This window comes from Peromyscus maniculatus, chromosome 6 (assembly GCF_049852395.1).
Source record: "Peromyscus maniculatus bairdii isolate BWxNUB_F1_BW_parent chromosome 6, HU_Pman_BW_mat_3.1, whole genome shotgun sequence".
In the NCBI taxonomy this organism is placed as follows: Eukaryota; Metazoa; Chordata; class Mammalia; order Rodentia; family Cricetidae; genus Peromyscus; species Peromyscus maniculatus.
The window spans coordinates 81,860,344-81,932,432 of record NC_134857.1 but is presented as its reverse complement, the minus strand read 5'-3'; the positions used below and the strand labels follow the sequence as shown (position 1 = coordinate 81,932,432).

The following is a 72,089-nucleotide window of genomic DNA, read 5'->3' as shown; positions in this document are numbered from 1 at the left end:
CCAAGATTCCTCCTGTTACTGACTTTCAGTTTCATTCCGTTATAATCAGAGGAAATATTTTTGGATGGCTTCTCTCTTTTGCAAGTCTACTGAGGCATATTTTGAAGCAGGGCACATGGTCTAGCCTGTGGACTTGATAGGAATATGTTTCTTATGGTTGTTGGATAATGTTGTGTGGGTATCCACTGATGTCTAACTCAAAACTATTATTGTTTTTTCTTTTTTATTAACCTTCAGTAATCATGCAAAATAAAAGGTTCCTTTATGATATTTTCATTCACGAATGTCACTGTACTTTGTCCATAGTCACCTCACCCCCCCCATCCCAACTTCCTCTCTCTCTGGTCTTCTTCCTTCCCCAAATGGTCATCCCTGCTTTCATATAGAAAACGTGTCATTTTCCTAGTTCAATGGTCCTCAGCCTTCCTAATGCTGCAGTCCTTTATACAGTCCCTCATGTTGTGGTGACCCCCACCATAAAATTATTTTCATTGCTAATTCATAACTGTAATGTTGCTACTGCTATGAATCATAATGTAAATATCTGATATGCAGATGGTCTTAGATAGCTACTGTGAAAGGGTCATTCGACCCCCAAAGGGGCACAACCCACAAGCTGAGAACCAATGCCCTATTTTTAAATATTTCACACATACATCGTTGAATCTAGAATCCACGTGAGAGACACTATGATGTCTCTTTCCACGTCACCCTCTCTTGCTTCTCTGCCTTCTCTCTTTAGACCCCCACCCCCACATAATCTCCCTCCTACTTTTATGTCGTGTGTGTGTGTGTGTGTGTGTGTGTGTGTGTGTGTGTGTGAAAGAAAATGATCCCCAAAGGGAGTGGCACTAATGGGAAATATGGCCTTTCTGTAGTAGGGGTGGCCTTGCTGGAGGAAGTGTGCCACTGTGGAGGTGGGCTTTGAGGTCTCATATATGCTCAAGCCATGCCCAGTGAGGCAGACCTCTTCCTGTTGCCTGTGGGATTAAAATGTAGCTCCTTCTCCACTCTCAGCTCCTTCTCCAGCATCATATCTGCCTGCACGCCACCATGTCTACCATGATGCTAATGGACTAAGCCTCTGAAACTGTAAGTCACCCCAATTAAATGTTTTCCTTTATAAGAGTTGCTGTGGTCATGGTGTCTCTTCACAGCAATAGAAACCCTAATTAAGACACTATATATGTGCACATATATGTATATATATTATATTTATATATGTTTTTATTAGTTGTTTTCCTGCTGCTATGATAAGACACCACAACCAAGGCTACGAATAGAAAAATGAGTTGACTTGGGTTTGTGGTTCCAGAAGGATACAAGTCTGTCACGGCAGGGTGGAGGTACAGTAGCAAGCAGCATCATACTGACAGCTTCCATCTCAACCACCAGCACAAAGCAGAGAGAGCAAACTGGAAGTGGATGCAGGATTTTAATTTCAAATCCACCCCCAGTGACACACTTCCTCCAGCAAGGCTGCGTACCGCCCATACCTCCCCAAATACCATCAAGCATTCAAATGCCCAAGGCCATCTCTTATTCAAACCACCACAAGTTTTTAAATATAGATTCAACATAAGCCAGGTCTGCATCTTTTAATTCAAAAGCTAACATCATTTACATTTGGAATTCTTATTGGAAGACATTTGCTGATTCCTGTCAATGTGTTGGTAGTTTAAGTTTGATGGTAGGTGCATCATTGTTACTATTGTGTTGTTTATTTCTCCCCTTTTCATACTAGAGGGGTATACTGTCTGGTTTTGTGTGTCAACTTGACACAAGGTAGAATCATCAGAGAAGGATCCTTGGTTGAGAAAATACCTCCATGAGATCCAGCTGTAAGGCATTTTCTCAATTAGTGATCAGTAGAGGAGGGCCCAGCCCATGGTGGGTGGTGCCATCCCTGAGCTGGTGGTCCTGGGTTCTATAAGAAAGCAGGCTGAGCAAGCCAGGGGAAGCAAGCCAGTAAGCAGCACCCTTCCATGGCCTCTGCATCAGCTCCTGCTTCCAGGATCCTTACCTGTTTGAGTTCCTGTCCTGACTTCCTTCAGTGATGAACAGTGATGTGGACGTATAAGCCAAATAAACCCTTTCCTCCCCAACTTGCTTTTTGGTCATGGTGCTTCTTTGCAGCAATAGGAACCCTGGATAAGACAGGGGGGGTTCTGGCTTACTGAGTCAGGCAGGACTAACTTTTCTCCTTTGTGTATTTATTCTTCTCATGAAATGTATTCTCTCCTGTGCTCTTGTGACACTTTCCTCCTCTGTGTTTAGGGTCCTTTAAGAGTCTTCTGCATGGCCTAGTGGTCGTGAATTGCTTCAGTTTGTACTTGTCTTGATGCCCTTTTTTTCTCTGCAAATTTAGGCTAACTTCACTGGACATCGCCATCCTGGTTGGCCTTTTATGTTTGAAACATTATTCTATGCTTTTCTGGCTCTCAGGATTCCCCTGAGAGGGCTGATGTCATTTGATATATTTTCCCTGACAAGTGAGTTAGCATTTTCTTTTTCAGCTCTTAATTCTGCTTCTTTGTTTTGTGATTTTTTTTTTTGAAATCTTTACTATAATGTGCCATGCAAAATACTCCCTTTTGGGTCATGCCTGTTTCTCAATGGCTCCTCTTCTTGGATATCCATTTCTTCCTCTAGATTTGGAGAAATTTCTGCTATAGTTTCATTGACTTTCTGTACCTTTAGTTTTAGCTCAGCTCTTTCTGAGCCATGAATTCTTAGAGCTGCTCCTACTCATGTCCCAGGTCCTGGGTGTTTATGGTAAGGCTTACTTTATTGATCTGTCGGTTATAGACGTAGTATATCTCTCCACCTTGTCTGTCAGCTCTGGTATTCTGTCTGTGCATGGTCCAGTCTACTGGTGACTGACAACTGTCACTGGTCACCTCCTCTGTGTTTTAGTTGAATTATTGCAGTTTTCATTTCCAATATTTCTCCTTTTCCAAACTTTTTTTCTTGGCTGCCTTTGTCACTGGTGTAGTTAGTTTTCTTTTCCGGGTCCTCCATTTATTTCCTTGTTTTGTTCATTTGCTTGTTTGGATCCTCTTTGAGTCACTGTTCATTTTCACCAGGAAGCTTTGGAATTCCTCATCCGGCATTTTGACCATTTCAGTATCTTCGGGCTCCGTAATTGAGGAGTTAGGATCTTCTGCATGAGTTGCATGGCTTTGCTGTTTTGTGTTTCTGGGTTGTGATTTGTGCGTCTGTTGGGTGGATATCTAAGTTTACAAAAACAAATCCAACATGAATAATCAAGAATACAATATTGTGGGTAGCAAACAAGTGAGAAAAGAATGAGAAGAGACATGCAGCGTGGTCTTCATCAGGCTCTAAAAGCCTTTGTCTCGGGACTTACATACCTAAGGCTGCCATGTGGAGACAGAGCTTCCCTTACAACTCTGGTCCCCACAGATGAACCTTCAAGCATCTTCAAGCAGATCTTCAAGCAGCCACGGTTAAATGACTAAACCAAGGGGCATGGTTCACTCTTGGGCAGCCTGAGGCCAGTGACTGGGACAGCATAAAAAGAGGAGCCACGTGGATCAAATTCCCTTTGAGAAACGAAAATGAGAGAACTAACAGGTAGATGCCGGAAGACTTGGAGCAGGTGTCTGCTGAGGTGAAAGTGGAGCTACCGGGTCTAAGGCTAGCCCAAGCCGCAGAAGCCCATGCTGTTAGGAAAGAGAAACTGTAGAGTGGATGGAATCAGCTGGTGGGGGCGGGGAGCGGACACTCAGTGAGAGGGGGAAGAGGAGCGGACACTCAGCTGGGGGGGGGGAAGGAGCAGAGACTTGGCGAGGGCCATTCATAAGGAAAAGAACAAGAGCCTCGAGGCAGCCTGCACTGTGTCTGCCTGGAACTTGATGTCTTGCCAGCTGCAATCTAAGCCCGCATGTGGTCTGACGGCCACACCTAACTCCTCTTTTCCTGGTGACTGATTGACAGCTAAGAGCTGAACTGAAGCAGATTCAATTTGACAGAGGAGAGAACAGCATTCTAGAAGCCCTGGTCAGCCTGGATGGTGCCAAGAGAGAAGGCAGGGGAAAAAGAGGACTTCTTAAATTTAGAGATAAAGATGACTGTCACGTGTCAGGTTTTTATTAAAAATAGGTCAAACTAGTATTTGACACATAAATGAGTGGATATAGGGCAGGGCTAATACATAAAATTTGAATAACAGCATTAAGATTTTAGGGCTGATATCATAGGCTACAGGAAACCTCAGCAGTTTAGAACAGGAAGGAGAAGCCATCCATCTGGTGTATGAACTCCTGAAGGTGTGGAAGATACTCCATTTCAACAGTGGAGCAAGCTGGTCCACAGGCAGCAGTGATGGGCTGAACACAGAGGACTAAGGTGTGAGAGCAGCCCGTGTGGGGAACCAGAACTACAGGACAGGATGAATGAGGGAAGATTCCACCCAGAATGCCTAGAAGCTAGTGAGGAGGAAGCCAAGACATCAACCAGGCAGGCTGCTGTGGGAAATGCCGCAACTTCTTGACTGCCCGGAAACAGTTCCAAGGACCTGGGGCAGGCACCATCAATTTCCGGTGGGTTGGACAGAGCAAAGGGAAGGGCTTGAGGGGAGAGAGGAAAAGCAGGTCAAAGGTATAATACACTCACAATTAGGAGGAACAAAGTCAAGAGGGCTGCTGAACAGACTGCAATGTATTATGGTCTGGAAAAGTGAGCAGTGTGGACGTTGAATGATCTCACAAAAAAAAATGATAATTGGATGAAGCAATGAATTTTTGTTTAGCTAACTCCATGATGCATAAATATAGTTAAATATCCTGTTGTTATACAACACACACACACACACACACACACACACACACACACACACACACACACACAAGCAAATAGCACCGAATCTGTATGCTTTGCTGGACAACCACTGCAGGGTTCCTTTTCAACCCAGAGCAGTTGAGCCGTTTAGACAAAGGCTTACGCTTCCTCCCACAGTCTAGGACCCACCCTCTGCAAGATGACAGGTGGATGGTGAATAAAGTATTTTCTTGTTGAAGGCAGAGCCACGAGTGCAGGATTCGGATTCCCCCAGCACGGTACCAGCTGTGCATCCTTGACCCCATCACCAACCAGCTCTCTGTTGTGTGTGTGTGTGTGTGTGTGTGTGTGTGTGTGTGTGTGTGTGTGTGTACACACATATGAAAGCCAGAGGCTGACTTCTTCAGTTGCTCTCCACTCTATTTTTTTGAGAAGGAGTCTTTCATTGAAACTGGCCAATGAGCTCTGAAGACGCATCTGTCTCTGCTAGATCCGCCCACCTGATTTTAGTGCACATGGTGGGGCTATGAACTCAGGTCCCATGCTTGGGGCAGGCATTTTACCGGTTGAGCATCTCTCCTGCCCGCCCTTCTGCCTCCTGTTTCTCACTCTGAAGTATGAGAGAGGGGGTGGGACCTGCATCAGGGTCAACGCCATTTCCCGGTTTGGACTATACAAAGGATAAAACGGAGGGAGACGGCTGTGAAGAAGGCAGCTACATAAACCCGAGCCTGTGAGCTAGGTGACTGCGGGGGCGAGAAATGGAGGTTGGGCCACACAGGATCCCAGGACAAGGGCTGCACATCTTGGGACTTCCCTGTGGTGTGTGGTCCTGGCTGCCTCTCCAGCAGGTATAATGCAGCCTTCAATGCAGAGCAAGGAGAAGGGAAGACGGCTTTGTCTCGGCAGCCACCATGCTCTGACTGCATCAAGTCACAGAGAAGCCACAACGACTTTCTGATGGAGTGGACACAGCTCCCTGCAGCGCCAACAATCCCACTGTCTGAGAGAAGAGGAGAGGGCGGAAGAAAACACACCGGGGGGGGGGGGTCTCCAATCTGCCCTTGTTGCCGTGTGCTTTTTAAAGCACACCTTCTGGATGCATTCTAAGTCATCCAGAGCTCCCAGTCAGCAGCAAGATGTGTGTGTGGGGGGGGGGGGGGGGCAGGGACCAGCACAGCCACCACCAAGGGACCAGTGTCCGTGGGAACACCTATGGATATATACTGTTCCCAGCGGGAGCAGAACAAAGTCCCTTTTATCTCTCGCTTTCCAAAAGCCTTTGTGTGCTTCAGAAGCTGGGTTTTATTGCATTATTAAAGCCCCAGTGAGCCTGGCCAAGGCGAGGATCCACAGAGCTGTCCCAGGCAGCTTCAGCTGGTTCAGACTCCTCCTGTGACCCCACCTGACTCTTGGCTGGTAGGAGCAGCGGCCCAGGAAGGAACAGGCAGGTAGGGAGAGGCTGGCCCTAGCTGAAATTGCCCCCAGCTTCTCACTAGACTGGCTCAACCAGTTCCCAGGAGTTGTTCTAAGCAGAGGCCTTGTTGCCCAGATCGTGTTTCTTAAAGGACCAGAAACAGAGTTAGGGGACGTTGCGTTTGTAGTGTCTGAACTGACTTACCTTTCAGCTTCAGCAAGGAGGCACTTGGGGAGATTGGGAGGACCAAGTGGTCAGGTTCCCGAATGTTCTGGGACTTGGGGACCAGGACAGTACGTCACTGTTTGCTGAGAGCAGGTTTGTTCCAGTTTGTTACACTTCTGTCCTTGTCATGCCAGCCTTCACAGGAGAGAAGGCCACAGAGGGGGGAGTGTGTGGGAGTCCCACTTCCACTTTTACCCCAGGATACTCTTGAGGAGGGAGAAGTGAGAAATATTTAGATAAAAATATAGAGGGGAGAGAGACAGATAGAAATACAGGGTAGCTCGGGAGGGCCTGGATCCTTATCCACCAGCCCCTTCTGTCTCTTCTAAAGGGCTTTTTAAAGGAATGCCAAGGGGTGGATCAAAACCATCCCCTAGCAGGGCCAAGTGCAGACCCTTCCTAACACCTGGTGACCACGCATGTGGTCAAGCAATCCTCGAATGCAGCTCTGCTGGGTAAAGCAAGCTCAGCTCTCACTAGGAAACCTTTGTGGGCCTCCACAGGGGAGGTGACTTGTCCACAGTCTCACAGTAGCTTGGTGCCTAGTTCAGATTAACTTCAGCCTGGACTCTTGCTGAGTATTCAGGGTGTCCATTCCCTGGTTGGCTGGCACAGATACCCTTTCTATGGCAGTGCCTGTCTGGTGTTAGTGCCCATGAAGAGAAACTTCCAGAAAGTAGGTCTACCATGCAGCAAGCAAGACTCTTTGATGTTTCTGAACAAAGCCTCCGTGTCATGATCTGCACCCAGATCCAACAGATGTGTTTTTGTACAAGTGTGGAAAGATAGGTTAGCTGAAGAGGATGTGGCTCAGCAGGGGCCCAAACCTCCCCTGCCCACCACAAACTGGGCACCATCTTGCAAACTGGCTTGTTTTTATGGTACAATGCCAAGCTTATTTTTTTGTTTGTTTATTTGTTTTGGTTGGTTTTCGAGACAAGGTCTCATGCAACCCAAGACAGCCTTGAACTCACACTGTAGCCAAGGCTATCCCCGAGTCTCCATCCTCTAGCTCCCAAGTGCAGGGGTTTCAGGATTCATATTTGAGGAGAAAAGTTTCCGGCCCTTTCTCTCTAATTTCTCTTCTACTTCAGTCTTGTTCTACCTAATAAGACTTTTCACTTTATATAAAAAAGTGACTTGTTATTTTTATTTTTAATTATATGTGGGGTTGGTGGGTATATACATAGGAACACGGTGCCCATAGAGGCCAGAGGCTTTGGACCCCCTGGAGCTGGAGTCACGGGTGACTGTGAGCCGCCTGGCATGGGTGCTGGGAACTGAACCCTGGTCCTCTGGAAAGGCAGTGCATGCTCTTAACCCCTGAGCAGCTCTGCGGCTCTGACTTTTTCCTTTTGAACTGTGTGCTTTCCAGGTTTCTAAGCTATTCCTGAGCCCTGCTTAGGTTGCTCAATGCCCTGAGCCCATCTTCAGGTCTCTTACTTTCCAGACAGGGCCTCCCCTCAGCACACCCCCTGCCTCTGTTCCCACATTGCCTCTCCCCTCCCTCCCCTCCCATGCATCCCACCCAGTGAGTTCTACAAAGTGAGGTCGCTGTAAAGTAATTTACCTATGACCTTCCCTTCCTTGTGAATATGCCCTCGCTCACATGGTAGCCAACAGCCATGTATAGAAATGAGCGTTTGAACTGTCTAATCTAAGATGTATCATGAACCAAAGACACACTCTAGATGCTATGAATACCTAATGTGCAGAAAGTATCAGGTATCAGGATCATTATTATATTGATTACATATTGAAATAATAATATCTCAGTTATATTGGGTAAGTTAAAGACAGAATTAAAATTTCTACTTTTTTTTTAAATGTGACTACTAGAAAAAAATTATATACATAGCTGGCATCACCTTTATCTAAGTGGTTTACACTACAAGCTTCTTAGGGCCAGACACCATGTTACTCATTTTTGCATCCCTGGAGTATAATGCAGACACACATCTGGATGCTGAGAAAGCCTTTGAGCAACGTAGGCACCTCTGGGTGTTATTCTCATGATCCGCCCGTCTCCTTTCCCAGGATGCTTCCCAGGATCTGTACACAGAGATGGGGCCTCTCCTATCAAGCACTCTAAGTGGCAGATCCAGAATAAATTTTAAAAACTTTTAAACTAAATATATAACTAGAGGATGTTTTAAAAATATCAGTTTTAAGATGACAAGATTTCTCAGTGGGTAAAGGTGCCTGGTGCCCAAGCCTGACAACCTGAATCCAATCCCTGGAGCCCAGGAGGTAGGAGATGAGAACTGACTCCCAGAAGTTATCCTCTGACCTCCACAGCCATGCCACGTTAGCCAGGGTTCTCTAAAGGAGCATTATTGATGGAATGAGTACTGATGAGCACTAGAAGAGGATCCATTAGCGGAGCTACAGACTATGGTCTGAGGAGTCCAGCAATGGCTGTCTCCTGACAGAAAGATCAATAGTCTGGCAGTTGTGCAGTCTGAGAGACTGGGTGTCTCAGCATCCCAATCTGGTGTTGGAGGCCCAGAGGATCCCAGAGAGCTGCCGGTCTTCAGTCTACTCTGGAATTTCAAGAAGCAGGTTCTAACACCAGTGAGGGAATGCCTCAGCAGCAGGGTAGATGAACTTGCCAGCAAGAGTGAGGGCAAGCAAAAGCTTCCTTCTTCCTTCCCAAATTTAGGGTGGGTCTTTCTGCCTCAAATGATCCAGTCAAGAAAATCCCTCACAGGTGGGCCCAGCTACTTGGGTTTTAGTTGATTCCGGATGCAGTCAAGTTGACAACCAAGATTAGTCATTGTACATGCCATGACACATATACATACATATATACATGATAAATATATGGTGAGGTTTGTTTTTGTTTGTTTGTTTGTTTGGGTTTTTTTTTTTTTTTGGTTTTTCAAGACAGGACTTCTCTGTGTAGTTTTGGTGCCCATCCTGGATCTCGCTCTGTAGACCAGGCTGGCCTCAAACTCACTGAGATCCGCCTGGCTCTGCCTCCCAAGTTCTGGGATTAAAGGTGTGTGCTACCTTTTCTTTCTTTTTAAGTCTTGTTTCCTTCTACTTGGGAACCACAGATGTGATATTGACACTTTTGGATAAGAGAAGAATCCAATGGCTGCAAATATCATCATTTTTGTTTTGCTTGTGTGTACATCTGTGCTCACACACATGTTTGCGAACATTCATAACTCGTGGCCACTTCTGCAGGTGGGTGCACATGTGTGTGGAAACCAGAGTATTGTCTCCTGCCTTTTTTTTTTTTTTTTGACACAAGCGTTCTCCTTAGGCCGAGCTGAAGCTCACTGATTCAGTTAGTTAGTTGGCCAGGGATCCTCAGACTTCCCCCTTTTCCCCATGCTGGGATTATAAGCACATGCTGCCATGTGTGGCTTTTTTATGTGGGGGCCTGGAGATCCTGACTCGGGTCCTTGTGGTTGCATGGTCAACGTTTTGCCAACTGAACCATCTCTCTGGACCCTGTAAATTTCTTAAAGTGCTGATAATTACAACAAACAAACAAAAATTCTGAGCTTTACAAACAGGTACAAGATAGAGCCCGCAGAATATAGAGAGTAACACTAACCATAATTATTTATTTATTACATTATCATCCCCTGCCATTTGAGGTGCATTTAAAAACTCACCAGAGACTCACTGAGAAGCAGGAGACGCCTGGCTCCTGTCTTCCCTAGCTGGCAGTTGGTGCCCGCTTGTCTAAGCATGCTCAGTTGATCCCAGGGTTGAAAAGTCTCAGGCAGTCTGCTGTGTGATTGAGCCCACACACCAGGAAAAAGTGTGTGTGTGGTGGGGGGGGATTTGAGCTCTAGGATATGCGTTAGATAAGGCTTTGTGTACCGAACAAATAGGATGGGGAACCTGGCTGGGCGCAATAGTGGACACCAGCAAGACTGTACCTCCTGAAGAACTTAGCCAATGAGGAGTTCAGGAGGCAGAGGCATTCAATTAGGAATACAAAAATCCCATTCAGTGCCAAATCATCATGCCAGCCATTTTGCCTTTTTTTCTAGGCTGACATCCAACTTTGCAAGGTTGTAAAATAAACTGCTTAGATTTCTCTCCTGAGTGTCCTGGATGCTTATTATGAAGTGGAGATCATTGCTTCTCACAGGGACGACAATGGTGTAAGAAGAAAAGCAAAGCCCAGTTCCCACAATTCTTATCCCCCAGCACTGTAAGTCTCTAGGTGTGCGTCTTTTATTTAATCCAAGCTCCTTCCGAAGTCTGGGTTTGGGACCAGGCTGGGTGAAGTCCAGGAACATTTTCCCCACCCACATCCCGGACAGATTGCAGCTGGAGACATCCTCAGGTGGGGCGTGGGCTGGGTTGTCCCCACCCTAACCTATTGAGATACTTGGCAGATTCTTCAGCTACACAAATAACTGTGGTTTGAAACTGTGGGCTTTCATAATTTTTCTGAGCAAGAGAAGTCCTCATAGCAAACAGTCCCCCTGGGGGCTCTCCTTCACCATGAACTGCGTTTGTGTGCGGTCCTAGCCTGGCTTCTACCAATGGTGTAGACAGGTCCTGAATCACGAAATCCATGCCTGTTGACCAGTAGCACGGTGTGTCTTCGTTTATTTCTGTTGCTATCACAAAATAAATGAGACGGATTAATTTATAAAGAGTAAAAGTCGGGCTGGGAAGATGATGCACTGGAGAGAGTCCTTGCCCCACAGGCGTGAGGACAGGAATCCAGATCCCCAAAGCCCCGTAAAGGCTGAGCAGGAGGCATGGCAGCCACTATAATCCCAACACGCTCTGGAGGCAGAGACGGGAGACTCCTGGGGCAAGCTAGCTAAGGAAGTCGCAGGAACCGGCAAGCTTCAGTTTCAGAGAAAGACCTTGCCTCTGTAAGTAAAGTGGAGAGCCGGGGAGGAAGACACCCAGCATCAAATTCCAGCCTTCACATGCCTGCTCACAAGTGTGTGAGTTGTTGTTGTTTTTAGAGCCTTGCAAAACTAGGTGCCCAGATATATTCAAACATGCACACACAGACACTCAGGCGCACACACACACACACACACACACACACACACACACACACACACACATTCTAGAGGCCGGCACTGATATCTGTTTTACTTCTCGTGAGGGCCTCATCTAACTCTAACTTCTTCTTCTCAGAGGCTCCACACCCAAATACCACTTGTCTTAGTTAGGGTCACTGTTGCTGTGATGAAACATCATGACCAAAAGCAACTTGAGCAGGAAAGGGTTTATCTGGCTTACACTTCCACATTACTGTTCATCACTAAAGGAAATCAAGACAGGAACTCAAACAGGGCAGAGACCTGGAGGCAAGTGCTGAAGCAGATGGCATGGAGGGGTGCTGCTTACCAGCTTGCTCCTCATGGCTTGCTCAGCCTGCTTTCTTATAGAACCCAGGACCACCAGCCCATGGGTGGCACCACCCACAATGGTCTGGGCCCTCCCCATTAATCACTAATTAAGAAAATGCCCATAGCAGGGCAGTGGTGGCCCACGCCTCTAATGCCAGCACTTGGGAGACAGAGACAGGTGGATCGCTGGGCGTTCCAAGACAGCCAGGGCTACACAGAGAAACCTGTCTCAAAAAAAAAAAAAAACAAAAACTGCAGGCTTGCCTATAGCCTGTTCTTATGGAGGCATTTTCTCAATTAAGGTCTCCTCGTCAGATGACTTTAGCTTGTATCACGTCGTCAAACAACTATCCAGCACACATGAATGAAATTTAGGATCTGATTTCCAACACACAGACATTTGAGGGGGACACATTCACACCAGAGCAGAGTGTGCCCTGCTCTGAATCACTCCTGTTGCGATTAAAGAGGACATGTGGAAAGCGTGCAAATGAAGTGTGCAATCAACTAACGGCAGCCATTACAGTTTCAATGGCATCTTCCAGGATTAATAGCAAGAAGGGAGATGACATTAAAAGGTGGTAAGGAAGGAAAAAGATCCCAAGAATGCTAGTAATAAATGTGGCTATTTTCTATCGCAGCAACCTGAGCACATCCCCTGACTAGCCTGCCATCTGCTGCTCCAAGCTGCTGAACCAAGTCCCGACAGCCCCTGTCTTCAGCAAAGCTTTCTTCACTTGACCCTGCCATGGTCACCATGGTAACAGACTCCAATCTCCCTCTTGCCTTGGTTTGATTCTCTGCTACATCAATCAGCATTCTTCCCACTGCAGTGGGCAGAAAGTCGGTGAAACTGGCGTGAGCATGTCAGGGACAAAATGTACTCATGTTCAGCTGAAGCCGAACAGTGCTTCAGGCCTGGCCACACTCGGGGCTCACAGAGCATTAATCTGGGCCCTATCTATCCATTTCATCTCTCTACCCAGCCTCCTTCCAGCTTCTGAGCTTAGCTCTGTCCTCAAAGGGCTCTCTCCTCTACAGAGAAATTTCACTGCCTCCCTTTTTCCCAGTGTCTCTACTGCTCATATACCAAACATTCGTGGGAACTGGCATGCCCAGCCCAACACAGTGGCACATTCCCCTGATCCCAGTCAATGTCAAGTATTTGTGCTGCGTAAACATCAGCTTTTATTCAGTAGCCTGCGTTTAGACCCAAAGCTATGTTTTAATCATGACAGACTGGCTGCTTCCTGGTGATGTCATTCCAAGGGAGTCATGGGTTGCTTTCTCTTGAATGTCTCAGAACATAAATGATGGGTTGTAATGGACAAAGGGCACAGTTACTCCCAATTAGCGTCAGTGACAGTGAGGCCAGAGCCCTGCAGCGGGAACCTGCTGCTGTGCACAGGATTGCAGCTGCCAGCGCTTGAACCTGCTAATGAAGCCACTGTCCCTGGCTTGATTAGACTCGCAGATGCCTGGCTGTGTTTGCTCAGACAGCAGCAGTTCTGGTCTAGCCTGTGGCCATGAGCCACGCGGCTGCTTCTGCAGTGTCAAGAGCTGCAACCCTTTCTCTTCTGGGGAATAGAGACCATGAGGTCTCTGAAGCTTGACCTCAGGACCCCTCACTTGTGCATTCTCAGGGTCACCACCGCTATTTTAAATTTCAAAAGCAAGTAATTTTAACTGTACTTGGTTAGGTTAAGCATCTACCCCCGCCCCCATCCCCATTCTAGACACACCTCTTTCTCTAGTTTTGAGCTGATGATGTACAGTCCTCCAGGCATGTGGGGGGTGGGAGGGGGAATGGGGCGGGGAGGAGAACTAAGATTTGCATTTGCATTTATGGAGATGTGTTCATGCGGGTCACAGACACTTCCGCATACATCACACCACATTATTGCAAGTCACCCAGAGGAGGAACGGCTTTCTAAAACACTTCTTTTGCCCACTGTGCCAACTCAGCCGCCCACTGGTGCACAGATACAGGACCTGAGGTCATGTGGAAATGAAATATGCCCCGCAGTGCCCAACACCAGACACAGCTGGAGCCTGGAGGAGAAATCAGTTCTGAAGTGTATGGAGCCAGAAAACATATGGGAAGTTCTCTCAAGACAACAGATATAGAAGCACGTAGGATGATAATCCTGCTCTCTTCATGCCTCTTCAGACCAGAAGTCCCTTCTTAGCAAGAAAAAGCCTTGCAGTTATGAAATCATAAAGAATGAATGACCTTTGCTGTTCTTTTGTTGTGTTAGGGATCAAACTCAAGGCCTGACACATGCTAGGCAAGTGCTTGACCACTGAACCCCAGGCCCAGCCCTGAGGTTATTAGCAATGAGTGTTAGGAGCAGCAGAATTAATGGGAATTCCTCTTTGCACAGTGTGAATTCCACACAGAACAAGCATGCTCACGATAGAAATGATAAAAGATTTTCAAGTTTTAATATAACTATAAAAATGAATATGTGCCGGGCGGTGGTGGCGCACGCCTTTAATCCCAGCACTCGGGAGGCAGAGGCAGGTGGATCTCTGTGAGTTCAAGGCCAGCCTGGGCTACCAAGTGAGTTCCAGGAAAAGGCGCAAAGCTACACAGAGAAACCCTGTCTCGAAAAACCAAAAAAAAAAAAAAAAATGAATATGACTTGGCCAATAACATGATGAGACACTGAAAAACACAATAATAGAATCATCAATAAAAGAAAAAAGTTCCAGGGTTGGAGAGATGACTTGGTAGTTAAGAGCAATGTACTGCTCTTGCTGAGGTCCTGCATCTGGTTCCCAGCACCTATATGGAACTCCAGTTCTAGGAGACCTGATACCTCTTCTACCCTTTGTGGCATCTGTACACACACACACACACACACACACACACACACACACACACACACACATCAAAACAGATATTTCAAGAAGAAATTCAGATCTACCAGGTGAAAATATTGAATCGTCTTCCCTTTAGTCAGGCTATTTTTTTCTGCCGTGCAAGCTCTGGCTTAGGCATCATTTGTTCTTTCCTAGTGTCTGAGTCACTGTTCTACTGCTGTGAAGAGACGCCATGACCATGGCATCTCTTATAAAAGAAAGCGTTTAATTGGGGCTGGCTTACAGTTTCAGAGGGTGAGTCCATTATCAGCATGGGGGGAAGCACAGTGGGATGCAGCGAACACGGTGCTGGAGGGGTCTCTGAGAGTTCTACATCCAGATCTGCAGGCTGCAGGAAGGAGAGAGACTGGGCCTGGCTTGAGCATTTGAAACTCCAAAGCTCACCATCAGTGACACACTTCCTCCTACAAAGCCACACCTACTCCAACAAGGCCACACCTCCTAATCCCTATCAAGAAGTGTCCCTCCCTAATGACCAAGCATTCAAATACACGAGCCTATGAGAGCCATTTCTATTCAAACCACCACATCCAGTGAGGGCTCTCTCCATATGTCAGGAGATCTCATGTATGGGCTAATCTGACTATGACCTTTGTTAAGAATGGTGGCATGTTTGGGCACCTTGGTGATATGTAGAAGGCCAGAGAACCAACACCTAGATACTTCAGTTCAGTACAACTCTCCTTATTTTTAAGCCTATGCAGTAAAAGCTCAGCACTCTTCCTGGGCCATCAACCCTGTGTCCTGCCTGGGCACACTTTCCAAACCCACCATTATACCACCATTGAGTCAAGCAAGGTAAACCAGGCTAGCCTCAAATTCATGTGATCCACCCATCTCTGTGTCCAACATGCTGGGATTAAAGGTACATGCCACCACATTGCATCTTTGAAGTGACATCTTTCAGATGTGGCTTTTGGGATATGAAAACTCTGGATGACCTGAACATTCTTAAAGTGAATACAAACATTGGAACCTCTTGACTTACATGGGTTTTCAGGGTTTTCCACATCAAGAGTTGTGAATGATTTTCATAGGCTACCCCAGGCTGCTTACTGGGAGAGACTGAGAGCAAACATTAGTCCTTCTCCAAGCTGACATACAGTGCAGGCTGGACTGACGGCAGATACTATATTTTGGTGCAGATTTTGATTGTCTACTAGAATGAGAATCCAGATGTCTTCCTGGGTTGGAGTAGTCTCACCATGTCTATGTCTAAACCTTGCTTTGTTTCAAGGCACTGGGGATTGAACCCAGGGCCTTGCGCATGCCAGGTGAGTGCTGTACCACAGAGCCAGACTTGATACCCAGGCTGAAAATGTGGGGTAGGATTTGCTGGGAGTCAGTTCAGTTTTTGATTCTCCTTTGCCCAGCTGAGTGTGGCTAAACTGAGTGTTCCCGGGCTTGCTGGAGAGAGAGCACAGGAGGGAACTCATGAATTTTTAATTTGTAAATGACTGCTCTTAAGTGTGTGAAGCCAGATCATTCTCATAAGTAGGTTAAACATATCCCTCATCTATTATTTCATGGTGTTCAATTATTTAATAAATCCCTTTCTGCAACAGGGCAAAGGTGAACTTTATTATGCTCCCTCTGGATACTCATGAATTCTCCATGAGTGGCACCCACAGCAAAGAGCTCAGCTGTCACAGTCATCCTGCCCACTTCATTCTGTGGCCCTCCTTTGTTTTTTTAACTGCCTCACCTAAGCTGTCCTTTTTTCATCTCTACCAAATTTTTACTTGTAAATGGAGCAGGGATAATAATTGCCCTTTCACAGGCTCAGCAGCAGAAAGGAAGGCTCAATTGCTCTTCTATTAGTTTTACTTGACTAGAGGGAGAAATAAGAAGAGGACCCAGGTCTTCAGATGCCCCAGTCACCACAGAGGTTGTTACTTAGAAAAGACTGTCTGGGGTGGGAAGATGGGCAGTCTGGTTATTACCAGTTACTTACCGGTGTCCGCCAAAAGCCCCGGCAGCCCATGCTGGCAGAAACAGGGGTAGTTCAGTCACACAAAGAAAGGAACAGCAGTTGGCAGGGGCCAGTCCCTGAAAGTAAAGTGAACGGTATCCTGGCCCCTCCAGCCAGTCTCTGCACAGTGAAACACCCTGCCTGAGCATTTAACAGTGACTGTCGCCTAGCTCCAAGTCTGTGGAGCACAGGCAAGACATTTGGGTTCACGTCATTTGGCTCCCACTGGCTCGTGTGCACTGACCTGGTCTCTAAGAGACGTTTGCAATTAAGCCCCAGGAACCAGGTACAAACGACCCTCCCCACACATGTGCCCCTCTCTGTGCGTGTCCCTGCTCAGGAGCCTCTATTTAAATATTGATCAACAGGAGCCTTGTCACCATGGCCACCCAGCCAGGGCCTTTCTGCTCCAGTGAAATCGGAGCTCCCTCTGAAATGCAGGCTCATGTGTGTCTACAGTCTCCTGGTCCTTGGATGTAAGTCTCGGAGTTAGCTATTGTTGTTAGCTATTCCCTTACACATGCATGTGCACACACACACACACAGAGAGAGAGAGAGAGAGAGAGAGAGAGAGAGAGAGAGAGAGAGAGAGAGAGAGAGAGAGAGAGAGAGAGAGAAGAGAGAGTCACACACGCTCACAGAGAGAAACCTCACGGACACAAACATATCCTGGGGACATTTTAAATGTGTAGGTGACACAGGCTTGGTTTGGGTCAATTTACACATTCGTCAGGGAGGCTGCTGTCAGTCCCAGAGTCACACTATGTAGCACAGGTTGGTCACTAACTCACCAGGCTGTGCCTCAGCCTCCTGAGTGCTGGGATCATAGGCATGGGTCATGCATGATCACGCCCCACAGTCGGAACACCGACTTGCATTTAATACTTCCGACCAAATACTCTCTGCGGTCCCTCTCTGTCTGTGCCATGCCTTTGTCTCCAGCTAACTGAGAGGAAGAAAAGAACAAGGCAAGAAAAGAGAACCCATGCTCTGCGAATAGTCTACATGCATATACCTTCTCTTTTATGACCTCTGCCCAGACCGAAGGGCTTAGGGTTGGCACCCCATATGTACTGAGGCTCCTAATGGTTAAGAATTTCACCCAATCTTGCATTCAGAGTTGACTCTGGTCTCTCAGTCCTGAAGATTCCTCTCCAACGCCCAAATCTGGAAAAATCTGCTTGAGAAAGACAGCAATTTGTCAAACTCAAGGGGTTCCACGGACTTCAGCAAATGAAATGGGTCTGCATCCCTGAGTCACCTCGGTACTCAAAGCCTGACATTTCACTGCTGCAAGGCAAACTCATAAACTATTTTATGTGGTAGAAGGCAGATAAAGGCTAATCTGCTAAGGACCTAGGGAACAGACTGTTCTTAACTAACCTAATTGTCCCTTGATGTTAATGTCCCAGTAGCAGGAATAAAGAAGCAGTCCGCAAATTTCACCTACAGCCTTGGCTTTCCCCTGCGGTTAAGAATGATCTCCATTTGTCATTCAGCTTTCTGTGTTCTGCTTGCCTTCTCTGTAAACTGGATTCAACAAAATACTGGAGGTGCAAAGAAGCTACATATCCCAGAAAGCTCAAAGAAATACTACTTAGGGGTCCTGATGTGGGGGCTTGAGAAATACAAGCATGATATAGGTTATCATGAATAAATAACGGCTGAATGATGAATAATAAACACATGAATAAATAATAGTTACCACATTGTACTGTGCACTATAGGCCCTGAGCTGAGTGCTGCAGGCATCATACTGAGTGCTAAGCACTGTAATGAATACTACAGGCCCTGGGCTAAGTGCTGTAGGCCCTGAACTGAGTGCTGCAGGTTCTGGGTTAGGTACCATAGGCTCTATATTGAATGTTGCAGACATTGCACTGAGTGCTACAAGCATTGTGTTAAGTACTACATACCCCGCACTGAGCGCCTATAGTCATCATTTCATTTACTTATTTCAATCCTGTGAGACAGGTTGTTGTACTCATGATTTACAGATGGGAACAAGGTGCAGAGAAATTTTTTCTGTCACACATCTGGGAAAAGGTGGTGTTGAGTGAGATTCCAACTCTGATGGTCTCTTTCCAAAGACTCTGACTATTAAGTTTTACTGCCTTCCATAAATAAACCTAAAAAGGAGAAGGAAGGAGGGAGGGAGGGAGGGAAGGAAGGAGGAAGAGAGAGGAGGGAGGAGAGCTCATTATCTTATAATTAGCTTAATTACTAAGGACAAACAGTTGACCTACACACCTTGCCAGAAGATTTCATTCAAACCTACCCCTCATTGCATTGGCCCCTGGAAGAAAGCCTCATCAGTCCCCTGGGTACTACCTCTGTGCTTGGCATTTCCTAACAAATCTTCCCCTGCTTCCTCCAGCAGCATGGCGTCTGCATACTGGACCACCATTCTTCCAGATCTTTTAGTACGAGGGCCACCGCTCTCTCCCATCCCCTCAAACCCACATGCCCTACTTTCCTTCCATAGTCTTAGCAGTTTCTTCTCTTCCTCAGGCTTCCCCATCCCATGCATCAGAAGGAGTCCATCCCCCGACTAATTCCCATCTGCTCTTCGGTTTCTCCGCAGCACATTACCCAAAGATAGGCTCTGCCTACATTCTTACACTGTTAAGATTGTGTCCGCCTAAATCAGAACCTCAGTCTCTCCCCTCCACCCTCCCCATCGCCTCGCTCACTGTCCAGCGCTACTGCCCCAGAAATATTTACCCAGCTTCTCTTCAGGTGCTTGGATGGGAACTAGTATTATTGGCATGAAATAAATATTAGAAATTCAGATAATGACTTTGAAGTTTCCCCTATCAGAGCTAATAGGAGCAAAAAAAAAAAAAAAAAGACTCAGAGATTTATTTCAAATGGCCAAAGCATTTGGATTCAGTTGAGAGACTGAGCCAGAGTTTGAATTAAAACCAGCATAGACTCATTCCCACTTGCCTAATGGCCAGAGCGCTGGCTGGCTACAGCTCTGAGTACCAACAGAATGCTCATCAAATTGCTGCTAGCCTTGGGCCAAAACAGACCAAGTTGGCAGGTGTCATGAATAAAATGGATATTAGCACCAGGGCAGCTGGGTCTGAATTCTACCTAGCCTGGCCATCCTCGGGAGCTTTTTTTCTGGTTTTGTTTTGTTTCATTTTATTTCTTTTATGTCATGAATCTCTTTAACAACTGGCAGAGCCTATGGACAATATCTTAGTATAAAGTTTTTAAGGTATAAATAAAATATATAAGATTATAGAGGGAAAATTTTATTAAAATACTGTTGAAACAATGTCAAAATGTCTCTGAATATTTAGAACTGGTGCTGACATAATCCTTCTGCTTCATGAGTGCATTAAGCAATGCAGTCTAGAGGCAGGTTTCCTAAGTACCAAAATATTGACATAGTGATGAGGATGGGGAATAACTCCGGGTATTATTAGCTGGAATGTGACAGGAAGTGATCGGCAGTGTTTACCATAGCCAGAGATGCCAGTACTGCTGCTACTAGAGTGGCTTGTGGCTTACGTTTGGATCGAAGGAAGCACCAACTTTCTGCTCAAGTCTAGCTGTTAGAGGTTAGTGTGTGTGGGGTGGGGGAGGTCGCTCCTACTTCATTCCAAATGCTATGCAAACAGCTGCTAATATCTCCAGAACAGAACTTGAGACAAACCAGCCGTCTATATATTTCAGTGTTCTTGTTTGAAACACGGTGCTGGGCAGTCGTTGATAGTATTTTCCCCAGCAGTGGGGTAGTTATGCTCCTCAGACATTCTGTAGCACCTTCCTGTCACCCACTTCTTGGTCATGACCAGAGTCACTTTTCTGTGTTGACCAATAGGAAGTCATCACCCTCCCCCCACCCACCATGGTGCTGTAGGGGAAAACCCAAGGCATTCCTGGACGCCCGGGAAGCGCTCTATCACCAAAGTCTGCCACCAGCCTGGTAAAGGAAGCTACCTTCTAAAAGGGAATTATATTTCTTATTTATGTATTTATTTAATTATGCATTTATGTATGTATGTATTTATTTGTGTGTGTGTGTGTGTGTGTGTGTGTGTGTGTGTGTGTGTGTGTACATGGAAAGGGCACACTTGTCACCGTGCAAGGCATGTGGCATTCAGAGGACAACTTGGGGGGGGGGGGGTCAGTCCTCTCCTTCCACCATGTAGGTCTCAGGGATCAAACTCAGGTCACCAGGCTTGGCAGCAAGTAGCGGTCCCCACTGAGCCACCTCACTGGCCCAGGAGTCATCTTCTGCAGCCAAGGGTTGCTACTTTTGCGATGGTCCTCATTGACCGGGAATTTCACCTTGAGAGAAACACAGACGTCTTTGAAATGAAAAGACTAAATTTGAGGAAACCGCTACAGAAAGCTAAGTGCTGGCTAAGAACTGGGGAGCCACCACCCTAAGTTCTAGTGAGACATCTCTCTAATTGAAAGTTCGGGAGTTTAGACACTTGCTGGCTCAGGAGAAAAATCTGAGTGAGGACATAAAAATACACACTTGGGACAATCTCCCACAGATTGTCCCCATGATACTTTTAAGCAGTAATTCTCAGCCTTCCTAATGCTATGGTCATAACCCACAGGTTGAGGACCGTGCTTTATCCGGGCACTGGTGGCACACACCTTTAATCCCAGCACTTGGGGAAGCAGAGGCAGGCTGATCTCTATGAGTTCTAGAACAGGCTCCAAAGCTACACAGAGAAACCCTGTCTCAGAAAAAAAAAAAAAAGAAGCCAAAATTAAATAAATGAATAGATAAAAGTTAAAAGAGAGAGAAAAAAATCCTGCTTTAAAGAGACTATGTTGTTTGCCAAACAAAATCCTATTGGGTATGTGGCTGTGGGCTTCCAGGAGCTTTCCCTAAAGCATCGCTATGCATGTGTCTGTGTCTGCATGGCTTTCCACGGTCAACTCTCCAGCCACTGTCCTCCTTAGGACAGTATCTTACTGTCTCCGGGAGACACAGAGCTGGTTTCCAAGCACCCCAGAGGAAGGACTTTCTTCTGGGCTGAGGCCTCCAGCTCTGCCCTTAGTCACAACCTGTGCAGTCTCTCCAAGCTCTGTAGTGGAGGGCTCCTCAGACTTCCTGTATTCCAGAATCACTTGGGGGAAACCATCAAAACACAGACTGCTGGACCCACCCAGCCAGCGGGATTCTGGTTTGATGGGCCAGGGCATAGGCCTGGACATCCCATGTTAACAAGCTGCTGTGTTTACTGGGATAACAGGAGTCAGTCAGTCAGTCGCTTCACAGGATGCTTGAGCAGATTAGGAAACAAAGATGGGAAGACAATATAGTCAAGGTGTGAAGTCCCTAACAGAGATTTGATAGCTGCCCTCGGGGTGTGTTGTTGTGAGCAGGAAGAAATGACGCCCTGACAGTCTGGAAGCAATGGAAGAGCGGTGGAGAGGAAGGAAGCAGAGCATGCTCCCAGAGCGGAAAAACGGATGGCTCAGTGGTTAATAGCACTGGCTGCTCTTCCAGAGGACCCGAGTTCAATTCCCAGCACCCACACAGCATCTCCAAACAATGGATAGCTCTAGCTCCAGGGGATCTGATGCCCTCTTCTGACCTCTGTGGACACCAGGCATGCACTCGGTACACAGACAAGAATGCAGGCAACATCCACACACACAAAATAAAAAATTAAAACAACAACAGTAATAAACTAGTGTGTGATGGCCGAGTGTACCAAACACATGGCTGGCTCAGAAAGCCTCCAGGAACATTGCACTTGCCTGAAGTGGATGTGAATGACAGGCACACACGCAGAGGCTGCATAAGAAGGGCCTGTGTGTGACACCCGAGGGGTTCGGTGCTGTTTTGAAAGAGATGGGAAACCACCGGAGATTTTAAAGTGGGTCAGTAACGGGCAGTAAGGACATGGGGAGAAGGAGGGCTCTAGGCTGATGCCCAAGCTTATGCGGATATGAAAACATGCAACCCACAGAAGTGTCTCAGAACCACAAGCCATTGGGAAAGATGATGAGTTACAATATAAATCTGCTATACCTGGGGTCTCTATGACCTATCCACAAAGGGACAGCAAGGGGTAGTTAGATAGATGACTCTAATGAACTGGGGAAATCTGGCAGCATAAATCTAGCAGACCTTAGCACAGAGGTTTATGTAACATAAATTCTACTCACAGGACTGCGTGAAGCATCTCAGGGAGGGTGGGATGTGAGGGAAGCCCTAAGATAGAATTCTGGAGAACAACATTTAAGAACAATCTCCAGTGGAGCTGCAGTGGGCCCGGCCTCTGCTTCCTCTTCCCACAGCATCTACACACAAGCCAATTCCGGGGCCCGGGGTCGTCAGGCCCAGCCTTGGCCAATGAAAGCAACAGCTACCTATCCAGCCCAGCGCTTGACTGACAGGAGCCGTGTGAGCAAGCAACGCCAGCAGGCCGCCGGGTGGTGCCAGCGAATGTCCTGACTGGTAAGGCTAGGGGGTGAACACCATGCCAGTACTGCCCTCCTCTTTCCTCAACTGTCTCCAGAGAAGGAAGTGGAGGAAGAGTTTCTTCTCCAAGCAGTTGCTTTCATGAGTGAGATGGTTGGATTTGCCATAGCTCAGAAATCTTCCACGGAGAGGAAGATGCTGACCCGTGAGTCATCATCAAAATAAATGCAGTCCACCATTCTCTTCCTTCAGATAAACAAGACACCAGCGTGGATCTTATTTCATACTGCCAGACCTACCATCTGGGGCTCAGCCAACCCTCCACAGGCAGGCAGGGACCTGCACCAGCAGCCCTGAGCCCTCACCTTTCCGGCCCACAGGCTTCTGAATAATCTGGCCCACCGGGGAACAGCTCAAAGCTCAAAGGCATGGCCCAGAGGAGGCTGGGATGATGGAGGACAGAAACATAAAGAGAGCCTGCACATCTCCGTGTGGAGCAGGACAATAGAGGAACAGTGTGGGGGTTAGTCCACAGGGATGGAGGAAAGTCACATCAGAGACCATCTCAGGGTCTCCCCGTTGGAAAACAGCCTGGAGATTCAATGTTTGCAAAGATCCGACCTGCAGGTAAATTAGAAGGCAATTTCTATTTCCCTTCTCTCCTCCAGGAAAAGATGACTTTTTAGCACGTGTTCATACTGAGGATCTTGTCTTATCCATCCAGAAAACACTTTGTAAAAGGCCAGGCACCTATTTCAGGGCCTTGATTACCTTCAGAGGGTTTTCTCAGGAAGAAGAAACGCTAGGGCTTACCACGTGGGAGAAAAAGTCCCGTCCTGTTTTCACTGAGGTCAGGGCTGGAGGTTCAGAAAGGCGACTCCTGGGGCACGGACAGGCTTGTCCCAGGCCTGGCAAGCCCAGGAAATGTTCAATCAGATGGAATGGAAACACAGTGTACGGATGGAAATCTCATCTCGTGGCAGATCTTTATGACGACTGGAGGGGACGGCCAAGAAGCAGGGAGCGTATCTAAGGCTGCCTGACCGCTGACACAGAACACAACAGAGCAAAAAGGTGCATGCAGCACTGGGAAACACCTGGGCCTGCCTGCAGCCATGGAATCCAGGGTCCTAAGCACCTGGGGCTGGAACATGCTATTCTCACTGGCTGAGTCTGGGAACTTTCTAGATGAATTTGTCCCTGTTTTAATTATCACTTGGAATGTCGAGGCTTTAACTTTAAACCTAAAGAAACGACTTCTCGAGGCCGTGTTCCATGAAAAGGAGAGAAGTGGGTCAGAGGCAGTCTCTGGCCCCTGCTGGCTGGAGAGGGAGGGGGTGGTGCGGGAACTCAAGCCAACACTTGGCTCTTCCGCTCTTGTGGTTTAGGCTCCTAAAGTTATCTGGGTGGGTGTGGTCATCCACCTGCCAGTCAACAGCATGATTAGAAGCCCAGGGCCATGAGAAAGGAGGACTTCCTTTCTTTCTTTTTGAGATTTTTGTTTTTGTTTGTTTGTTTGTTTGTTTTTGAGGCAAGGTCTCACTATGTGTGTTGCCCTGGCCGAGAACTTGATATATAGACCAGGCTGGCCTTGAATTCGCAGAGATTCCCCTGCCTCTGCCCCCTAAGTGCTGGGTTTAAAGACGTGCACCACCACAGGAGCCAGGCGGCCTTCCTTATGGCGGCTTCTACCACCTCTCCGAGTGGGACAGAGCAACTCTCCCTGGGAACGGACAGGCGCTGGTTCAGTTCTTACAGTTTGGATGAGATGAGAGTCATCACCACTGAGGTTGGAAACCTTCTGTAACTTATTTGCTGCTGTAAGACATTTTCCCACAGAAAATCTACACAGGGACTTTCGGGAGAAAAATCTAGCCTCCCAGGCGACTCAAGTGGTGGGCAGGCCTAGCGCCCTTGAGAGCTTGGCATCTCCTGCCACTTCCCAGGTCTCCTCCAGGACAGCCCCTGGGCCTCCTCACGCCTCCAAGCTCAGTTGAATACACGGAGTTGACCAATACCACTAAGTATGTGCTCTGTCCCCCCTCCCTCCCACACACATAGGCTTGATAAAAGAAGCTCGCTCAGAGGAGACCAGGATGGCCAATAACTCGGCCAGTACTTGCCCTGGTGCCTGAGGAGGCCTCTAGGCCAAGGCTGAAGTGATTGTCTAGGTAAACCAGTAGCTCCAATCCCAGAACTGGGCTACTGGATGATCTCCTGAACCTTCATTATATAAACCTCAAACCAACAAGAGCTTGGTTGAGTCCTGCTTGTGGACGCGCTCTCGCATTCACTGTCAGCAAGCAGAAATAATGCCAGCACTGTCCAATTATACCACTGGTCTAAATTAATCTGCTGCAGAATGAATGCATCCTTAGTCCCCACACCAAAAACAAATTAATGTGTTCTGCTTTGGGAAAGAGAGAGGCCTGCCCTGTTTCTAAGCATATTGTATCAACAACCCACTTAAGGTTCCACACTCAACACTTCAGAATGACTAAAAGTCAAGGTCACGAATGTCACCAAGGAACCTGTAATTAACATCCAAGCATAGCATTAGACTCTCTAAATTGCCTCACTTTGCTTAAAATGGGGAGAGAGGAGGGGGACTTTTTTCTTATTTTTAGGAGGGATTTAACATTTTAGTTTAATTTAATAGTTTTAGGAGAGAAATAAACTTTTCTGGGTTCATAGCTTTTTCTTTTATAAAGAGATAAAGATATATGTAAAATAAACCCTGATTAAACATCACAGCCACCTTCTAGGTGGTTTGGAGACAGGAGCAGCATCACAACCACAGAGTAACTAAAGAAATGCAATTTTCATACAAGCACACACACACACACACACACACACACACGCACGCACGCACGCACGCACGCATGCACGCACACAGGCACACATGCATGCATGCATGCACACACATGCACACATACACACACACACACATGCAAACACACACAATAAAGAAAAGGTGGTTCAGGTGAGGAGAGAGATTTTCTCCCCATCTTAAAGCAGACAGTCTGCAGGAACACAGTGAGCCCCACACGTTCAGCTCCCGACCCTTTGGCTGGGGTCTCGGAAAACAATCACAAAGCGGTTAGTTAACGGCTCTCAGCTCCGCTGTTCCTTCCATTCATGCTGCACTTTAAGGGGAACATCAGAACCTTTGGGTGCGGCCACCACTGAAGCCTGCCTGGCCTATGTCCTGCATGCATTTGCCATATGAGTCTCCCTAAGTCTTCAAAGGTCTCTGTTGTGGCTTTTGTGACATCAAGGAGGGTTAGGTTATTCCTGCAAAGCCAGAGACAGCAAGCGGAAGATCAGAGCCGAGGGCTTGTCCCGGGTACGAGGGAGGCAGTATGGTGAACTTGCTGGATTTCAGCTTTGTGGATGAGAGAATTGCTAAGAGACTCAGAAGTCCAAGGCCACCTGTACTTGCAGGGAGTCTCAGGAGATTGGTGCTGGCTGGAATCACAGGCAGGGGCATTTTCTGGGATTCCTTGGAGATTTACATGTGCACAGAAGGACAGGAACCATGAAAAAGCTAGGTTTCTCTATCAGAAAGAACTGGGCTCTAAGAAGTCCCTAGCCCTGAGTAAAGCACACCATTACTCTCTGGCTTTCCCGTAAGAAACCAGACAGCCAGGATCTTTCATACACCAGACTGTTGTATGCTTTGTTCAGACCGCTGCAGATAATGAGTAGCCTGCATCTGGTGGCCCTGAGCCCTGGCCTTCTTGCTATAGGATTCTGAGCAATTCAGCAAATCACAAGTGTGTGTGTGTGTGTGTGTGTGTGTGTGTGTGTGTGTACACATACATATGAGTTGAAAATGATTCATATGCATATTCTAGTTTGCCTTCTGTTGCTGGGATAAACACCACAACCAAAGCAACTTGGGAAGGAGAGGGTTTATTTTAACTTACTGTTTATCGTCCATAGCGCCCAGAAGCCAAGGCGCTCAGGGCCAGAACCTGAAGCGGAAACCCAGCAGAAGACGGCTGCTGACAGGCTCACTCCCTTAGCCTGGCTTCCCTCCGATAGCTTTCTTACACAGTTCAGGCCCATCTGCCTAAAGATGGTGCCACCCACGGCGGGCGCTGGGCCCTCCCATATCCATTAGCAATCAAGAAAATGCCCCCACAGGCATGCCCGCAATCGGCCATCATTACAGTGAGAGCAGTTCTGATAGACTGATGACAGGTAGAAGGGAGGCGTTAGGATACTGCAAACACATGCAGTCCAGTGGAATATGATGACCACCTAAATGTATTAGCATATAGTAGCCAGCAGCTTCCTGGTACATTCGACACCTTTCCCCTTCCCTGTAGGCACCGACAGACCAGAAAGCAGCCTGAAGCCATCCAGGGATGGAGAGAGTGGGGGTGATGTAGGGCCTTCTTACAGGAGAGGTGTTGGTCACCGAACTAACATATCTGTATCGCTCTCAGCCCTACACACTCGCCTTTTTGGTCAGAATGTCTCTCCTCGACTTTACACTATTATACGACATTATTTCTTGAGAGACATGAATAAGCTGTCTACTCACCCTAGGGAAGGGAACTGATAACAGACTAAAGTAAGGACACTATCCAAGTACAACTTGGTGAGCTAATGAGTTTTAGTGGGGTTCTTTACAGGAATGCGGATGAGGGGTTACTTACAGGAGTATGGGGGAGGGGTTACTTACAGGACTCCAAGACAGCTGCATCGCCAAAGCCCACGCCAGCATGGGTGACGACTCACGAGATCTGGGAACCTGGAGCACACTGCACAGCCTGCGGGCAGCTCAGCAGGTTGGAGATGTGCTTTCTGAGCCACTCTCTTGTCTGTTCTTTCTTTTTCTTTTTCTTTTTTTCTTTTCTGGCAGCGTGGTTGGAAGTCTTCTTCTAGCCAGCCCAGCTGAGAGTGTCCGAGAGTATCTCTCGACAGTCCCTACAACTTACATGTGTTTGGGGAAGGAGGGACCCAGTGTATCTGGTCAGTTTCAGGACTTCCTAAAGTTATGAAGTTGTTCATTCCCTGACCTTGGGGAGCTTTCCCTGCAGGATGAAATGTTTCACTTCCCCTTAGGACATCCCACATCTTAACAAACTTCCCTTGGAGGCAGACGGTTCCATCTCAGAGAAAACTGCCACCCAACATCCACGTTCCTACGGTGAGTCAGGGGCTTGGCCTAGTTCATCCTCTGGGACAGGGTTCTTTCCATTGGGTGGAATGCATCACTCGGTTGGTGCTGTGCAGTTTCTGGGGACCTTTATCAGTACAGGTCTCTGTCCAGTGCATGGAGCTATCAGAACCTTCGAGCACAGGGTCGAGGAGGTTGACTACGTGCAGAGGCATCTCTTCAGAACTCCAGCCAGCCAGCCATACAAAACACCCTGTGCAGGTCGCCCCATGCCGTTCCACACAGTCCTTCCTAGGGACAACTGATATCATTTTCAATCTTACATCTGAACGCAGACCATATGGAAAATTCTGGCGTGGCGTGGAGCTGGAGGAAGCATTACGGCAATCGTCACTGCCCTTGCTTCTCCAGGCCCCTCGAGTGAGCAGCACAACTGTATTTGGTGTCTTCCTTCCCTGTACTTTCTTCAGCTTGTGCATTAGATTGTTAATATCAGGGCTCTCAATGCCTGGGCATTTACACCTCTGTCCCTGATCATATTTGGCGTACACCTCAGTCCAGTGGAAGCACGGTGTATCCTCCCGGGCCTCTGCCCCATAGTGGTGCACCTGTGGCCTTACAATTCCTATGCTTGCTTTTGTCCAACACTCCAGCCCCAGCCTGAGGCCAGTGCTGTCACAGCTCATCTCCATGCCCTGTATCCCTCGGAAGCCTCAGTTCACGTGCCTGAGCACTGGGCTTCCCAATGCCGTAGGTGCAAGGCTCTACCACACACAGGGATGTCTGTTCCCTGAGCGCCAGCCACCATTCAGCGTGGGCAGGAAGTGTGACGTCCAGAAGCAGGGATGGTTGTGCCGCAGTCCCACAGTTCCGTGGTGACATCGCCCAGGGAACATCCAGGCCACTGTCTAACACCCCCACTGGCTGCTTCTTCCTGAAGCTTTTCTTGGGTAACACGGCCACTGCTGTATGAATTTTTTACGTGCTAGGCAAGTGTTCTCCCACCACGCAACAGCCCCAGCCCAAGAGTCTAGAACATTTCAATGGGAAAATGGCAACAGATCCCAAATCTTGGGAATTCCTGGCCCCTTTCTCCTCATTTCCCAGTATCTCCAGCCCCTTCCCAGCAGTCTTCAAGCATGTGAACCAGTCTAATGAGCCGTTGTTTTTACTAAAGTGTGAAGGCCTTCTGGAGTGAAAACCGCATTTAGCAGAGCTTAAAGTTCTCACTACACAACATGTTTAGATCACTAAACAGCACGTTCTAAGTGCTTCCTGGTTTTACCCCTTTATAACTCAGCTTTTCTGTTCCTTAAGTTGTTTTTTTTTTCCTTTTAACGCAGTACCCATAAATGAGTGTCAAAGCCTTTGTCCCCTGAAAGAAAGACAACCTTCTCTTTCCAGACTTCAGTTCTAGCCTCGAGCTTGGATGGGGTTTTCCTCTTGGCACTGGGGTCTCTGATGCAGCAGTAATCTATGAGGGAATATAGCTGGAACCTAGTCTATCCTGAAATTCTAGCCTTGAAAGCCTTCGTGGTGCATTGAGAATCTCAAGTCGACAACCAGGAAGGAGCTGTGAGGGTCCCTTCTGAGCAGGAAGGTGAAGAGGAGGGCTCCAAGCTGGTACATCTACAGGAGAGCAGCAGACATGGATCTCTATGCATGCCTTCACAGTGGTACACAACAGCTGTTCCTCCAGGGACAGAGAGTCTCCATGTCACCTTGGACAGGAGGCTGCTGTCTCCAGGTCTCACCTGCTCAAGGTCCCATCACCTTGCTGGGCAGCTTGTGGCCAGTGGCTGTTAGAGTTGGTTCACAGATGCCTGGCCTCCCTCACCTAGACTCTAGGCAACTCTAGAATAAAGTCCCTGCGGAAACCACACCTTGGCCAAGCGTCCTTGTCTCCAGTATCCACTGCTGTACATCTCACTGATTCTCACAAGCTCTTCCCAACACCTGTGGGAATCTCCTGCTAATCTCCACCTCAGAGCCGGCTTCCCAGGCGGCAGTAGGCTCTCCCACGGGTATCTGGGAAATGCAGAAGGTCTGCCCCATTTCAGAATCGACAGCTGATTCATGAGGACCATGATGTCCAGGCCCCGACCACGTGACAACCGGGGAAGGAAGGCTTCTGCGGCATGATTACCACCCCCAGCATATCCTGACCCCACCTTTTCCTGTCCGATTGGGGATCCGTGGCTCTTAGTTAACAAAGTATCACTCTTGCAGACAGGAGTTTGGAGAGCTTTTCTCGCCACAGAACCGTCCCAAGCAAAGAGGTGGAAAGCAAAGAGAGAGGAGCGCTGGTGGGTGGGTGGGGACGACTGAGCAGTTACAGGGAGCAATGGGGAAGAGGAAATGAAATGCATCCAGAGGGAGAGGGGGAGTCTCCCTCGGTGTACGCGCAGTGAGCTTTGAACTCAAACAGGGGGTGGGATCTTCCCTGGGTGGCAATAAGAAGCCTTGTCTAAGAAGCCCTTCTCAAAGCTGGGCACATATATTCCATGAGAAAGACGACCTCGTGCCTGAGAAAAGGCCATTCTCCTAGCCACACCAGCTAAAGGTTCCCATGTGTTCCCCCAAAAGGAGAAGCATTTCAACCTAAGGCAGCATGGCAAGACTTTACGGTAGGGTACCTGCTTGGATGTTAAGGGCTGCCATGGTTCTCCCTCACAGGGAAGAGCAGATTCGGTAGAACCTTTTGCTCTTCCGGAACACTGCCATAAATGGCCTCTCTTCATGTCTTTATGCAGGGGCACCTTGACAGGGTTTGACCTTTCTGCTGCTCTTCCAATAAAGGTCCCACAGCAGGCCAGGGTGGGCACGTGACTCTCATGAAGGGCACTGCTCCAGCATGATTGATGTATGCTGGGCTGTGGCCTTTTCCGGCTCAAGTCATCCAGGAACAAGGTGGGACAGGCAGCCCTGGAGAGACAAACCTGAACAGGAAATCGTCAGTCAGCAGCTGCCCGGGGGAGAGACTGAGCTACCAGTTCCAGACACCACAGAGAAAATGCACCTGACTGCTCTCTTCCACAGAGGGAGGTGACCGAACTTCACCAGAGCACGTGTGGTGACCGCCAAAATGAGTGGTGGCGGGCGGGTTATAGAAGACGACCAGAATCCTCGATGTTGCTCGACTAGTCACAAGTGTCCTCTTTGTTTGTCCCCCAATCCTATCCCCCAACTATAAATTTGAAAATGAGCATCAGGTGTGGATAGAGAGCCCCCAAGTTCTCACTAAATACCAGGACAGCGGAGGGGGTAGTCCAGAATATGTTTTTAGTGTGTTCGTGTTTGTTGACACAGTGTCTCGTGTAAACTCGGCAGGCCTTGAACTCAATATGTAGATGAGGATGGACTTGAACTTCTGGTCTTTTCCTCCATCTCCAGGGTGCATACATTGTCATGTCTAGTTTTATGTTGTGCTGGGGATGGAACCTGGGGCTTTATGCGCAATAGGCTGCACTCTATTAACTGAATTGTATCTCCAGCCCATAATGGGTTTCTTTCTTCCTCCCTTCCTCCCTCCCTCCCTCCCTCCCTCTCCCCCTTCTCTCTGCCCCCTCCTCTTTCCTCCACTATTTCATATGGCAACCTTGAATCACCCCCTAGCCATGGCAGGAACATTCCTTCTCTGATGGAGATGAGTGGTCCCGTGAGAATGAGGATGCCCCTCTCTGTTCTCCCACTGCTGTGGCCACATTCACAAGCATGTGGTGCAGAAGATAAACACACTCCTTTCCCACAGGGTAGGAAGGAGGAGCAGCCGAGAAGCGCACAAGGCTAAGGGGAACACAGAAAGGGGAATGTCCCCCACCTCTCCATCCCAACCCAGTCCTGTGCAGGAGATGCGATCTCAGCGCACCGGAGCCTGTGAGAAAGGGCCTTAGGAGAAACAGAACCCCACCCAGGTCCCAGACTGCACACACACCAGAAAGGTCCAGGGCTGCAAAAATGGGGAGCAAGTCTGATGGTGAAGGGCCAGTGTATGGAAGCAGAAGGCTGGCAGAATTTCCAGATCTGTGCAGAGTGATTACCGCTGACAACCAAAACTCCACCCCAGAAGATGCAGCCCGAAGCCAACGTCTCACCACAATAGCCAAATGTTGAGGAAAAACACAATCCAAAATGATTCAGATCGTGGAACAAAAGACCACAAGCTTGGGCTTAAAAGACACTCTTTTATCTTTTTAGAGTGGGCGTTTGCTGCACTGCCCAGGCTGGTCTCCAACTCCTGACTCAAATGGCCCTCCGCCACTGAGGTGCTAGCGTTATGGGTGGATGCCGCTGTGCCAGGCTACAGCTTATCTTGTTTTGGGGATCTATAGGTCAAACATCCAAAAACAGGTTTACCAGCAAGAGGCTGTGTGCTGGTGGAGCTGGCTTCTGCTGGAGGCTCTCAGGAGAATCCGTTTGGCTTCTAGGGATGCCCCACATTCCTCACCTCAGGAACCCCCTCTTCCATATTCAAAACCAGCAATGCAATATTCCTCTGCCCCTTACAGCGTCACATCCCTTTCTACCCACAGCCAAGGAACTCGCTCCGATTTGGAAATGTTGGTGGCATGCTGGCAAGACGGCTCTGTGGGTAAAGGTGCTTGCCATGGAGCCTGACAACCCGACTCCAGTCCCTGGGATCCACGCGGTGCAAGGAGAGAACTGACTCCCACAAACTGTCCTCTGACCTCCACATATGTGCTGTGGCCCACATGGGTGCCCACGTGTACACACACACACACACACACACACACACACACACACACACACACACACACACACACGGAGAGAGAGAAAATGTGTGTAAAGAAATAAAATGTAACTTAAAACCAAACCAGCACATAAACAACCCTAATTGCATCTGCAACCTCAATTCAAGACAGTTGAGTAGGTAAAGTGCTTGCTTTGAAAGCCTGATGACCTGAGTGTGAGCCTCTGCACCTACATAAAGGAGGAAGGGAAGAACCAAGGCCACGGAGGGTTCTCTGCCCTCTGCGTGTGGGCATGTGCCCCCACAGCCCCAGTAGAAAGAAATACGGTATTTCAAAGATGTAGGTGTTTGTGAGGGACACTTTGTTTTGTCTTCATCCCTCGGTGTGCATGTGACCATCATGTCTCAACTCACACAAGCCAACCCGGGAATGCAAAGGAGCTACAGATTCTGAAATTTATGATAAAGACTTTAAAGCTTTTATACAATATTCCAAGGGAGAATATTTTGAAATGAGTAGAAAGGCAGACTGTCTCAACAGAGAAATGGAAACTATAAAGAAGATCCAAAAGTGAATTTTGTAACCAAAAATAGAACTGAAATCATACAACCCCCTGAATAGACCAATAAAAGTTGCCCATGTAGCTGGGCAGTGGTGGCACACGCCTTTAATCCCAGCACTTGGGAGGCAGAGGCAGGCAGATCTCTGTGAGTTCAAGGCCAGCCTGGTCTCCAAAGTGAGTTCCAGGAAAGGCGCAAAGCTACACAGAGAAACCCTGTCTCCAAAAACCAAAGAAAAAAAAAGTTGTTCATGTAAATAAGAGAGAGGAAAGGGTGGAGAAAGAGATCCTGAGGGGTCAGAGGGATGGTACCAGTATCTCTAACATGTCACTGGGGTCTCAGGAAAGGAAGGAAGCGGGTAAGAGACTAAATGATACCTGAACAGTAGTGACTGAAAGTGTCTCAAATTTGACAAAAGATATGAAGCCACAGATTCTAAAAACTCAATGACTCCAAACAGTATAAACCCAAAAACCCATTTCCAGATGCACCATAGATTACTCAAAACCATTATCACGAAAACTTTTTAAAACATCCAAAAGGAAGGCTTCTTATGTGTGGGAGAATAGTTCAAATGGTGAGGATTTCTTAACAGAAATCATGAATATGCAAATAGAGACAAGTTGTATTTTTATCTCCCATCAAACTGAAAGGGGAAAAAAAAAGCCCAGAATGTTACTGATGTGTTAGGATGTGAGAAAGCCAATGGAAAAAGAAGTCAGTCAACATTGGTAAAGGGCAACTGAGCACCGGCTACCAAAACCTCTGTATAAACCCCTTTCTACCAGCTTCACATCTAGAAGTTTATCCCACAGAGGTGTCTGTAGGTGTCCCCTAAGATGTTTATTGTGGCGTCATGTGCAACGACAAATAAGCACACTAATTAGTAAGACGCTCTGATAGATGCACGTGAAGCAATTCTGAAGTGGATTATAGAGCCCCACACTGGAGTGCAATGTATTTTTTAGAACAATTACCCTGGAGCCACGTCTGTTGGCATGGGAAAGAAGCTATGATATATTGTGAAATAGCAGAATAAAATTTGCCAAACAGTACATACATAAATCAGGACTTGTAATTGTGCCTGTGTGCCTATAATTGCTGAAGAAAAGAGCTGAAATCAAACCCAATGTGGCACCAGCCGTTGCCTCTGGGAAGCAAGCAGGAGAGCAGAATGTGGACTCTTTATGAGACCCCTGTATGGGTTTTAGGAAGACTATCCTCCTGCAGTGCTCTGATCTTAGAAATACCCAGTCTCCACTGCTCTCTGGAAACTTAGTCCTTACCCACTTCTCTTATGGAAATCCAGTCTTTAGTCATCATCTCCCATTAAGGACGTTATTTAGTGCAGCAGAGCAAATCACATCAAAATTTACCAGCTCAAAACATCCACCATTGTTGTCTCATGGATCCTTTAAGAACTGAGGACCCTTGGATGATGTGGCTAGGTCCTATAGTTACAGTCTCTCCTGAGGTATGGGTAAAAATATCATTTGGGACTGTAACCATCTGAAGGCTTGCCCAGGATGAGAGGGTCTGTCTGGTCCAAAGCGCCACTATGACTGTTGTCAAAGCTTCTCATTGACCTTAATTCCTCACCACATGGGCCTCTCGATAGAATGCTTGTAGGCCAGCTTCCTTCCCCTAGCGGCGACTGTTGAGAGTCAATAGTCAATCCACAACCAAGACAGACCCACAATGACATTTATATCCTCATCTTTGAAATGGTACACCATGACTTCTTTCTGGGGTGTGTGGGAAGGGAAGGCTTCATGCGTGTGTGAACATGTGGGTGGGGTGGAAGTATGTGTGTGTGCCAGAAATCAATGTTGTTTGTGTTCTTCAATTGTACTCCACCTTCATTTTTGAGATAGGGTCTCTCACTGAACCTGGAGCTCACCAATTCACTTAGACCGGCTACCCACTGAGCTTTAGGATCTGCGGGGGTCTGTCTCAACAGTGGGGTTACAAACACATCGCTTGTGCCTGGGTTTTCACATGGATGCTGGGGATCTGAACTCAGGTCCACATGCTTGGTAACAAACACGTTACCCACTGAACCATCTCCCCAGCATCTACAGAGACGTCTGTTATGGTCTGCTGGTCACATAAACTGGCTGTGGTGTTTGAAGAGAATACTGGAAGACAGGGAGCATTGTCCTCAGCTTGAGGACACCAAGGGTAGAATTTTCGCTCACTCTTTCTCTTCCTTTTTAAGTTCACAGACCTAAGAACCTATGAAGTATAGATCTGTTCTCATATCATCACAGGTTAAGGAATTCAAGGGGTGAGCAGTGAGGAGGCCTCCGATCTCCCATCCTAAGGAAACCTTAGGAGCTCACTAGCAACACCAATAAGTAGAGGCCCCCCATCTTTTCCTGTCAGCAGGGAACTCTAGTTCACCCAGGGTATAACGAGTCCAGGAAATCCGGGGAAACTCCAAGTGTAAGCCACTGATGGGTCAGAAGCACCAGGCACTCCAGAGACAATCCTTCCACATGGACCTGTCTTTCACGTCTGCCCTACCGCCCAGCACCACTCAGGACATCTATTTCCTCTTTTGTGCGGACATTACCTTCAACCACAGACAAAGAAGTGGAAGTACTTGCCAGTTCAGGATCAACGGGAGAGTCAGTTAAGATTGTTGATTGCTGAGAAAATATTAGAGGGTGAGCAATAAGTCTGAAGATTAAAGGATCCCAGATCTTCATATAGCTGAGAATTTTCCTGACATTTGCAAAGACCTGTTTACAAAAGATTTGCGTTTCCTACCCTGGAGAATGACTGAGTGGCTTTGCACTGTCTTGCTTAGGTTCAGCCAAACATTTCGCTAAGTCTTTCATAACAAGCTGGGAGAAATAATAGTGAGGCTGACTCCTCACAGGTGAAGCCATCCGTAACCAAAGAGTGCTGATTAATTGTCAGCTTTAAAGAAGTTACACACCTCGGGCCTTTGAATTTGGCCCCGCCTCATCCAACATTGTTTAATGAACTAAATGGACAAGGACAAAGACAATGTGTCCACTTTCCTCCTGCAAATGAGTGGGAAGTGGCATAAGGTCCTGCCAGAGCCCAAACTAGGAGAGACACGCAGCCACACTGATGGATTAATTGAGGAATACCCTAAAGGACCCACAAAACCCACAGAGTCAGCTGTTTGCCAAGTCGGCCATCAAGGTCATGAAAAAAGTATTCTGCCTTGTGAAAAATACACAGAGATTGCATCTGATGAACAATGCCCTGCCTGTGAAGCATGGATTCCTGCTGTGATCGGGAGGTTCCTCCATGCTCATCTGTACTGCTTAGCTCTGACGTTATCCTGTGCTCTGCTAATAACAACACTCTTTGGATCAGTCTGGTCATTATATCCAAAAAGAAAGGAGAAGAAATGATTTTGAGTTCTCTTTACGAACATATTCAAGCATGACTTAATAGGAGAAATATTTGCGAGGAACTCTGCTGGAATCTGGAAACACAGAGATGTTTGGGTCACAGAACCCAAGGGTTGGGATTAGGATCTGGGGGAGACAGGGAGCTGATTATTCGTACCCTTCCCAGATTCAGAATCCTCCCCAATCACTGTGACTGGATTAGGATGTGGGGCCTTTGGGAGGCAACTTTGATGAGGGCTCTGCCTGATCTCTAAGGCAGAGTGAGGTCTTCCACACTGAATGCTGCCACTAGGATCTCAGATTTCTCAGCCTCCAGAGCCATGAGGAGTGACAATTAGCTGTTCACCAGTTCCTCTCCCAAGGTATTTTCTTATAGCAGCATGACTAGATTAGCATGGGGATGTGAAAAGGGGGTCTGCAGACTGTCTCACCTCCAAGAGTCTTACTTAGCCTTGCTGTTCATCCACCCTCCTCTACTCATTCCAGAAAGAATGCTGGGAATTCTGTGAGAGGATTTTGTCCATGTCGTTAAGGCTCCAGATAAGTTGACTTTAAGAAAGGTCATAGACCTGTCCTAATCGCCTGGACTCTTTTTTGAGAGTTTCCTCTGGCTGGTAAAGAAGAAGCATGGGGTTCAGAGCAGGAGGACCATGTACCATTGCTGCCTTGACGTCAGAAGGAGTCACGTGGTAAATGGTGTGGCTCCTCTTAGAGCTGAGAGTACCAGAAACTCCAAACTATCTGACAGCCTGTAAGGAAACGGAGACCTCAACTCTACAACCACAAGGAAATGAATCTTGCCAATAACAAAATAAGCTTGGGAGGAGGCTGCTGAGCCCCATGCAGAAACTGCAGCTCCAGCATGGTAAAGTTTTAAGCAAGCCCAGAAGCCGTACCTATTGGCACTAATTAGTCACCCTTGGTATACCCCTTTAATAAAATGGTTGCTTATAGTGCATCCAAAGTCACACTGCTCACAGAAGAATCCGGATTCTAACATATCTGTTCACTTCCCATAGCACCAAATCTCAGTCTTTTCCACTTCCTTTGCTGTTAAGCCGGAAAGTCCTTAGAAGTTCAGGCAAGCCAGCTCTTCTAGAACGCTCCCCTGTTCTGCAGACACACTGCATGTAGGGCTGCAGATAGTTGTTGGATCTACGGAGTGCTTGCTGTGCCTGTTGCATTAGATTGCATTGAATCTTCAAAGCAGCCCCGACAGGTAAATACAGGTAAATAAATTACACACACACACACACACACACACACACACACACACACACACACACACACATCCATTCTGAGATGAAAAAGCCACAAAGGCCCTGAAAGTATAAGCACTGTGTCTGCGGTTCCGCAGCTAAGTGGCAGAGCCGAGATGAGGACACAGGCAATCTGGAGCCCGAGCCCACGCTCTTCCCACTCTGCCTCTGAGACTCTTCTGGGTTCCCAGTACCAGAAGGGGTCCTCTGCATACATTTTCTCAACTCTTCACAACATTCCTATAAAAGATTTGTGTCCTCAGTTTTACATCCAAGAAACTGGAGTGTCAGAGGGATTAAATAAACTTGCCCACGATCTTAGTTAGAATGTAAAGGTCGGGTTTCCACCGGATGGATGGAGCTGTCTTTCCATGCCCTAACCAGGTTCCTATTGTCCTCCCAGGATCCGGCTGAGAACTAGAGTCTAGGTCTTCATTCTGGGCAAAGGGTAAAGGGGAGAGGGACAGAGGAAGATGATGCCTGCCAGCTGCTGCTTCAAACCAAACACACCCACATTTACAGAGGCCCTGGAGCTGGTTGCTTAGCAACAACATCTCTTTACCTCCCCAGTCCGCTGCATCCATCCTGACCCACCACCACACATCCACCGAGCTGAGTCTGCGAGGCCCTTCGGAGCCCTCTCACTTTGAGGCTGCATGTGTGCAGCTTAGCCTGGTTCACTGGGAAAATGCTTACAGCTTGCAACTTGTAGGAAGCCCAGGGAGCATAGTGTTTTGTGCCATCCCTGACCCTGGGACAAGGCATAAATAGAGCTCTCCTCCCTGCTCAGCCCGCCCTTCAGCAGCCGCAGGATAGCTAACGCTTTGGGGAGGAAGGGTTTCATTTCAAGCTTTTTCTCGTGTCCCTAAGGTTTAAAAACAGAGCTTTGTGTTTCTCATACCCAGGTACTTTAAATAGTCCTTTGAAATAAAAGCTTGATTGGGATAGAGAGCAGGCTGTCTGCATTCTCTTTTTGTCTTCCATGTTTGGAGTTAGAGCCTCTAAAATGAAACTTATCTTCACTTCGATCAACCTGAGCACCCTCGGGGCTCCTCTTGTCTTAGCGTCCAGCGAGACAGGACAAGCAGATGACACAATTTTCCGAGCTCTTTAAGCATGAACACAAAGGCCATTCCAAAGCTTCCATCTTCACCAAGAGTGGGAAGCCACACGGAGTCGGGGCTGTGTTACCACCTTCAAGGGTGCCAGGTCCTTTTGCTCTCCTTGCCTCTTCCTCCATTAAAAACAGAGACACAAATATAAAAAGTTGTGTCTTGTCACTGTACTGCTAATGACAAAAACTATGCATTCGTTGTATTAAGTGGTGTTCCTTTCCCCCTTAATTCTACAAGAAAGTAAAATGCTTTTCCAGCCTCCCGAGAGGATTGCAGGTCTGTGCCACAGTGCCACAGTGCCACTGTGCCACAGTGCCTAGGATGCCAGGAGATGAGTGACCCTGATGAGAGCAGGTCGGCATACAGGAAGTGCCCCTGAGACACTGGTTCTCAGCCCCATGCATGGAGCAGAGGGAGGAAAGATCCGAGTTGTGGCATCTGCCTTCATAGGACCAAAAATCTAGCTGGAGGTGAAAACAAGTTTGATGGCCGCAATCACCGAAGCATGGAAAGTCAAGTTTGGTGGCCTCTAGGACAGTCACCAGAACTTTTGTCTTACTTAGTTGTATTCTCTCTAAATAACCGATACATTTCCCCCCAAATGTGTTCTTCATTTTTTTTTAACACTTCCCTTGAAAGTCATCTAAATCTTCTGATTTACAAAATTCCAAATACAAGCTGAAGATGTCTTTAACAAAAGCAACTGGAGAGTTAGCCGAAGAGAGTGGGCCTCCATCAGAGAACTGAACAGCATCTTTTGAAATCATAGATTACAGGGAAACTGAATCGGAGAGGGGACAAGTGATATCGGTCCATGCGGAGACAGATTGTAGGATTATAGAAAAGCCAATGGAGATTTCTGGATTAGGCTTTGGTGAATGTCTCTCCCAGATGGGCAATGCAGAGATAATGAATGCAGCCAGTGTCATGCTAAGTGGACAGGAAAAGGCAGAAACCATGGTTATTTTACTCTACACTGGAGTCTTGTCTCACGAGCGACATTCTATTTGTATTAAGTAAATACTTGTAGAACCAAGTAGATGCAGTTGGATAAGCCCAAGGACAAACTGTCTTTATTGTTCTGATGCCCAGAACAAATACCTGAACTAAAGCTGATGCCATATTGTATTAGTTATTTTTATCAGTTGCTGTGGTCATATACCCAACAAGAAGTAACTTAAGGAATGGTGGGCTTATTTGGGTTCAGAGTTTGAAGGCACAGTCATCTCAGTGGGGAGGGCATGGCAGTGGGAGCTTGCGGCAGCTGGTCACATTGCATACCCAGTCAGGAAGCACAGACAGATGAATGCTGGTGCTGTTTGATTTCTCCTTTTGGGGTACCCAGGACCCACACTGTGAAATGGTGCTGCTTGTAATCAGACATTTCTCTCCCACCTGCCTATTCCCACTTCCCAAATAATTGACTCAGAGGCTTAATATTACTTATAAATGCTCAGGCCTATTACTATCTAACTCTTACTTTTAAATTAACCCATTTATGCTTTGGCACATGGCAGTACCTTTATTAGCATGGCATGTTCATCTCCTGCTCCCTCTACATCTGGCTATCGACTCCAGATTCCACCTTTCTCTTTCCCATCATCCTTCGTTAGGTCACCCTGCCTATATTTTCTACCTGGCTACTGGCCAATTAGTGTTTTATTAAACCAATTTGAGTGACAAATCTTTACAGTATGCAAGAGGATTATTCCACAGCATTCCCCCTTTTTGTCTAATTAAAAAGGAAGGCTTTAACTTTAACAAAGTAAGATTATATATAACAAAAACAGTTATCAAGTAAGAATTAGAGTTACAATATCCAGTCTATTTGTATTTGACAAAAATCAGAGAAAACATTGAATTATTCATCCTATTTTGGTGAGTGTAAAGTTTTATACCTACTTTTCTTTCTATCACAATTAAAGAAAACTGTAAGTTTAACTATTTAGTCTTTAACCCCATCAAAGACCCCAGAAGGGTAAAATGTTACTTAATAACAGGGATACCAGGCTGCCTGGACAGTCACCCTAGGTTCATCTGCAACATTAGGGCATCCAGCTAGAATATAACAGATTTGCCTGTGAAGCAGGGAATTTTGAAGGACTGTCCTACCTTGTCTTGGCAAAATTCGGCAGTTGCCTTTCTTGGGTCCTGCTGGTCCAGTTGCGGCAGTAACTGTCAGCAATTGAGACAAGGGCAGTTAGTTTCTTTACCCAGTGGCTAACTTTTGCCACAAAGAAAGTGAACTCCATATGGAGTTTCAATGCCCAGCATCATCTTTGAAATAGATTGGTGCTGTCAGGAGCAGATATGTCTCACTGTCATGAAAAGCCTTAGATTATTAAACATATTAAATGCCATATTCTGTAGGTCTTTGAAGAGTTTAAAGACCATCTATCAATATAAATATACCTGTGAATGACTTGAAAACATACCTAACATGACTATAAATTTGACTATTATAGATGATTATTAACCTATATTTCTTAATTATATACTGTTTTTAAATGAGCTGCATAAACACAATAACTTAAACGAAAGTAGAAATATACATATAGTATAACAAAATTAACTTTAAATTTGTATTAATAAACCAAAATCCACACCAATGTAAAGTATTTAAGATTAATAGTTGTTTTTTAGATTAAAGTAGATTCAATAATCTACCCTTTTAGCCTATTATCTCTATATCCACCCCCCCCTATTTTTTAGAATGAGATCCTTGAATCTAATCTTCTTTGTTCAGCTTTTTTCCTGACCATTATCAATAACAACTTACAATCAATTCTCTTTAAGTGATAATAAATATCCCTAACCTATTTTTGGGAATGTGGGCATAATTTTCTAGACTACATCCTGCTGATTGGGGGCACTGGTAATCTTTGGGGGACCCTGAGAAAATTTAGGATAATTGTTAAGTCTTGGCTGGAGTATTCTGTGAAGCTGGATCGTATCAGTCAGTAGTCCAGAAGCTGTTCTGGATGCTGGATCACATGGGCCATCATTTTCATTGGTGTCTGGCCCCTCTGCTCTGAAAATATATAAACTTTTAAAGGTAATATATCTGTATTAGTATAAGCATAGATTGTGCATTGTGCACAAGTCAGCCAAAGATGATTTTTTTACTATGTGTTTGAGCAGGTAAAATACACATCACATGTCTTATAGTTCTTCTAGGTTTATTTCTTTATGTCTGTAATCAGGATTTTAGGGGTTCTTCCTTGATCAAACCCGATTTTCTTTAACCCAGAATGAATCCACAGCTTTCATTTCCTGTGGAAATAAAAGCAAAACCTCTCCCCTAAAGTAATGTATCTTTTGACTTAAATTTTGAAGTCAAGACATTTTTAAAATATATAGGTCAGATTAATCCAGCAACATTTATAATCAAATGTCTCTTAGCAGCTATTGCTCCTTCCTCGGCAGTCAAACAATTCAAAGACAACACAATAACATACAGTATCCAGACTCTGTATATTTTCCATCTTTATGTGTTTTTATATATATTTTTTATTATTCTATTCCTTTTTTAACGACTTTCTCTATTCTTTTTCTCCTAAGCCTACATATCTTTCTAGGTACACGCCACCACTAAGTAGCATGCCGCCAGGTGCTCATAAACACCATTAAAGTGTTTGGTAGCAGGGCATCTTTAAAAAGCCACCTGTTTTTGCCATAGCACCAAGTCGGGAAGCCATCCCTTAAAGGAGCCAGGCCTCTGCTTGCCACGAGCAACAGAGATCACCGAAGAAAATGCAGCTACTAAGAAGCTGTACTTGACTGCATTCATGTGTGTCAAGAATCCTTTTTTTAAGCTTTGTTAGGTTTTATGTGGAAATTTCAGCCACACATTGAAATGCCATATATAATTGGACATTTCTCTCCTGCCCACCTGTTCCCAAATACCTAGCACCCACTTCACAAATCATTGACTTGGAGGCTTAACATTACTTTTAAATGCTCGATCAATAGCTCAGGCTTATTACTAGCTAACTCTTACTTTTAAATTAACCCATATTTCTGTTTATGCTTTGGCACATGGCAGTACCTTTATTAGCATGGCATGCTCATCTCCTGCTCCCTCTGTGTCTGGCTGGTAACTCCTGACTCCACCCTTCTCCTTCCCATCATCCTTAGTTTGGTCACCCCGCCTATACTTCCTGCCTGGCTCCTGGCCAATCAGCATTTTATTAAACCAATTCAAATGATAGATCTTTACAGTGTACAAGAGGATTATTCCACAGCAGCCACCCACATTTTAGTGAGTCTTTCTACTTTAATTAACCCAACCTTACCACTCTCACACAAACATAGCCAGAAGCTTGTTTCCACGATGATTCTAAACCTCATCAAGTTGGCAATCAAGGTTTACCTTCACAACTCCACCCCTTGTCAAGTTGACACTCAAACACTTCAGTTTTAAGCCATTAACCTTCCAGCCTTTGTCCTCACAGGTTCATGGCCATCTCGTAATGCCAAATTCATTCAGGACTACTGAAAAGTCCCCATAATCTTTAATGTTCCAATTCTGTTCAAAAGCCTAAGTGCAGCATCTCTTCTGAGACAGAGCACTCAACAGCTGCAGACCCCTGTATGATCCAAATCTAAGTGATGCACTTCCTCTGCACAGTGACAAGAGGAAGTATTCCCATCCCCAACGTGAAGATTAAAGGCTGGCACAAAAAGACAGGAACAAAACAAGACTGAAAGGTAACAGGGTAAACGCCAAAGCCTATTTTCTTTATCCACTCCTTTCCTTCCCTTTCCCCTCTCATTCTCTCCCTTCTTCCTTTCTCCTCTCTCTTTTTCTTTGTTTGGGGGAGGAGGGGAACAGTGTCTTATATCCCTAACTATCCTCAAACTCACCAGTTATCAGTCCTGGTGCTGGAACCACAGGTGTGCCCCACTCACCATCATCAGATTCCCTGGTGCTGGAACCACAGGTGCGCCCCACTCACCATCATCAGACTCCCAGGTGCTGGAACCACAGGTGTGCCCCACTCACCATCATCAGATTCCCTGGTGCTGGAACCACAGGTGTGCCCCACTCACCATCATCACACTCCCTGGTGCTGGAACCACAGGTGTGCCCCACTCACCATCATCAGACTCCCTGGTGATGGAACCACAGGTGTGCCCCACTCACCATCATCAGACTCCCTGGTGCTGGAAGCACAGGTGTGCCCCACTCACCATCATCAACACCTCAGGTGCTGGAACCACAGGTGTGCCCCACTCACCATCATCAACACCTCAGGTGCTGGAACCACAGGTGTGCCCCACTCACCATCATCAGACTCCCTGGTGCTGGAAGCACAGGTGTGCCCCACTCACCATCATCAACACCTCAGGTGCTGGAACCACAGGTGTGCCCCACTCACCATCATCAGACTCCCTGGTGCTGGAACCACAGGTGTGCCCCACTCACCATCATCAGACTCCCTGGTGCTGGAAGCACAGGTGTGCCCCACTCACCATCATCAACACCTCAGGTGCTGGAACCACAGGTGTGCCCCACTCACCATCATCAACACCTCAGGTGCTGGAACCACAGGTGTGCCCCACTCACCATCATGAACACCTCAGGTGCTGGAACCACAGGTGTGCCCCACTCACCATCATCAGACTCCCTGGTGCTGGAACCACAGGTGCGCCCCACTCACCATCATCACATTCCCTGGTGCTGGAACCACAGGTGTGCCCCACTCACCATCATCACACTCCCTGGTGCTGGAACCACAGGTGTGCCCCACTCACCATCATCACACTCCCTGGTGCTGGAACCACAGGTGTGCCCCACTCACCATCATCAACACCTCAGGTGCTGGAACCACAGGTGTGCCCCACTCACCATCATCAGACTCCCTGGTGCTGGAACCACAGGTGTGCCCCACTCACCATCATCAACATCTCAGGTGCTGGAACCACAGGTGTGCCCCACTCACCATCATCAACATCTCAGGTGCTGGAACCACAGGTGTGCCCCACTCACCATCTAAGTGGGGCTTGAATTTTCCCTTTTTTAATTATAAAAATCTCTCTTTGATTACAGAAAAAATTCAAGAACATTTAGAGATCAACAAAACTGAAAATAGAGTATGTCAAGACTCATGGGAACAGAGCAAAAGCTGTAAATGAAGAAGAAAAGATGATGGAGAAAGAGGAAGGAGGAGTAGGAGGTAGAGGAGGGGAAGGAAGGAAAGGAGGGAGGAGGAAGAGGAGGGAGGAAGGAGAGGGGTAGGAGGAAGAGGAGGAGGGAGGAAGTAGTTACTGCTAAAAGGAAATGCTAACAATGGGAGCAGAGGAAAAAGAGTAGAAAAACAGCATAAAATGATGATGGTAACCAAAGTTGTTTCTTTGAAAAAAATCCACAATACTGGCAATTAACTAGATGGATGAAAGAAAAAGATGGAAGACTAAATTATTAGAATCCAAACTGAAAATAGAAAGCTGAGTGTTAACTGCATACCTGTAAATCGAGCAAATCAAAAGCCGAGGCAAGAAGTTTTGAGGCCACCCTAGGCTATGTAGTAAGACACTGTTTCAACAGAACAAAAGAAGAGTGGGATTCAAGGGAGGAGGAGGAGAAAAAGAGAAAGACAGTGATGAAGAAGAGAAGGAAGAGGAGGAGGAGGAGGAGGGGTAGAAAAAATGAAGACATTATCAATTCTACAGAAACCAAAACTAAGACGGTACTGAGCAATTACACTCTAACAAACTAGTTAACCTAGATGAAACCAACAAATTCCTAAAACGATAAAAACTACCCTCTCGGTTTCGGAACAGATCTGTCACTGGAGATTGAATCAGTAAAAATAAAATCCTGAGCCAGAGGATGAGTTTCATTAAATATTTTAAAAGCTGTCTCTAATTCTCAATGTTTTCCAAATAATAGAGAAGAAGAACAAACGGTTGCTGACTCATTCCGTGAGGCCATTTGTGATGGTCAGTCTTCTGTGTCAAGTTGACTGAATGTAGAGTCAGGCAGGAGGCACACCTCTGCGGGTGCCCATGAGGACATTTCCAGAGACAGTTAGCTGAGGAGGGATGACCCACATGAAGGTGGACAGTGCCATCTCATAGCTAGGATCCCAGACTGAATGAAACAGGAGAAGGGATCTGAGCCCTAACACTCATCTTTTCTGTTTCCTGACTGTGGGCACTTGTGACCGGCTGCCTCATACACCTTCCCCATCATACCCTCCCTGCCAGAATGGATATCTCCTCACACTGTGCCAAAGAAACCCTGACTTCCTTGAGATGGCTTTGGGTATTTTGTCACAGTAATCAGAGAGGTAATAATAGACCCTTGCTACCCTGATAAGAAAGCAAGCCAAGGACACACATGAAATCTGTAGACCAATGTCCTTATTTAGAGCAATGCAAATATTCCCAACAAAGTACTAGTAGGTTGTATTTACGAGCATACATACACTGTGACCAAATGAGATTGTTTATGGAATGCAAGGATGTTTCAACCTACGAAAATCAATGTAATGTGCCACATTAACAGAATGATGGGGGAAGAAATATATGGTGATCTCAATTAAGGCAGAAAAAATAGACAAAAATGAACCCAATCTCATGATAAAAACATTCAACAAACTCAGAGTTGGAGGAGACTATGTCAACATAAACAAGCCTTACATGAAAACTCATACCACACTCAGTAAGCAAAGATTTACTTTTTCCTTCCATGAACAAGAAAAAATATTTAGGAATTCACTTAACATAGGAAGTGAAACACAGATGAAAAACTTAAGAACTAACTTGGAAACACAGCCCAGTTTGTGAACTGAAAGATTTAATGTCCTTAGGATATCAGTATTACCCAAAGGAAGATTCAGTGAGCAGTTCCCATCGAAGTCCCGAGAATTCTGTAGAAATAAGAAAATCCAAGCCGGGCGGTGGTGGCGCACACCTTTAATCCCAGCACTCAGGAGGCAGAGGCAGGCGGAACTCTGTGAGTTCGAGGCTAGCCTGGTCTACAGAGTGAGTTCCAGGAAAGGCGCAAAGCTACACAGAGAAACCCTGTCTCGAAAAACCAAAAAAAAAGAAAATCCACCCAAAATGTAGATGGAACTTCAGGGTTCCCTGAATAGTCAAAGCAAGCTGGAGGTGTGGTCTTATTGGGGAAGGTGTGTCACCAGGAGTGGATTTCCAGGTTTCAAAGTTATTCCCAGTTAGCTGCATCTCTGCCTCTCAGCTGCTGCTCCAGCACCAGGAGTGCCTGTCTGCCCCAAGGCTCCCCACCATGATGGTCATGGACTCACCCTCTGGAATCATGAGCCCCCAATTTAATTTAATTCTTTCTCTTATAAGTTGCCTTGGTCTTATCACAGCAATAAGAAGTACCTAAGACTGTACCAAACCATTCAATGGGAAAGGGCCATTTTTCAACAACTGGTATCAGGAAACCTGGATTTCCACAGATGAAGGAACAGAAGTGGACCCTTGCCTGACACTACATAATAAAAATTTTCACTTTAAATGGATCAAAGACCTACAACCTACATGTAAAACTTAAAACCTCACAACTGGGGCCAGCAAGAGAGCTCCATGACTAAAGGAACCTGCTGCCAAGCCGGATGACCTGAGTCTGATCCTTAAGACTCACATAGCGGAAGGAGAGGGTCAGCTCTCACAAGTTGTCATCTGATCTCTACACAATGGTGTTCACATGTATACGTGTGTACACACACTCACACACATACACACACACACACACACACGCAAACACACATGCACACTAAATAAATAGATTAGATAGATATACAGACAGATAGATAAATGTAATTAAAAAATTTAAATCATAATACATCTAGAAGAAATAATGAGTCAAAAACTTCACAAATGTGATCTAAAAGAAAAATGAAACTTCCTAGGGTAGAGAGACAACTCAGCAGTTATGAGCACTGGCTGCTCTTGCAGAAGATCTGGGTTCCATTCCCAGCACCCACATGGTGACTCAACCTCCTCCAACTCCCATTCCAGGGGATCTGGGACCCTCTTCTGGCCTCCTTGAGCACTACACACACATGGTGCACACACAAATATTCAGGCAAAACACTCATACAAATAAAATAAAAACAAATATTTTAATGAGATTTCTTGAATTTTTTGGAGACAGGGTCTCACTGTATAGCCCTGGGATAAACTTAGAACTCACTGTGTAGATAGGCTAGCCTTGAACTCACAGAGATCTGCCCATCTTTGACTTTCCAAGTGCTGGGATTAAAGGTGTGCGCCACTACATCCAGCAAAGCTCACTCAAAAAAATTTTTTAAACTGCACATCAAAAGACAGTATCAATAAAGGGAATAGGCAATCCACAAAATGAAGAAAATATATGAAAATCACATTTCTGATAAAGAATGAATATCCAAAGGGCTCCTAAAATTCTTAATACTAAAGTACCCAATTAATGAATGGCCAAACAGCTGGGCATGGTTGTGCACTCCTATAATCCCAGCACTCTGGAGGCTGAGGCAGAAGGATTCAGAGTTCACGGCCAAGGTGGGCTCCATGTGACAAGGTGGTCTAAAAAAAAAGCTTTGTCTCCACGAAAAGAAGATGAGGGAAGGATTTGCATAGATATTCGTGATGGCTGGGTCTTGCTCTTGTTGTTAATTTGTTTGCCCACTTTACATAAGCCAGGGACAACTAGGAGGAGGAAACAATCAATTGAAATGTCTCCATCTGATTGGCCAGTGGGCAAGTCTGGAGGGCACTGCTTTGAGTAATAATTGATGTGGATGGACTCAGCCCGCTGTGAGTGCTGCCACCCTTGGGCTCGTGGGCCTGAGCTGTATAAAAAAGCAGGCTGAGAAAGCCCTTGGGAGCAAGCCAGTAAAGCGTTCCTCAGTGGCCTCTGCCTCAGTTCCTCCTCCCAGGTTCCTGCCTTGAGTTCCTGCCCTGACTTTTCTTCGTGATAAACTATGAGCTATAAGAGGAAACCAACCCTTTCCTTCCCAAGTTGCTTTTGATGACAGTGTTTATCACAGAGATAGAAAGCAAACTAGGGCATTTCTCAAAAAAAAAAAAAAAAAAAAAAAAAAAAAAAAAAGATATGCTAATGGCCAGGAAACACATTGAAAAATGCTCAGGAGCACTAACCAGTAGGAAAATAGAAATCAATGAGATGATGCCTGATATCCATTGTGGTAGCTGCTACAAGAAAAGAAAACAGTAAAAAGCTGTTGGTGAGAATGCAGAGAATACAGAAACCTTATACACTGTGGGTGTGCAAAATAATATGACAAGGTGCCAAACAACATGGCAGTTTTCCCAAAATTAAAAACACAATTATCACACCGTCCAGGAAAGACATCTTCTGACCTCCCCGAGTGTGTGCTGACTCCTCCACCATACACACACACACACACACACACACACACACACACACACACACACACAATAAATAAGTGTAAAGCAATAATGTAGTCAGAAGTTTTCCTGTGTCCTGCCCGGCCCTGCAGTCCAGACAAATTTCTCTCACCCACAGTCCTGCAGCCGCTTATAAAATAATAATTTAGAGGTTTAATATTAATTGTAAATTATATGGCCTATGGTGCAGGCTTTTTACTAGCTAGCTCTTATAACTTAAATTAAGCCGTTTCTATTAATCTGCTTTACCATGTATCCCATGGCATTACCTGTGTGCCATTACATGCGGCTCCTTGGACGGTGGGATGGTGTCTCCCCTGCCTCTCCTTTCTCCTTTTACCATCTCCCTTGGATTTTCCCACCCGACTCCATCCTGTCCTGTCATAGGCCAAATGGCTTTATTTATCAACCAATCAGAGCAACACATATTCACAGTGTACAGAAAGACATCCCACAGCACTTCCCCTTTTCTGTCTAATCAAAAAGGAAGATTTTTAACTTTAACATAGTAAAATTACATATACTAGAATGGTTATCAAGCAGGAATTACAGTTACAATATCTAGTCTATTTGTACTTGGCAAAATTAAAGAAAATATTCTATCCTATATTTGTGAGTCTAAAGTTTCATATTTAATTTCTCTTTTATCATAACTAAGGAAAACTATAATTATAACTGTCTTCAACTACATCAAAGACCCCAGAAGGATATAATATTACCCAAGTAAGTGGGAAATGCATTGTAAGCAACTTCCAAAATTCTGGAAATGACAGACAGCTGCCTGTCTTGACAGTCATCCAAAGTTCCTCTGCAACATTCTGACATCCATCTTCAGCCCATAGGTCTAGTATCTCAGTCACTTTTTCCTGTGTCCTGTAAAATGTCTGGCAGTCTCCTCTGCAAAGCAGGAACCTGAAGGACCATCTCCCCTTGTTTTGGCAAAGTTCAGTGGTCACCTTCCTATGGATCCTTCATGTTCACTTTATACGACCTACTGTCAACCAGTCAAGGCAAGGGCACATTTTTGCCCAGTAGCTAACTTTTGCCACAAAGAAAGTAAACTCCATAATGAGTTTCTTCGATGCCCATCACCCTCTTTGAAGTAATTGGTGCTGCCAAGAGCAGACATGTCTCATTGCCCAGAAAAGTCTTAGTTCTTAAAACATTATATGCCATATTCTGTAAGTCTTTGAAGTATTTGAAGATTACCTACCTGATTGAAATATACCTTTATATACCTAAAGAACTTAACTAACATGACTATGAGTTTGATGATCCTAGATGACTATTAATCTGTATTTCTTAATAATATATTACAATTGTAAATGAACTGTATAAACATAATACCTTAAACAAGAGTAGAAATATACACACAGTATAATAAAATTAACTTTAAATTTGTATCAATAAACTAAAATCCACAGCAATGTAAAACATTACAAACAAGTTGTTGCTCTCTAAATATAGATTCAATAATCTACCCTTTCATCCTACCATATCTATAATATCCCCTTTTCTTCTTTAGAAAGAGATAGCATTTATAATCAACCCCTTTTAAATAAAAATAAACATTTATAAAAATAAAAGCGAGGCAGGGAAGACTTGAGCCAGCCACCCAAGGAGCAAGATGTAATGGGGCACAGGCAAAGACCCAGAACATGTGGCAAACATAGATTCATAGAAATGGGTTAATTTAAGTTAGAAGAGCTAGCTAGCAAGAAGCCTGCCATAGGCCATGAAATCGATAATTAATATTGAGCCTCTGAATGATTATTAAAAGTGGCTGAGGGACCGTGCAGCCAGGTGGTACTGGAGAAACCTTCTGCTAACAGCTGACTACACAATAATAATGAAACCACAGCTCTGGACACTGAAAATTGATCAGCATGGTACATTTCATGTTACATGTGTTTGACCACACTAAGAAAGACTGAGGGAGCAGAGTCTCATTCCCTCTAGCAGTGTTTTTGAAAGTCTCTTCTGCCTGGTATTAATTGCATAATTTACACCACTCTCCTGTTTTCCTACAGAAAAGAAGTTGCACCAACTGAATGGCTTCTACAACAAATTTGTTGCTATACATTATGGAAGTCGGAAGCCCAGACATCCGCTGATTGGATAGCCATATTCCTTGTGGAGGCTCTGGAAAGAATCCATGTCCTTCCCCTTTCCAATTTCTAAAGGCTGGTGCCTTGGTAGGCTTCCTTCCTTTCTCCATCTTGGTCAGCCACACAGTTTCCTTCTGTGTCTCCTTCGCCCTTCTGTCTGTCTGTCTGTCTCCCCATCCTCCCCTTCCAGTCCCTGTCTCCTTGGCTTTTGTGTTCATGTCTCCTTCTCTTTGTCCAACTCTCCTGGCCCTCTCCTCTTAGGTTCTTTAATAATTAAATGTGATCAACCTTGATAATCTAGGATTATCCCATATCTGAGGAATCCTTTGATTAATTGCATCATATCCTTAGGTTCTGGGGCTCTGGAACCTTTTGGACATTAGCCATCCTGCTAAACCATTTCAGCTCTGTCGTGGTTCCTCTTTGCATTATATACCCTGTGAATCCTTGTGTTTTCATGTTTTATTAAAACATAGTAAGGATGTCTCCCCCCTTTCACTTCTTTCCCAGTGGCCATAACCACTCTTAAACGTCAAGGTTTAGAATTTGTCATTGTCTTCCCACTCTGTACACCTAAAGATGTCTCAGGGCTGGTGATTGGGGGAGGAGAGGAGCAAGTCACTGTAAGTTAGTAATAGATGCTTAGTCAATGCTCACTGTGTGCCAAGAACTCTGCTAGCCTCTCTGCATGATCACTGAGGCTGCTGGTCCTTCAACAAACGGTGAGATCCATCCTGATTCGTGTGGAATAAACGAGAACGCAGAAGCACTGGGTGTTTACAGAACCTGCCAGGATCTTACATGGAGGCTACAGACCCGAGTAGTGGGATCCAGGAGCAACGGCGCTCAGTCATTCTTTAAAATATGATGCTCGTTCCATTAAATTCAAGCCAACTCTGCTTTATAATGGGAAAAGTAGCACATGACACCACAGTGAAGCATTGTTTCTCTTCTGCTGTGGCCTTGCCCTTGCCGTGAGCCTAAGGAGATACCTGGAACGACATTTCCCCCTACGGTGACCGTAGTTTATTTCTGGGTGATGGGACTTAGAGCATTTTTATTTGTTTGTGTTTTCTTCCTTGTTTGTTTTTATTTTCTTCTGCTGGTTCTTTGTGCAGATTGGCTTTTTCTGATGAACATCAGGCTGTGTAATATTGATTATCAACTTGACAAGACACAGAATCACCTAGATCTAGGTGAGGAAATCCATAAGGGAGCTTCCAGATCAGGTTAATTAGGGTCAGAAGACCCACCCTGAAAGTGGGTTGCTCCATTTCATGGGCTGGGGTCCTGGGCTGAATAAAAAGGAGACGGCCAGCTAAGCAGCCCTGAGTGCTGTGCTTTCTGTCTGCAGCTCCCCACCATGATGGACTGCGCCCCGGAACTGTGAGAGCAGATAGACCCTTCCTGCCTGAAATCGCTTTTATCAGATCCTTTTCCACACCAACGACACAGTTTTTACACCATAGGATTCATGGAGTTCATCAATCTTAGCATATTGATGGAACGGTAATGTATCGGTACAATCTAATTTAGGAGGACAGCTGCTTAGTCATAAAGCAAGCCTATGCTGAACTTTCTAAGAAACTCCCAAACTGGTTTTATTTTTCTTTTCAGTTTTCCCCCCAAAAGGGCCACTCCATTTTACACCAGTACCCACAATATACCTATGTTTCAAGAGCTCTACATTCTTACTTGTCATTGTCCTTGTGTGTATGTGTTTGTATATGTGGAGGTCAGAGGTCAGCTTCTGGTGTCATTCCTTAGTTGCCATCTACCTTAGTTTTTTTGAAAGAGAGTCTATCCCTTGGCCCGGAACTGGCTATTCAGGCTAATTGGCTGGCGAGCAAGCCCTAGGGATCCTCCTGTCTACGTCATCCAGCATTGGGATAACAAGCATGCACCATCATGTGGATTCTGGGCATCAAATTCAAGACCTTGTGTTTGTGTGGCAAACATTTTGACCAGCTGAGCTGTTACCCCAGCCCTGCCCTATTCTTTACCTCAGTGATTCTAGTTGGTATGGGTGGTGCTTAATTATCCATTGGTCTGCAGCTTACAATGGCTGATGACAGTGAACATCTTTGCATGTCTTCATTGGCAAAATGCATGACTCTTATAACTATCCAAAGCAGGCTAGAGATGCAATTCAGTTGGTAGAGCCGTGTAGCATGCACAAAGGCCCCACACAAAAATAGTTATGATGCTGCATCCATGCCTGTAACCTGGTGCTTGGGAAGTGGAGAAAGGAGGATCAGAAATTCAAGGTTATCCTTGACTAAATAGGAAATCTGAGGTCGTACATGAGACCTGACTTAAAAACTAAAACAATAAATAAATAAAATAAAAAGTAAACAATCAGCCCCAACACTAAGAAATGAAAAGACTTTGATATTTATTATTTTATGCAATTGTCCAGATGACTTTTGACCAACTGCAGTAAGTGAGGTTGCCTGTGCATGCATTCTGCATTTCACTGATGCTCTCAAAGCCTGTGCTAACCTCTGCAGGGGCCACATTGCACCAACTAAAAGAAAACCTTCCAACTCACCACCCTACAGTCCTGTTCTCATTGACCACTGCGTAGCTAGCTGCTCATTCTCAATGGAGGCATTAGTGTTATTGAATCTAAGTGCTGGAGTTAATGCTTAACCCTACTGAATTTCATTCTGTCATTTTAGACCCAATATTGTCACCTATAAAAATAATGTCATCTCTTCTTGCCTAGGTAATCCACTTCGGCATGTCAGAAATATCCAAGAGATGGAGTTTTGTTAAATTATTTGTGTGTGTGTGTGTGTGTGTGTGTGTGTGTGTGTGTGTGATGTATGTACCTATGTGTGTAAGTACAGAAGAGGTCATCAACAGGTGGTTGTGAACAGCCTAACATGGGTTCTGGGAACCTGACTCTGGTCCTTTGGAAAAGCAGCAAGAACACCCAACCAATGAGCCATTTCTAACCCCTGAGAGGTAGATTTGTTTACTATTACATTCTCTTTCATTTCTGAATCAAAAATAAAGCCATAATTTTCCATAAGTAACATAAGCACTCAATTATGATACATGAAAACTTGCTTTTTTAATAAAAAGTGTTTCAAAAATTAAAACAAATGCTGGAGGCCCATACAACTCTGTAGCCTCATTTTTCAGCATAAGGACACATTTTTAATATATCAGATATCAGAAATTGTTCCAAGTGGTCACTGCCATTGACTTGGCCTCAGAGTAGAGCCACTTCTGATATTATTTTGTATTAATGAGGAAAGAAAGAATGCCATTGTAGGACTTTTCTATCACATTTTAAAAATAGATTGTATTTAGTTTTTAACAGTTTCACACATGTACACAGTGTATACCGATCACATCTACTCCCAACTCCATCACAGTTTTATTCTAATTTCACTCTCAGTGGGAAGTTTTTCTTGTAGTTGTGGTAACTTATTGTCACCTTTATGCATGAATTTCTTTTTAAAAAATTGTTAGATTTACTTATTTATGTGGGGGGAGGTATTTTGCCTGTGTGTGTGTATATTCAACATGTGCATGCAGTACCTGTGGAGACCAGAAGAGGGCATCACATTTCCCCAGAATCACGTTGGGTGCTGGGAACCAAATCCAGACCCTCTGCAAGAACAAGTGCTCTTAACCGCTGAGCTCTCCAGCCTCATATGCATGGGTTTCTTTACCCATAGAGCATTGACAAACTACCTCTTCCTTGAAGTCTCTGAGGTCTTCCTAAACTGTTGGAATCATTCCTCAGCATATGCATCTTAGTTGGTGTAGACCTCTCTTCTATTTTTGCCCTTTCCACCTGCTGTCTTAGTTTGCTTTTCTGTTGCTGCAACAAACACCATCACCAAAGGCAATATGGGGAGGAAAGGGTTTATTTGGCTTACAGGTTGTAGCTCCTCAGCAAGGGACGCCAGGACAGGAGCTCAACGTTGCAACTTGGGGACAGAAACTCAAGCAGCGGCCGTAGAGCACCACTGCTTATTGCCTTGATCCCAGGCTCACATTCAGCCACCTATCTCAACAGAGCCCAAGCAGGCCCAGCTCCCTAGAGACGGCACCACCCACAGTGGGCTGGGCCCTCCTACACCAATTAGCCATACCAAATAATAATGATAATAATGATGATGATGCCTCCAAAGGCATGGCCACAGGCCAATCTGATGGAGACAGTCCCTCAACTGAGGTTCTCTACTCCCAGGTGTGTCCAGGTGACAACTGAGTCTGATTGTGACACCTGTCGTCCTCGGCCCCTATGAGGAACTCCCTGCTACGGCTCTAAGGCTGGTGTAGTTATGTCTCCCAGCCCAGCTTGCCTGTGTTTGTTTAGGCAAATGTGCATTCATAAGGGAATGTGTGTATGTCTGTTTTAAAATATGTAAATTAAATGGGGCTATAAGTCCTGTTTGATTTCTTACTCAAACATTGTTTACGAAAGCTATCCATGTGCTCCATGTAAATCTAATTTATATTTCTGCATGCTGAATTCTATTCCGTCACACACCAGACGTGTTTATCTATATACTTGAGAATGTGTGCTCGCCTTGAAACACCACGTCTTGAACGTCTCTGTAAATTTGATGTATTTACACTGTCCCGGGTGGCAGAGAAAATTCCCACAAAGAGGAATATTCAGTTTCTGCTAGTGACTAGGTCCTCTGGGGTACACACACAAGAAGGAGACTGTTAAATTACAGGCGCACGCATGTGTAATTTCTGTGAAATCTGCTCTCTCTGTGAGAGATCTGTCCCTCAGCAGTGCTCAGGGTCCTTGTTTCATCTTCTGCCTCGCAGCACGTGGTCCTGGCTGGTTGCGTGGGTTTTGCCAGGCTTGTGAGGTGAAGCGGCCTCTCAGTATTGCCTTGTGGTACGCCCCTGTGACTGCTGGTCAGGGTGGACATCCTCTCTTCATAAGACATGTGACTTGCTAGTCATGCCCATTGTGTGTGTGTGTGTGTGTGTGTGTGTGTGTGTGTGTGTGTGTGTGCGCGTGCGTGTATGTGGAAGCCAGAAGTCAACTCCAGATGTCATTTTTCAGATGCTGTCCACCTTGTTTTTATTGAAACAAGGCCTTGCAGTGGCTGGAACTTGCTGATTAGGCCAGGCTGGCTGGCCAGAAAATCACTGTGTCCATCCTTCCTGTACTGGGATTCCAATCACTCACAACCAGGCCCGCCTTTTCCCATGTATTTGGCAGATCAAAGTCGGGCCCTTGTGCTTATATAGTAAGTGCTTTACCGGCTGAGTTTTCTCCCCAGCTCCTACTGTCCTTTTAAAAGATTCATTTTTGATCTTATTATTGCTGATTGCCATTACTTCTTCGTGTATGCTGCTACGGATACTTGGAAGGTTTGTGGCCTGGCAGCTATCTTCCAGAGTGTCACCAGCCATTTGTCGCTGTCCACTTTGTCTAGGATGTCCTTCACTGCACTCAAGTCTTTCACTTTTGATTACTCTGAAATTCAACCATTTGTTTCTTGAAAGCTTGTGATTAGAGCTTCATTTAAGGATTTCTCTGCCACCCAAGGGCAGACAGCCATGCCCATCTTTTCTCCTATTAGCTTTAGAGCGGTCCTTTTGTATTTTGACAGTAATCCATCTTAAGGGTGTTTTGTTAAAAGGTCAAGATAGAATTTAGCTGTATTTGTTTGTTTGTTCTTCCACTTAAGACTTTCTCCAAAGTGTATTCCAAATAAGTTACTGTTTGACTGTTGTGAAGAGACACCATGACCAAGGCAACTTATAAAGGGAGCCATTTATTTGGGGGCTTGTTTATAGTTCCCAAGGATTGGTCCATGATCATCCTGGCAGAGAATATGCAGCAGACAGGCAGACTTGACACTCTGGCTTACATCCTGATCCACAGGCAGAAGGCAGAGAGGGGGAGGCTGGGCCTGGTGAGGGCGTTGGAAACCTCAAAGCCCACCCCTATACCTCCTCCACCAAGGCTACACCTACTCCAACAGGGCCACACCGCTTAATCTTTTCCAAAACTGTCCACCAACTAGGGAGCCCAACATTCAAATATATGAGCCTATGAGGGCCATTCTTATTCAAACTACCCCAGTACTCATCTACCATGTGCTTGTTAAGCTGTTTCTCACTGTTTTGTTAACCTTTTCCCTGGGGAAATGTACCAATGACAAACCAAAGTACCATTGCACCAAAGTCCACCTTGGAGAGTCAATGATTTTATTTTTCCTCCCAGAGCATGGGTGAGGTATTATTTATAGGTATATTAGTGACCCCAAAGTCACCACGCCACCACTCCTAATGTCAGTGATGGGTGACTTTCCCATGGCTGTATAATTGTCACTCCCTTCCATTGGCCTGGCACAGACTACCTACTCCCAAGACAATGAGACCATGTGCAGCTTGGGCAGAATGACAGACAACTGGTTGGGAGGTCCAAGAAGGAATGTCTGGGCTCTCATGTGAAGGTCTAATGAGCTACCCCACCCCTCCCCATCTTTTCCTCCTGTGAGGGAACATCAGTGGTCAAGAGGCCTGATCTCGAAGGCTTCCTCCATGTCACAGCTGATCCAATGAAGAGGACGCTGCTGTGTTGTGTTGTATCTGTGCTCTATAGCACTAGCTTTCCATGGGACTCTGGATTGGGGAGTCTCTGTTGGTCTATTTGCTTGTACTGTACCTAAACTTCGCAACTGTGTTTATGGCCTCCTTCTCAAATGTCACGGTCACTTGAATGCTCCCATTCCTTTGCTCTTCTTTCTCAGAGTTCATTAGTCAAGAGCCTTTATTACTTCCATAGAAAACTTAAAATGAGTTTATCGTAATTCCACAAATTCCTGCCTAGAGATTTTGATATGAATTATAATGGAATCAATAAAACAATCTAGGAACAGATGCCACCACAGTGATACCAAATTTCCTCAATTACTTATGTAGATCTTTTCTTCTTTTTAATAAATTAATGGCGCTCAGTCCTGTATATTGTTTACGATGCTAATAATTTAACATTTGTTGCCATTATAAATAATGTCTTTTATGTACATGTATCATGTATGATCACACATATGTAACTTTATGCCATATGCTCTACTTAAGCTTCTGTGGCCTCTTCAGAGTTACATTAGCGGTGAGGACGTCAAGACATGAGGGATTCACCCCCGTGTCTGTAGTCACATTTAACCTATGCCATGAACACGTTCACTGTAGGTTTCTCATGGGACCAGTGGCTCCAGTGAAATAGATCTTTACAAAGATGTCTACCTGCACATTACACTTGACCTTGATTTCCTCAATATGTGACTCAACGCTGTGTCCAGAAAGACAGGTGGAGAGCTCTAGCCTGCAGGCCCATATGCTGGGGTCAGAAGACTTGAATGTGCTTCTTCCTTTGACTTTGAGACAGCCACTAACCCCACTGAGTGTCGCCCTCTTCATCCCTAACACGGGGTAATACGCCATTGTGGCATAGGACTTGGCAAGGAGAGGCAGTCATGGCTATTTGAATCTAAAGGAAACAGATACTTAAATTAGATACAATGAAAAGAAGAAATGAACCGAGAACTCCCCAACTGTCTCAAATGATTGGAAATTATGGCCAAGCTTACACTAGCCAAGGAGATCAAAGACAATTGATGGTGGTGTGTAAAAAAACACATCCATTCATCAATCACGGCTAAAGAGCAAAGTACCCATCTTGGTCCCTGGACTTTCTAGAACAGTCGAAGGAACTTTATTTTCTGGGACTCTGTTCTGGGTAAAGAAGGAAGTTGCTGTGGGTGGTGAGATGCTCTTCCTCTGCAAAGAGATAATTTCAGCAGAGTCCCAAATAGGAAAATGAAGTTGGCTGTACCAAAATGCAAATCTTACGCATATTAAAAGATATATGCCCCTCTTATCTGAGAGTATCCATTCCAAGCCCCCCAGTGGATGCTTGCAACCCAGACAGCATCAAATCTTATGTACACTCCTTTCTCCTATAGAAAAATATTAATGATCAAGTATAATTTATAAAGCAGACATAATAAGAGATTACCAACAACTAATAACAAAGTAGAACCTTAAAGCAAAATACTGTAATAAAAGTTATTTAAGTTAATGAATTGCATACTCCTGGAGCTTTCCATTCAATATTTTCCCATGATAATTGAAAACGAAGGGGAGATTATTGTGGTTGAAACAAATAGAAATCACTTTCATTGCCAACTTCATCCTACTCTCCATAATGAAGGTGCCGGAATGAAGGACCATTATAGAGTGTGGATTTATAAGTAGTAGGATAGCATATGGCTTGCTGTGTGAGTCTCTGAGACACCTTCCTGGGGTCCCACAGCTGAAAGGGTGGAGGGAAGGCACTGAGATTAAGTCATGAAAGCCTGGTACAGGCACAGGCATCCACATGCATAAAAAACTCAAGGACAGTGTTGAATCCGTCCTCAAAACTGTGCTCCCTGACTACCTAGCGAGCATATTCTTCTTGACCTCAGGGTATGCTGCATGCCATCCTGCTTTATGGTTCTCTTTGGGCTAAGTGATGTCATCATGCATTTTCCTGCTCATTCATGTTTGTGCTGTGGTCACTCATCTCTGTGGGGCTGGAAACCCGGCTCTGTCTCATTTCTGTACCTAGATCAGTAGTAAGGCCGAGTGGGCATCCAGTACATGTCATTTGATGAGTGGACAGAGCCCAGATCTAGCAGAAACGGAGTAACAGCTTGTATTAGTTACTCTCCTCTTTGCTCTGACAAAATGACCAGTGGAAGTGACCCAAGGAAAGAAGGACTTATTGGGGCCGGTTCAAGGGTACTGTCCACGACAGAGCAGAAGGCAGCTGACCACGTGACATCTGCAATCCAGAAGCAGAGAGAGACAAATGCCGGTGCTCAGCTTGCTTTTTCCCTTTGGTTCAGCTCCAGCCCACTGAACGGCGACGCCTCGGTTAAACCTCTCTGGAAACTTCCTCACAGACACACCCAGAAGTTTGTCTTGTAGATGATTCTAAAACCTACCAGGCTCACAGTTAAGATTAAGCACCACGCAGCAGGGTTTTTTTTTTTTTTTTTTTTTTCTGTCATCATATAGTGACCTTTGTGGTGGAATTAAGGTCCCAGGTTGGAGGCTGCTCTCAAACCCTTTGGTGGAAGAAACGACCTCTAGGTTAAGGGCTATTTAGTTCCATCTGCCTGGAACTTTATCCATAAGAAGTCCCTGCCCTGGTTTAACACCCTGTGAATCCACACATTCCTGATTTATCTTGAGATAATTATCCCTGGTCAGGGAGAAATGTAAGACCATGGCAATGACCTTGGATGAATGAGTAATGCAGCAGACTATGAAGCTCTGAAGCCTGTTTATTGCACGTGATGGGAGAGGGTGTGGGGAAAGGATTTGTATGACGAGATACACAATTGTTCTGTTTTCATTACTACAACCTCTCTCGGTTATCACATTATTATTATAATTATTAGTGACAGGGTCTTGAAGTCACCATGTAGCCCAAGCTGGCCTTGAACTCAACAATCCTCCTGCTTCAACCTCTGGGGTGCCAGGATTATAGATTTGTGTCGGTACATCAGGTTCTAATTTTTTTTTTCAGGGAGAATAAAGAAGATGGGAGTAGAAAGATGGCAGACAACTAGCAAAAACTTTTGGAAAGAACTTTTAAGGAAACAATAACCCTAAAGGCATCAGACAAGCCAGTAGGAGGTGTTAAAGATAAAATTACCACGAAGAAATCGATGGAAATGTGGTTACAGCAATTACTGCAAGCTCTCTGCTTCCCTGCAAGCGGACAAACTGACCTTTAAAAATAAAATTGCCTTGGATTTTTTTTTTCTTAATCTCATTTTCTGTGCTTCTGAGTTTGTTTCCAACTGTTGTTTGGGTGTTTTTGTTTTTTTGTTTTTTTGTTTTTCAAACTGTATCCAGGTTTGGTGGTTTACTCCAATAACCCCAGGATTTGGGAGGCTAAGGCAGATCTCCCACAGGTTTGAGGCTAGCCTGAGTTACAAAATGAGTTCCAGGCCACTGTGGGCTACACAGCGAGATCTTTTCTTAAACACCCCCCCCCCCAAAAAAAATAAAACCTCCAAGTGTATTTACTGTTGTAAATAAAAGAAAGCAAAAAATGTATGACTTCCTTGCCTGCATTTTCAGAAATCCACATTCTATTCCCTGCTGCAAATATATAATCCATGATATTGTCAAAAAATCGAACACTCTGGGCCCACAAGTCTGTAGGTTTTAAACCATATTTTATGATATTCAGAAATGTTCACTATAATGTCTTTATTTTTAAAAAGCACAGGAAACTACAGATAGAGAATAGTAGTCTTCATTTGTATTTGATTGTACTTAAAATGATTATGATCTCCTGGGTCTAACTACAGGTAGATTTTATTTGTTCTCTTTTGTAACAATTCCTCCGCCATTTCTGAATTCTGCTCATCACCCTTAAAAGTTAAAAAAATGTTATTAAAAATGCCTTGTTTTGTGTGAAAAAAAATTGTGTTGAGCCTATCTTTGGAGGTAGGTGGGGAATTGATCTTACCTTTCTATTTTAAAGGGAGAACAGTGAGAGGCTGTAAAAATGCCCTGTGTGTAATCATGGTTCCTAGCCAGAACTGGAATCCGAAAGGGAAACCGCGCTCCTGCCCTGACAGAGCAGATTTCCCAGGCAGCTCTCAGAGACACTGCCTGGGTGACCACCTCTGGGATGACTCCCTCTTTGTCCTGACTGTACCTCCAGGAAGGCAGAGCTTGGGCTCCCCTGTGACCACCGCCTAAGCTTTAGCCAGGGGAAGAGAAGAACCCTGAAATGGTTGCGAGCTTCCAGTGGTTTATCTGGCTGAGACAATTTCAGATACCAATGCTGCTGCTGCAGAAGCAGCATTCCCACGCTTCTAGATAACAAGCTGCCTGGCCGCAGCAGCAGCAGCAGCAGCAGCAGCAGCATGCTCTTCCCTTCACAGACTCCCTGACCACAGGGACTGTGCCCATTCTTTTTCAAAGACTCCCAGATAAACTCTATAAACACCAAGGCATATTTCCTGGGGACTTCTCATGAATGTCCAATAACTCGTCATCAGCTTTGGGACTTTGTGCCCTGAGGAATTCGGCCTTGGACTGTGGGCTAGAAAGCAGCAGTTCACTGATAGGTGAGGTGAACTGTCCAACAAATGCAGGGGGAGGGTAGGGAGTGGGGGAGGGGTCTGAATTTCTCCTTAGAGGATCAAAATTATCTGGTCATTTTCTTTCTTTTCTCATTCAGATTGTTTTTATTTGTTGCCATTTTTAAACATTAAACCAGATTACATCAACTCCCCCGCACCTTGTCGTGGTTTTTGCATGTGGCTCTTTTAATATTTTAAGTGCCAGTGCCACTATTTCACTGTTTCCTTTACTTGTTCCTGGTTTTTGTTGTTGTTGCTTGTTTTGGTTTGGTTTTTCGAGACAGGGTTTCTCTGTGTAGTTTTGGTTCCTGTCCTGGATCTCTCTCTGTAGACCAGGCTGGCCTTGAACTCTGAGATCCGCCTGGCTCTGCTTCCCGAGTGCTGCGATTAAAGGCGTGTGCCACTGCCACCGCCCCCTGGTTCTTAATAAATAAAGATATATTCTTCTAAAAAGTTACCTGGACCCACCCATGGAAATCTGGCTTCAACTGGTTCCAGATGGAAGCAGGCATCAGCATTTCTTGCTCAATCTCCTTTGACAATTCTGATGCTCAGTTGGGTTTGAGAACTACCGATTTAAACTGTGAATCTTTGCCTCTGTGACATATTTAGTATCTGTGATTTATCTGATGCCAAGTCTTTGGTCAAGAATGCAGCATCCAATTATAACACAGATCCCCTGGGGAAGATCAGTTTTAGGATTTTCCATGTGGTTTCCAGAAATGTATTGTGGTGAGAAGTAAGTATTGTTGGGTATTTTATATTTCCCCAATGTCTCAATGACCCCCAAAAGAAGTTCCTGGGAGAACCTTGTTTTCTTGATGTTCATTGTGGGTATGGGTAGCCCTTTTCCGCAATCACAGTATGGATCTCCTACAAAACCCGATCTTGTATTATTGGTAGGATATGATGAGAAAAAAACACCCTTTAAACATCCAACAAGAATGGCCAAACGGATACTTGTGTTGAAACAGGGCAGCTCCATTGCTAAGAAAAGAGCCCTTGTGCCCGGCATTCTGGGACTCACGGTTCCTCCAGTCTCCTCATACCTTGTCCAGCAATTAGACCTAAACTCAGTATCTCCCCCAGCACCCCCCCCCATATTCCAAAGCATATGATTTGATTTTCTGGGCACTATGCATGGATCCCAGTGTGGGAAGATTGAGTACTAGACGATCCCAGACCAGAGAAGAAGCTGTTCTGCATCAAGGGAGAGGCTAGGCTGATGGATGCAGCAGCGGCAGGAATATAGAGGGTTGGTGGTGTCGTCTGTCAAGAGAAAGAAGACTAAAGGCGCAGCTGAAATGTGACTCCAGCTCAATGATTCTCAATCTGTGGGTCGCGACCCCCTTGGGGTTACATTCAGATGTCCTGCATATCAGATACTTACACTACAACTCCTAACAGTAGCAAAACTTACAGTTGTGAAGTAGCACTGAAATCGTTTTATGGTTGGAGGTCATCACAACATGGAACTGTGTTAAATGGTCACAGCGTTAGGATGATCGAGAACCACTGCTCTAGATGAATATTCCAAGAGTCCAATTAGACAAAATTCATTTTAAGAAAGAAATTCATGGACTTAAAAGCCTGAGGACAGGATACTGTGGATGAAGTAATATTGAGACATCTTTTTAAATTTAAGCAAGTGACCCTTTATTGGATTAAGAAGGGAGATCCAAAGCTTCAGTATCATCAGTGAGCCATCTGGGAGTTGGTCCTGACCAGGCTAGGCTTAACTAACAGCCACTTAACTAACAGCTTACCTAACAGCCAGTGTGTATGTGCCAAGTTTAGCCCAGCTCCATGTCACCTCACCCCCCGGCTGCTGCTCTCCTCAAGAGGCTCCTGTTGGCTCCTTCTGTGAGAACAAGAAGGCTTCAAAGTGGAGCTGAGTAAAGGCAGTCGGCAGTGTGGAGCACCTCCCTGAAGCTGTGATATGGGGCCCAGGGGTCTATGCTGAGGGAGAAGAGTTTTCCCAGGAAAGAAGCAGCAGGGACGCTTTCTGAGGATGTAGCCCAGGCTGGCCTCAAACTCACAGAGTTCTCCCTGCCTTTGCCTCCCAAGTGCTAGGATTAAAGTCATGCACCGCCCGGGTCCTGATGATTTTATTCCCCAAACCTAGAAACCCTGCAAAGTGTTTTAACTTAATTTTACCTTGACATCAAGAAGGAAAGAAAAAGATGCTTTATTGAATACTCTTCAGTTGAAAAGTATAGTGTGTATGTATGTGTGCATTAAGATGCAGTTCTTTATGAAGGAGAGTGAGAGAGAGAGATATCAATTTTTTTTTTCTTTTTGACACAGTCTTTATGCAGCTCTGGCCCCCCTGGGACTCGCCATGTAGACCAGGCTGACCTCAAACTCAGAGATCCGCCTCCGGTGCTGGGATTAAAAGTGTGTGCCATCACACCTGACTCATCTTTTTGTTTTGTTTCCATTTTGTTTTGTGTTTCTGAGACAGGGTCTGGCTATTTAGCCCATGCTGGCCTTGAACTCACCACCACCCCAACCCCAGTAGATACATCTCTCTGGAGAAATCAGGTTTTTAAGATGAACGATTTGAATACCCAGACCATCATGGAAAATTCCATTTTAAAGGAATTGGGTTTTTTTAAATTGCATGTTTTAGATAACCCTCTTTTTTTTTTTTTTTTTTTTTTAGAAGCAAAACATTTCTGCTCTCAAAGCTGATTCTTGTCTAGTTGCCCTGCGATGAAGGAAGCCCCAGGGTAGCTGGAAATGAAAAGGGTGGGAATCTAAGTTTGTAATTAAGCATCAGCTTGGGACAGCGGCAGGGAAGCCCTTGTACCCTGTCAGCCTCATCCCGTCCCCGATTAGGGGGCGGGGCCCTGTTGTTCCTGGTGGAAGGATCTTATTCTCTTATTCACAAAGCTCCTTTGCACACATGCAAACTATCTGTGAGAAGAGATTCATCTCCCAACTAAAGAGCCAGGTGTCCCCTGCAAAGCCACCTGGTTCCTTACACCCGGCTCTGCTAGGGACACTGCAGATACAGAGGAAACACAAGGACTCGCTCGCTCTCGGCCATCCAAAGAGTTCCCAGCAGCCCTGCTCCCTGCGCCCTCCTTGTCCTCACTCACCCCTCCTCTTGACATGAGCAATGTCACTCCATGTAAATACAAGATATTCTTGGCCCAGAAGGCCCCGACTGGGAAGTCCCACGGTTAGCTCTCTGGTTCCTGTGTTCTCTAAGTGTGTGGTTCTGGGGAGCGGTGGGGAGGGGTGGGCTCTGACTGCAATCCCACATGCTGTGCACGCCTCAGAAGCATATCTCTTTTGGGCAACAGGGGTGGCCAGCACCATAGGAAGCAGCAGAGGAGGGGAGACTTGGCACTTCTTACACACACACACACACACACACACACACACACACACACACACACACACACACGCTCTGCCCCCCACCCCGGGTTGTCTACTCCTCCTCCAATAGCCAAGAATTGCAAACACTCAACTCCCCGACTCTTCAAGGAGAGCAAGGTGATTTAAGCCACTCCCGTTTCTTTGACGTGGATTACCGAGACAGGAAGCCAAAGGGAACAGGCTCTTCAGTTTTTGTTTTATAAAGGCAGCCCTGTGGCTAGGAACAGGCAAGGCCAGCCCTTCATGTTGTGACTCTCAATGTCTGCAGCCAGGGAACTCTCCCGTGCATTGAGGGAACATGATATAAGGTGGCTGTCACTGCTCAGAAATTAAGGTCTCTCCGCTGCTCACGGAATGCCAGCGAGCCTGTGTTTAGAAGTCAAGGCAGGGTTTGTGCTGATGCTTCCATACCTGCCAAGAGCAGCTGATGTGAACCAGGTGGCCTGCTTCAAGCAGAATTCAATTACCCAGATGGCAACTGCTTCTTAATTCAAAACTTTCACAGCGCCTTTTTTTTTTTCCATTATGAAAAATGAGAGGGGGAAGAGACTATATTGAGTTTGAGCACTTCTGGTTTATGAGATTAGAGCCATGGGAGGGAACTGTGTCCCTAGCCTGCAGCTCCAGCCCAAGCAGGATACCTGCCTGGCATGGCCTGGCTGCTGCTTCCTGGAACAGAAAATGATAGGCCTGTAACTCAGCTCCCTAGTGGGCCTGCTCTTAGGAAGTTAGAATAACTCCTCAGCTAATTAGTGATTTTATTAGCAGATGGCATCTTCTTCGTCTTCTTTTTTGAAGAAACAAAAAGTGGACAAAGGTTTTACATTGCATTTGGAGGCAATGTGAAAGCATTTTTCCCCCTAAGACTGCTGGGCATCAGGCCCTGCAGTGAGGACCCTGGATTTTCAGGTCTCTCACTCTGATGGTGAAAATGTCTTGTCTGGACTGCAGCTGTGACATTTTGGTGGCCTTATTGCCCTGGTCCTTAATAGGTTTGGTAATAACCAGCTATTGGGCCAGGCAGGGTGTTGGGTTGAGCTCGGCCACCTGACTTGGCGGAGCCCAGCTGCCTGTGTGTCGGCAGCTAGGTTTGTTGGATGAGAGAGGGAGATAGGGAGGGAGAGAGTGAAAGCAGAACTAGATTCTGCTCTCACTTCCTCCTCCTTTACGTCCACATCTGTGGATCTTCATCCTTCTGGCGCCCTCATGTCTCCCGGGCTGAGCAGGTATTTGGAATCAAGATAATTCTTTACACTTTGGGAATCATTACTAATGATGGCAATATGCTAGGCTTCATGTATATTGTGTCAACGCGTTTAAGCCCTTATAGCCATACAGTGATACAGATAATAAATCATACCATTTTATGAATGATGAAAACACTATTATTATGTGGGAAAGGTGTGTGGTTGGGATACTGTTTTGATCAACAATTTGGGGTCTATCGCCTCCACCACTACCACCTTCAACATCTCCACCACCATCATCAGCATCCCTACCACATCATCAGCATCCCTATCACCACCATCTACCTCCACCGCCATCATTATCTCCACCATCACCTCATCACTATCGTCCACATCAGTACCACCACCCTAATTATTGTCACCATCATCACGGTCTCCACCACTACCTCTACTGTCCTGTCTGCAATCAAACATCAAATGTCAAGTTGGCAAGGACCTTTCAAGAAAGTGAAATGCTAAGATTCATTGCCACAGGGAATAAATATTGCTTGAGCTCTTTGGGCAATTGAAGCTAAATTATTCATTAATTTGGACTCTTCTTCCTTTCTCTAGGCCCTGTAATTCCAATCTTTATTGTGAGATTGGTTGCCAGGTGGCTTAAATTGTCTTTAGTCACTGCAATTGCATTAAGCTCCGGTTTCTGACAATGCCAACAACAGCAGCAGAAAGGCTTCAGTCTATTTGGGAGTTTCATTTAACAACACATATCAGGAAACCAGCAAAAAAAATGCCTGGTCTTCCCGGCCAATTGAGCTGTCTTTTGGGGCTAAGAGGGTTGCGTTAACTGATTGTGAAAAAGCATGCCTCTATTCCAGTTTGTTTTCTCTCCCATCCTCAGCAATTTGGAAGGCTCTGTTGGAAGGAAGTAGTGGATAATGGGGATGATGTTGGAAATTAAGAGACACTGTATGTGCTTTTAAAAAAAAAAGGAAAAGAAAAGAGTAAGCCATCACAAAGGTATAGGCAGAAACAGGTATCTTGAGAGTCTGAATTCAACAGGACTAGGGGAGCGTTGATAAACAGGGGTGGATGTGAAAACTAAGCATGCTTTCTTTTCTGCCAAAGAAATCTATTCAAAGCCACAGCCCTTCTCAAAACCCTGCCACATCTCCCTGTGGCCTCCAGGATGAAGTTCAAGGCCCTGGACAGCTTCTAAGTCCTCAAGAGTTTGTATGCTACCACCTCCACAGAGAAGAAGCCACCCTCTGCGGCTCTCCCTCTTGGCCAAGGCTCCAACCGTGAATTGTGAGTCCATCCTCCAGCAGACCGGGTTTATGTTTGGAAAATTTACCCACATGCTGTGTTTTATTTGAGTTTCCCTGGTCCTCCCGAATACACTTGGGTGTCTCAAGGTCCAGTCAGGGATGTTTCCCAGTTCTCTGGGCAGAGCCGGCTGCTTCCTCCTCCTCACTCCGGTGATGCTCTGCTGTGATCCAGTTCCTCTCCCCATGTCACTAACGTCTCCTTGCATGTCTTTCTTTCATGCTCAATGGTCAGTTCACCAGGCACTGTGTCAGACTCTGTAATAAGCCTAGAGATCCAATAACAGTTATTCTGGAGACGTTTGGTGTTTTGTTTTTGCTTTGAGGGGTGCTGCTTTGTATAAAATGGCTCTTATCTCTGTTAACTAATCCAAGGGTACCAGAGTTATGTGCTGGACAAGGCTCTTTGTGAGAGAGGACATAAAAGAGGGAACACATCCTAGGGACTTCCTCAAAGAGTTCACACGTGGGGGTCATCCATCACCAAAATGGCAGCCTCCTGGCTAAACACAAGCTGTTAGGGATGAATTGAGCTGGTTGCTATTTTCGTACCTGACCTACTTTTCTGTTACTTCTATGGCCGTGACAAAAGCTTCCAGACTTTTATACGTGAATCACACTACTTCAAGATGGCTTTTTGGTCGCTCCTCTGAAGGTAGCTCTTCCCTAAGAAGAACATTTGTGTGTTCCCCAACACACACCTCTAGTGTCTTGGCATGTCTAGAAGAGTTTTGCTCTCTGTAGGACCAATCTCCACAGAACATTTTAGATGGTTTTCGTGTAGATTTTCAGGCCAAGAATGGCAAACCCATCTAGCCCAGAGATGGCACTGGTTTCCTCAGGGCATGGCTTTACCCTCCGGAAGGCAGGCAGAAGTAAATGACAGTCACCCATACTGCTCTTCTTGACTCAGGGCTTGCCCAGGCTGAGTAAGCCTGCCCGAAGCCGCACCTAGATGCCGCCGGCTGAAAACGAAACTCCAGGAACGGCGGATTTCCAAGTCCCAGGCCCCTTCTTTATCACTGTTTGATCTGTCTTTGCTGTTCCCCCATGGCTGTTGAGTTTCTAACGGCAAGGACACGCCACTGTTTCCGAGTGCTTGGGGACGAGATGAGGTTGAGATGAACACAGAACCCTGACTTGTAAACTCAGGAACCAAAGTAGAACACACAAGAAACAGCTAAAAGATCCCTGTTGCTGTTTTATTTTTAAAACGCTGCCCTTAATAAGAACAAATTACTTAAGTGACAGTTTCATTAGAGGGATGGTGAATTAGAGAGGGGTGCCGTTGTGGTTGGCAGTAATCTACGACGGTCACCAATTATATGCTGAATCTTCGACGTTCCCAGAGGTAGAACTTGAAGAAGTCTTCTCCAGCCATTAGTCCATGAAGGTATACCAAAGAGCTCTCCAAAGATACACCAAGGAGCTTTCAAAAGGAATTAAGAGCTGAGGCAGGAAATGGAATTTGGTAGGAAAGCTTACAGGAGCTGGAGTTAGTTCCCTGCTGGTTGGGATGGCTGGCAATGTGCATGGACTGTGCTTTTAAAGTAGGCAGCAATGGGGTGGTGAAATGGCTCAGAGGGTAAAGGTGCTTGCTGCAAAACTTGGCAACTTAAGTTCGATCCTCGGGACCTGCAAGGTGGAAAGAGAGAACCAGCTTCTGCAAGTGGTCCTCGTGTATGCTGTGCCCCTAAATAAAAATGTAGGTGTGATTTTTTTTTTAAGTCAAAAAACAAGCAGGCAATAATCTATCAATCAGGAGTGTCAAACAGGAGAACAGAGGAGATGGATTTTTCCATGGCGGGGTAGAAATGAGCTAGGAAGAACCTTTCAGGTGATAACCACAGTTGGCTTGAAGGAAGGGGAGGGGTTCTCTGGGGAGCCTGGGAACGGGTACAGCATAAAAAGGACACTTATAATTGTTTACATGCTAACTCTAGGGCAAGCAAGTTAGCCGCGGAAAATCTCATCATCCCAAATTCCTAGCTCATTGATGTCCCAAATATTTGCTTCCTATAGAAAATGCTAATTAGCTGTGGGCTCCAAGCCATCTTCTGAAGTCCTTAATTGCAACGTTGTGTTTATTCAATTCTGCAAGTGCTCACTCTAAGTGCTAATGTTCTTGGCTCAGAACACTGACTTGCATCATATTTTTCATACATCTGCTGACTCTGTTCACAGTGATTGGGTCAGCCCTCCTTCACTGGGATCAGAGCCTCCTCCTGGAGGCATCCACACCTGGCAGCCCTGAGGTCTGTAAATGCTGAGTCTGATCCCATCCATTTAACTTTAAAGCTAGCAGCTTTAAAGAGCTGATACATTAAGAAGCCAGGAGGAGAGATATTAGGTGGCTGGCTCTTTCTCCCATCATCCACAGTTGTTCTCTGTACCAGGCTGGGACTAGGAACTGGAAAAGGTATCCAAATGTCTTGTCAGTATCTGGGGGGTCCAGTGTCCATCACTCCCTGAATCTCAGTTTCTTCACCATAAAATGTGGAGCATGTATGTCTTTGATGTCTAAGATTCCATTCAGAAGTCTCTCCTAAGAACAGGGGGGGGGGTCCCCTTCAAGAAGAGACCTTCAGTCCTCTTCCCTTGATAATGTATCTTAAACCTGAGACCTCCACACTTCCATCTTAATCCATACCTTGGCTTTCACTTGCTTCTGTACCCACATCCACAGCTCTACATCTCAACCAGGCAGGGAGTCTCTCCATCGCTTGTTCCCTGGGAAGTTGGTTCTATGTTCAGACACCAAATATGAAGTTCAAAGATGGTTTAAATGTCCAATTTCAAAGCCAAGCTCCTGCAGTCAGCAGCCAAGCCCCCCCCACCCCCAGTTTCCCACTGTTCCATTTGGAGCCATAGGTTCCATAAGAACCCCACAGCAGGTTAAAAAAAAAAAAAACTATTGTATGAAGCCAAAAGCAAAACACAGGGTTTAATTAGAAGTCTGTACATATTTTGCCTTTTCTCCACCCTTGAAAACAACTAGAAACTCCCGGCCTCCTGAAAGGACACCAGCGACCCACAGTTGCCAACTTAACTGCTCTGGAGACCAGACAATGCCTTGACCTCTCAGGGCTTATTTTGTTCAATGAATGGATGATGTGAATCAAAAGACCACAACTCAGGCTTGTGCTTTCTGCATTTTGTTGTAGTGTTTAGATCAGGGTGTAGGGGTAGTTAATCTTAAACTAAGATCTCCAGCAAGCAAAGCCTTCTGCACAGTAGCAGTGATCAGGCCAGGAAGCAGCTAACACTCTGTGGCCTTCTGTTGAACTAACAGGGTTGGGAGTGCTGCTCTGGATTGGGGGGGC

The 72,089-nt window shown here is 45.7% G+C and overlaps 2 long non-coding RNA genes across 2 annotated transcripts in view; one reads left to right on the top strand and one right to left on the bottom strand.

Annotated features, from left to right (window-relative positions):
- The first annotated feature begins 27,777 nt into the window (after positions 1-27,777).
- Positions 27,778-34,113, top strand: LOC143273937 (uncharacterized). Its single transcript, XR_013052274.1, has 2 exons — positions 27,778-28,218; positions 32,721-34,113. It is a non-coding gene; the product is annotated as an uncharacterized LOC143273937 (long non-coding RNA).
- A 36,155-nt stretch (positions 34,114-70,268) lies between these two features.
- The window catches only part of LOC143273936 (uncharacterized), a 3,098-nt gene continuing 1,277 nt past the window's right edge, over positions 70,269-72,089 (bottom strand). Inside the window, exons 2-3 of the long non-coding RNA XR_013052273.1 lie at positions 71,417-71,510; positions 70,269-70,401 (exon numbers count right to left, since the gene is read on the bottom strand). This is a non-coding gene — a long non-coding RNA (uncharacterized LOC143273936). The remainder of the gene's footprint in view (positions 70,402-71,416; positions 71,511-72,089) is intronic.